The following is a 60,948-nucleotide window of genomic DNA, read 5'->3' as shown; positions in this document are numbered from 1 at the left end:
GTGGATTTCTGAATTAAAAAACCACCCTGGCCTACAGAGTGAGTTTCAGGCGAGCCAGGACTATACAGAGAACCCCTGTTCTTGGGGAAAGAAAAATGCAGAATGAGACTGTATGGTTGTAGTTCAGCTACCGGAAGATGGAAGCAGGATGACTAAATCAAAATCTGTAAAATTCTCAGGAGAAAAGTATTTTATGTCAGGTTACGTTGGTTTACACCTTTAATCCAGCATTTGAAAGGCAAACTTCATGAGTTTAAGGCTAGCCTGGTCTAAATAATGACCAGGTTTAAATAGAGATCAGGTCAAGCTACATGATGATACCCTAAACTTAGAAACAACAAAAAAAGCGCACTTCTGAGTTCTACATGGTAGGACTGGGGAGCTGTGACACTGTAGACATAAGATTATCCTGGCCCACTGTAGTCCTTAACCATCTATTGCTCACATCTTTGTCTGACCGAGTGTTATTTGAGGCAACCAGAATCTAGACAGAGTTCTAGACAATGGTCATTCAACCGTAAAATAAACGTAATACCTTGGAGCTTAGTTGGTGAAGCTGTGCGAGGTTAAAGACCTAAGTTAGGGCTGCCCACGTAAGTGTTGGGTGCAGGAGAGCAACTCTAACCCAGACCTGGTGAGCAGAGACAGATGGATTCGTTCAGGCTCACTGGCTAGCTAGCCAGTTTAGCTGAAAGTCATTAGTCAAAAGACTTGCTTCAGGATGTAAGATGCGTGTGAGAGTTGGCTCAGCATATGTTTGCTGCTTGGTGACCTTTTGATTCCAGAACCTATGTGAAAGTGATGGAGAACTGACTCCACAGAGTTGCTCTCTGACCCAATACATGTAATCTGTGGTGCATGGGAGCACACACAATCAAAACTAAGATGGAGATTGAAGTCACTCCACCCATCTCAGGCCTCCAAATGCGTACAAAGCCTAAACTCCAGGGCTGGAACATGGTGAATGGACCAGTGATTAAGAGCACTTCGGCCAGGTGCGAGATGCATGCCTGACATGCATACGGAGGCACCCACCGAATTCGAGGCCATCCTGATTACTTGGAGGTCTTGTCTAAGATAAAAGCACTTGGTGTCGCAGAAGACGCAAGTTGGGTTACTAGCACTCCCAAGAGACGGTTGCGGCCCTGTAAACTTCAGGGCATCCCAAGCAAATATGAGTGAAATAAACTTTAAAGCAAAATATGAGAGTCGCTCATGGTTTTAAAAAAAAAAAAAAAAAAAAAAAAAGACAAGCAAACAAAACATTGCACAACTAAAGAGGTCCAGCACGGTGTTGGACATCTAATTTCCAAGCGAGTAATCTGGCGGGTGGTTTCTGACGTCATCTAACCTGCGCCGGAAGTGATCTCGCGCTGCCTAGGAAACAAGACGCGGCCCTGGCCAAACCTGAGACAGCCGCGCCTACCCCGGCGCCATGGAGCTTCCCTCAGGGCAGTGTGGGAATCCTCGCTCTTGTGAGGACGAGTCGGACCCCGAGCCAGAGCCGGACCCTGATGCTCAAGCTGAGGCCTATGTAGCACGCGTGCTCACCCCGCCCAAACCTGGCATGACCCCGCGGCGCTCGTCACTGCAGTCCATGTTCTCCGCGTCCCTGGGCGTGCCAGAGCGAAAGGATGCCTCCAAAGTACCGGCAGTGAGCCTGCCGGGCCTCCTCAGCCTTCCCCCGGAGCTGCTGCTGGAGATCTGTGCCTACCTGGATGCGCGGGTCGTGCTTCATGTCCTGCCGTGCGTGTGCCAAGCGCTGCACAACCTCGTGCGTGATCGAGTCACCTGGAGGCTACGCGCTCAGCGCCGCGTACGCTCACCCTACCCAGTGGTAGAAGGTACGCACATCCCTGGGAACAGGATCTCCTGCCCAGGTCAGGCTTGGGGTGGGAGAAAGAGCTACGTGGCCTGTGGGTGGACTTCAAGGTTGTCCCAACTCTGCCTGGAGACAGGAATTTTGGGGTGCTGCCTAACTCTTATCGACCACAAGGCATTTACTTGGTTTCCTCAGGAAGTGCTCTGGACCTGGGATTTCTCAACGTAAAAGTCAAAGATTTCCCGGGCTTGCGCTTTGTTAATACTAAGGTCCTAGCCCTGATGGGAATAACTCTCGGACTTCTTGGATTGTCTTGGAGTCAGAATAAATCCAAAGAATTTCCAGGCTTTAGAAACAGTTTGAGGCACAAGCAGCAACTAGCATAACAAAGCCCTTGACCCCTGGAGTGTTGGTCCTGGATCAGTGAAGAAGAGTTTCTGAATTTCTAGAACTTGAACTAACCTCGGGGTTTAGGAACTGGGACCGTTAATACCTGCAATCTTTCAGTACTGGGTCTAGCCTGTCACCTTTTCTATTATTTTATTTTGGGACAGGTTCTCATGTAGCTCAGGCTAGCCTTGTACTCCTGATCCTCCTTCCTTAGCCTTACAAGTATTGGGCTAGCCTTGTCATCTTTGCAGAGCTGGTGTGTTATTTCTTCTGGCCTTGAGTTCATTGGTTTCTGGAGGAAAAGACAACTTGAAATGGATGATTTTGAGTTTTTGTTGTTGTTTTTAAGGGTTGTATGGACGGAACTTAGGGCTTTGGGTATGCTAGGTAAATGCTTTACAACGTGTTCCATCCTCAGCACGACTTTGACATGTCGTCGACTCTGGTATAACTATGTTCTTAGGCTTTTGATTCCTCTAATCTGGAAGAGTTTGATTCTGCAGACTTCTGGATTAGGGAGTTGACCTCCAACCCATAGTCAGATTTACAAACAGCTTTGATAAAACAGATGCTCGGACCTCATCCAAACCATTGAATGGCTGACCTGGGGTTTAGATTCTGACTTAGAAGGGAGTGAGAGCTACTAGGGTTAGAAGCCAGGGTCCTGTACTTCTTGGGTAAGTTCTCTACTGCCAAGCCATACTTCCCACCCCTTGGCTTCTGTGTCTTTTTTTTTTTTTTTTTTTCCCGGAGCTGGGGACCCGAACCCAGGGCCTTGTGCTTGCTAGGCAAGCGCTACCACTGAGCTAAATCCCCAACCCCGGCTTCTGTGTCTTGATGTGGCTTCCTGGTTTTAACCATTGTGTCCCTGGATCTGGGTCAGGTGGTTAAGACCAGAAGAGTTGGTTAGTCTTGAGGCCCCTGGAGAGAATTGAGAGTGAGTTTGTTGTCACCTGGGCTAGGATTTGAGAATGAAGCCTGGAAAAATGTTATTCTAGGTTTCTTAGAGTTGGGGTAAGTATTCCTAGTTCTGCATGGGAAATGGGTGGTCAGGTAGCCTGAGGCAAAGCCAGAGTCTGTGCCTGTTCGGGGTAGGGGATGGGATCCAGGCAGCATTCTATCTAGGTCTGGTGAAGGTTGGGCTCCCTGGCAGCCAGGGCTGGACTCTTATCGGGTGATGCCCACTGAATATTCTGCTCATGGTACTCCCTAGAGGAGAACTTTGACTGGCCGGCTGCCTGCATTGAGCTGGAGCAGCACCTGGCCCGCTGGGCAGAGGACGGACAGCGGACCGAATACTTCTGCTTGGCTGATGGCCACTTTGCTTCCATTGATGCAGTGTTGCTACTCCAGGTGAGGGGAGCTGAGGTGGGAGGTCAAGAAGGGCAAGAGGTGAGGAACCTCAACGATAACTCCAGGCTCTCCTTCCAGGGTGGGACACTGTGTTTGTCAGGCTCCCGGGATCGAAATGTCAACCTGTGGGACTTGCGACATCTAGGGAAGGAGCCCAGCCGAGTTCTGGTGAAGGCCTTGGGCACCCAGGGCAATAGCACACACAAGGTGAGCAATCTTGGGGGGCATAAAACAGGCTGGGAGGGTGCTGCAGCAGGGATTGGGTTTTGATCAGATTGGATCAGATTTTGATCAGGTTTGGTCAGCTTGCATAGACTTGACTCTCCCTCCAGTGGGTAGTTAGATGAAGATGAAGATAGACTAAGTATTAATATGCCTATGCTATAATTTAGGTTGTTGGCACACAATAGTTGCTCAATAGGTTGTCAGGCTTACCTCAAGAGGCCACGTGCAAATAGGTAGCAGTTGTTCTAAAGCTGTCACCGGGGATCAGCTAGCCCTCAGTGTGACAGTGTGAAGGCTTCCATGAGAAACGGCTGATGAAGGGTAGGTAGCTCTATCCCTCATCAAGGTGATCTGTGCCGATGACCAACAGACCGAGCACTGAGTTCAAATGTCTACTGAGTGGGGGAGCTCAGTCTCTGGGCCCAAATTGTATCATTTATCAAAGAGCATACATCACAGTGCCTCCTCAAAGGGCTTGGCAGGGAATGTGTTGCCCAGATGTCAACTCGCTACACACAGTAACTGATAAGGTGGGAACTGTTGGTCTTTTTGTGTGTGTGCCCCCCCCCCCTTATTTTTTGTAAAAATGGAGGGCATGTGATTAGTTAGGTTTTAGAGGGGAAGCTGCACATTTTTTTTTAAGTTAAAATTTTATGTGTGGAGTGTTTTAGCTGTGTGTATGTTTGTGACCTGCACAACATGTATATCTGGTGCCACGGAGGCCAGGACGGTGAATCAGATCCCTTGGAACTAGAGTTACAGGTGGTTGTGAGCCACCATGTAGGTGCGGGGAATCAAACCTGGGTCCTCTGAAAGCTCAACCAGTGCTCTTAACTGTTGAGCCGTCTCTCCAGTGTGGAGGCTACTTTCTTAATCCAGTTGTTTGAGGCTTCCAACTTCCATTAGTGTGAACCTTTGAAGACCTTGACTAAACCTTGACGACGTATGCCTACGATACTAGCACTCTCAGGAGGCTAACGGTCGAGGATTGCTCTGAGGTTGGAGCTAGCGTGAGCTACATGAGGACCAACCTGGACTACAGCGTCAGACTATTTTAAAGAGCAAAAAGAACAAAACCAAGCTAGTGAGGACGGCTCAGCGATAGTGGACTTAACTAGAATCTGTTGAGGCTTTGGGTTCTAGCCTAGCAAAAAGAGAGGGGCTGGGGGCACTAAGAGAGACCGAGAGGCCCCTCTAGATACTATTGGAGATGTGTGTTCTTGTACCCAAGCTGTGACAGGCTTGCAGACTCGACCCCTAACCCCGCAGAGTGGTATTAGTTGTGAGCCCTGTCACTGAGCTGCACCCTGGCCGTCCTCGGTAGCGTGGTTTGGTTCTTGCTCTTTGAGGCTGATGCTCTCTCTGCTCTGATGCTGTAGTTGTTTGCCTCCTCTTCTGGCCTTGTGTTTGTTATTGGTGGGCAGAGAGGATTACATAGTGTGGGAGTTACGTGTGCTACAGCAGTGCCTGGGGAAGTGGGCACGAGGGAGGAAAGGCTGTTTGGCTTTGAGTAAATCTGTTCATCTAGTGGATCCTTCTCTGCAAAAGCAGGAAGATCCAGGCTTCTTCTCTTGGGCTTTGGGAAGGTGAGAGCCATAGCTGTTGAAGAGTCTTATGTGACTGTTGTACCTGCTCCCACAGGGCTGGGTATGGTCGCTAGCAGCACAGGACCACCGTGTGTGCTCCGGCTCTTGGGACAGCACTGTGAAGCTGTGGGACATGGCGGCCGACGGGCAGCAGTTTGGAGAGATCAAGTGTGAGGGGGCCCGGGCAGGGGGCCTGGGTGGGTAGAGCCCAGCCCAGCCATCACCCCAGCCTTGTGTGCTGTGTCCCCAGGGGCAAGGCGGCAGTGCTGTGCCTTTCCTACCAACCTGATATCCTGGTGACTGGTACCTATGACAAGAAGGTGACCATCTATGATCCCAGAGGTGAGCCTTTAATCCCAGGACTTAGAAGGAAAAGAGAAGCAGATCTCGGAGTTCAAGATCAGCGGGTCTACATAGTAAATTCTAGGCCAACTACACAGTGAGATCCGTCACAAAAAAACAAAAGAAAGGAAACAAACACAACAGAAAAGAACATGGGGGTAGGGCGCAGGGGCTAAAGAGATGGCTCAGCAATTAAGAGCACTGGCTACTCTTCCAGAGAACCTGGGTTGGCTTGGGAAGCACCCATATGGTAGCTCACAACCATCTGTAACTTCAGTTTAAGAGGGTCCATTACCTTCTGGCCTCCATTGGCACTGCATGCACGCCATGCACAGACATGTATAGGGAAAACACCCAGACACATAAAGTAAAGAGAAGTAGCAAAGACTCAAAAACAAAACAACCTTGAGTCATTTGAGAAGAGAAAAACCATTGGTAGGTAACATAAGCCTGTTGCACTGCACGTCTTTCCTGTGTTTGGGTGACTTTCTTGTTCTGGGGATTGAACCTCATGCCTGCCTTACACTGGACAAGGGCTTTGTCCCTGAACTGTATTCCCTTTTGACTGTTTTCATTTTGAGACAGGGTTCTCACTGTGTTGCTCAGGGTAGCCTCAAACTTACTCTATATATTAGACTGGCCTCCACCTATTAATCCTCCTGTTTCAGCTGCCGGACTCCTAGTAGATGGAATCACCGGCCTGCACCATGAGGTCTGGCTGATGATTAATCCTTTCCCCTTCCCCCATCCCGGGATGGAGGCCAAGGCCTTGTGCTTGCTAGGCTATTGCTTACCTGCTGAGCTGTATCCCCAACCCAGCTTTAAATGAGTCATTTAACTCCATAAAACTAAGGGACCCTGAACTGGACTTAGGCTTGGGGCTTGGGCAGAATGTACTTGACTCTGTTTTGGGAGAAGCTGGTGAGGTTGGGGGGGTGTGGGTGGCATGGAGTCAGTGGGCAGGAAAGGACAAAAGCCTGTAGGACCTAGATTCAGGTGGGGTATGAGGGGAGTGGTCAGCTGCCAGGTGAGAGGCTGAATGGGTGGAAGGTTTTTCCTGGGAGATGGTGGCCCAGATCCTCGGGTGGGCCTAGAGTCTCTGGAGAGCGCTGATGTCTTCCATCTTCCCTGGTCCATCACCACATTTCCAGCTGGCCTGACCCTGGTGAAGAGCCGGAGGCTGCACTCAAGTGCTGTGCTAGCAGTGCTGGCGGATGACAGACATATCATCTCAGGCAGTGAGGACCACAGTCTTGTGGTATTTGATCGTCGAGCCAATAGCGTCCTGCAGCGGCTCCAGGTGGGTGACCCTTCCCTGTGGCTCCGAGGAGGAGTGCAGCCCAGCCTCCAATTCTGACCTGCTTTATGTCTTGTCCTTCCTACAGCTGGACTCCTATCTGCTCTGCATGTCTTACCAGGAGCCCCAGCTCTGGGCAGGTGACAACCAGGGCCTGCTGCACGTCTTCGCCAACCAAGATGGCTGCTTCCAGCTTGTTCGGGTCTGCTAGGACCCCTGTTTCTGTTTCCCCTTTGACTCCTGGGGTGTGGAGGGTTAACCACAGGGAACTCCACCTTAGTGTCACCCATCCTTTCTCTCCTAGACCTTTGATGTGGGTCACCAGTCTCAGATCACAGGGATCAAACACTCGCTGGGGACTCTGTACACAACATCTACTGACAAGACTATTCGGGTGAGAACACTGGCCCAGCAGACCCCCTTCACCCCAATTGGCCAGGGCACATACCCTGACTTCTGCCACTTGTCCCTGTTAGGTTCATGTGCCCACAGATCCACCTAAGACCATCTGTACCCGAAGGCACCACAACGTGTTAAATGGGGTAAGGTCCTGCCTCGTATAGCCTGCTGGCCTACCAAGATCCCAGGCAGGCCCTAATTCCACTGTCACTGTTCCACAGATCTGTGCTGAGGGCAACATAGTGGTGGCTGCCTCTGGTGGCCTGTCATTGGAGGTCTGGAGGCTGCTGGCCTGAAGCTGGCTGGACATGGCTGTGGTGGATGTTGGTCTACACTGCCTGCTGAGGCTGCCCCAGGCCTCTGCTCCGGAGGAACTTCCTGCTATTGGTGCTGCTTCTGCCCAGCTCCACAGACTTGGGACCCAGGAAGCCCTAGGGCTGGGCCCACACCTGTGCCTGCGGGTTGACATTTCTAGTTTTAGCGACCAAGGGGGCTGTTCCCTACCTTCCACTCTTGGGTTTTGTTTTGTTTTATTTTGTGTTGTTGAGACAGGGTCTCATGTAACCCAGGCTGGCCTCATATTCACTGTGTTTGAGGCAGGCCTTGAATGCCTGATCCTCCTGCCTGAATCTTCCAAGTGTTGGGGTTACAGGTATGCCACCATGCCTGAATGACCTGTTTTGTTAGGATTTGGATGTCTCTCTCACAGGAATGAAGAGAAATAAATCTACTGTGCAATTGTTGGAAACTGGAGTGTGAGCTTCCTGTGACCGGTGTTTGCCTGTTTGGGTCTGAGTGGGTAGGAGGGGCTGAGGTGCCTGCTGTCCTGTGTATGCATGCATTCAAGCACCATGGACACCTGGGTCAGATGTACTTAGTGAGGTGTTGGTGGGCTGTGTGGCATGTAAACTCTGACTCAAATCCCCAGTGTAAGTTTTTATGGAGAGAGCAGACATATGTTCCAACCACCCTGTAGGTATGTGGCAGGCGGCCATAGTGCAGGTCTCTTCATGCAGGGCCCTAGGTGCACAGATATGTGCAGCTGTGACTGGAAATGGGCATAGGAGGAGAAATGACAGGTGGGCACTGGTCCCAGAGACCTGTGGTGCCCCTAACCCTTCCATTCAGCACACACGAATTGCAACACAGGAGCTGTCATTTTTATTGAGGACTTTCCTGTGGTATCCGAGGCCTTAGGGGCAGTAGCATTATCGTGGGTTCAGAGGATAGCACAGGGTTTCTTTTCCTTGAAAGGGTTGGTGGCAGCTGGGATGCCCACAAGGAAGGGGTCACTCTTGGCCTGCTCCGTGCAGAACTGCAGCAGATCTGTGGCTGCCTTGGATACCTGCAAACCCCATCGAGTCAGCCACATTTGGGTATCCCCCTGCTCCCTGCACAGCTCTGCCCACGCCCAGGCTTGTCCCGATCCTTACCTTTATGCGGGTGATGCCTGCTTCCATCCGCAGTTGCTCCACTGCCCGGCGGGCCTGTCCGATGTCACTGCCGATGGCCACCTTGCTGGCCATCTGGGAGAAGGTGAGCAGGGCCGTGCAAGCCTGAGACTCCAAGCTTCTGCAGCTCCTTCTAGGTCCCTGAAGACTCTGAACACTCGGCTGCCTGCTCCAGCCTTATCTACCCTACTCTGGCTCTCTCCCCAACACTGACCTGGCTTCTTCACCCCCCTTCCCAGTCCCTGCAGGGACTTTGAAGCCAGGACCCAGGGAAATGTCACCAGTAACAACAACAGTGGCAGCTGCTGTGACAGAAGGGGTCTGTTCCCCAGGAGGTCCAGTGGCTGCTTTGGTGTCACATGTTTCTTGGCTCCCCTGGGGGACTTGGCTGCATGCCTGAGGGATGTGGGACTCTGACTTGCTGGATATCTGTGGACTGTCCCCAGCAGACCTTCCTCCCTGCTTCTTCCACCCCCTAAGGCTATCTGTACCCTGGCTCAGCTCTTCCCTGAACTCCAAAGTGTCTTTAATAATTCCTCCACTCCATTTTACAATTGTAATGGAGTTTTAAGATGGCCTCATAGCCCACGCTGACCTTGCCATCATGCTCGAGACGCTCCTGTGTGTCCTACATCTTACCACGTTCACTCCCACACCTGCATCCCAGCTTGGGCATCCATCTCAGGCACTGTCATATCTGCTTCATGTACCATCACGGCAACCTTTAAGTGGGCTTCTTAGGCCGTTCCTGCTCTCACTGTCCATGCCTCCTGCCTTTCTCTCCAACCCTGTCCCACTGGTCTGAACCTGTGCAGTACCCTATGTGTCTGTCGCCAGTGTTTCTATGCCTGCTTCTTTCCTGGCTGTTTTGGATATGGTAGTGTCCACCTGTGGTCCTGTCACTGTCGAGGATGGCTTAGGCTACAAAAGCAAGGCACAACATCGACAAAAACAACAAACAGTCTGGGGTGGGAGGTGGAGTGGTTGGCATTATGTAGATTCCAAGCTGAACTGCAAAGATTGTTTACCGGGAGCCAGGATTTAGAGAGCAGCCTGGGTCACAGAAGGACCCTGCCAAGGAAATGTCTCCTGTTTTGAAGCCTCTTGCAGTAAATCCATCCTGTGCACAGTCCACAGGGCGCTACTGCCAGACTTCCTCTTGAAATTTCCTGCTATTTATATGATCAGCACCACCGTTCCTCAGACAGGGGCTGCATCATTTAGGCTGGTCCTTGACTCCTAGGCTCACATGGCACTCTTGACTCTTCCCGTCGAGTAGTCAGCCTGGGTACTCCCATCACACCCAGCCTGCTTATCATCCTTCCCGCTGTCCCCCGAGGATTGTCCTGACACTGTTGTGTTCATCTGTTCATCCAACAGTGTATTAGCCTGGCTGAGCTGCTACAAGAAAAAGCCACAGACTGAATTGTAGAAACCCCAGGAATTGTTGGTTGGAAATATGAGGTCAAGGTGCTGGTGTTGATTTCTCTAAAGACTAGTGCTTCAGCAACCTCTTTTAAATTTGTATTTTAAAATTGCATTCATTATCCCAGCCCTCAGGAGACAGAGGCAGGTTGATCTTTCTCGGTGGGTTGAGGCCAGTCAGTTACATGGTGACACTGTCTGAAAAAAATTTATGTGCGTTGAGGGGAGGGGAGTTGCATGTGAATTGGGTCAGAGGTCATCTTTCTGGAAACCTGTTCTACCAGGTCAGTCTTGGAGATTGAACTCAGGTGTCCAGGCCTCCTGAGCAGGGCTTTACCCACTGAGCCATGGTCTTACCGGCCTAGAGGTCAACTTCTTACTGGGTCCCCAGCTGCTCTTTCCTCTGCTTGTAAATCATGGTGACTGAGGTTTATCTGAGCATAACGGCCATCACTCTCTGACTCAGTGCAGTGTGGCTACCTTCACGGAACCTGTTCCCTACAGCAGTAGGTGTCATCAGACTCTCACTTGGGATTCAAGTCCTTTTGCCCTCCTGCATACCACCCATTGCAGATCTCCCCGCAGCCAGATGTGGCATTTGGGCACTGCTAGCCTATAGAGGAGGTTAAACGAAGGGGAGACCTTTATCTGTGCATCTTTGGGGAAATAGTGTCTCTGATATTTTTATAACAGGAATTTTCTGGGTCTTCTGGCCTCAGTCAAAACATCATGTGTTTGGCAGTTTTCTCCAGTCACCTTTTCCCTCAGTTCTGGTTACCAATTCCTCCAACCCACCTTCACACTTAACAGAGTGTGTGTGTTTTCTAGGCCAGAGGACAACCTCAGATGTCACTCTCATTCACCTGGTCCCTAAACCTGTGTGTATGAGCTTGTGCACGCATGGCATGCTTGTGGAGGTCAGACAATAATGTAAACAGGTCCAGACTCTTCTATTGAAAGATCCCACACAGAGAGACCCTTACTCAAGTCTTGGGAAATCGAGGACCCCAGACACAGAGAGACCATTTTGGATGTAATAAGCAAAGGCGAGGTTTATTACGGAGACCTATTACAGAGATCTCTGGGCCGACACATATCCCACGCAGGGGACAGAGGTGTCGGCCCGAGAGGCTGGGAGAAAGAGTATTTAAAGGCAGAGGCTGTGAGCCCCAGGGGATGGGGGGGATGTCAAAGGGGGAACACACGCAAGTTACAGGATTGTTTTATGGCTCCAGGAGATAAAGGGACGCCAAAAGGTTTTATGGCCCCCTGGTTCCTGGAACAGAGCTACTAAATCAGGAGAACGGTTGGGTCTTTAGGTCCTCATTATTTTTAAAAGTTTGACAAAATTGATGAAGCATTTGTATTTGAAACACCTCTGGTTAGGCTTGGGCCGCCAGTTTCCTGGAGTGCTCTCTGTAGGACACAATGGCTAGAAAGCACAAGTAGGGGCTTATCAGGGTCTGGAGGACATCTGGTTAAAGTATGACTCTGAGTAAGCTGGGGGGATGTCTTTGGATGGTTTATGGGTCAGTCTTCGATAGCCTGAGCTGGTTTTTGTATTCCTTTTCTTTATCTTTATGGCCTGCTATTCCTGGCGGCAGGGCTTAGCCCTGAGTTTGTGGCTTTTGGGGCTTACTCTTTTAATTTTATATTTTTAAACCTTAAATTCGTATAATTTTCCTTTCACTATCATGGGCCTTTGGCTACTGAGCCATTCTTCAGGTCCCATCCCCAAGGATCTACTGGTCTCTGCTTACCCAGAGCTATTACTGGTATTGCCAACCCCCTACCCCTCTTGAGTTCTGGCAATTAAACACACATATTCAATCCACACTCTTGCTTTTTTGCAAAGCAAGGACTGTACGGACAGCTATTTCCCTAGCCATGCCCGACCCTTTTGTTGAGAAAGGGTCTTGCTTTCTATAGTTCAGGCTGGCCTGGAACTCGAGATTCTTTTGCCTCCACCTCCTGATTGCTGGTTTAACCACCTAACATTTTCCTGTTCATCAGACTATAGTCATCAGGAGGGCAGAGTCCATTGCTAAATCGCAGCGCCCAGCAGAGAGCACTATTTCTAGTGTAGATTACACAAACTGTAGAATGAGGGTGCCCCTGTCCTAGGTTCAGTGTATCATTAAAGGGGATGCATGAGAAAAGATTCTCAACAAACTTCTTTCGGCAAAAAGATGGCGGTCATCCCTGTCTCCCCAGAGGCCTATGATCCAGTGAAAATTGAACTATGGTTGGAGGGGGAAGTTTGTAGCGACTCGAGGAAGCACCGAAAGAAAACACTTCCATTTGACAAAAGTCTGCAACTAACTTGTCCAAGGGCTCCGTCCTAGAAACAATCACCTCGCTCATGGGGGACAAGAATATTTGGACGGACAGTTTGCAAATCAGGCACTTTTATCTACTTGAAGCTGAATCTGCCTACAAGGAATAACAAACAGCTCCTGGACCACATGTACGGAACACGGGAATAAAATGGCTGCTACCAGGACCGCAGGCGCTGCCAGGGCCATGTGACTCAAGTAGCTTCCGGTACCCCTCCCCCGCCCCCGAGTCGCATTTCCTGGGCTCCGGCGGACCCAGCTGAAGGATTTGGCGGGTTCCAGGGCACCGAGGCTGCTGTGACCAGAGAACGGCCGAGAGCGCATGGAGGGGACCCCGCCGGGGGCGGCGCCCTCCTCCGCGCTGGCCGCTGTGCTCAAGCACAGCTCGGCGTTGCCGCCCGAGAGCGCCCAGGTCCAAGGTTACGACTTCAACCGCGGCGTAGATTACCACGCGCTTCTGGAAGCCTACGGTACCACCGGCTTCCAGGCCACCAACTTCGGGCGCGCGGTGCAGCAAGTCAACGCCATGGTGAGGCGCCGGGCGACCCGGGTGGGAGGCGGGGCCGCTCCGTTTGCGTGAGTGCCCGGGAGAGGCGGAGTCCTGGTTAACTAGTGTTCCGCGATGGGAGGAGCTTGGGGTTAAAATCAAAACGGGCTTGTAGGAGGAGCTTAACGCTGGGAGAGCCCTGGATTCGCTTTTCCCAATGGAAGGAGTCTTGAAGAGAAGACACTGTGTTGTTCTTAAAAGGGAACAAACCCCAAGTGACAGACCAGGACCTGGAATGGGAGGGTTAGGGTCTGCACAGGGGTTGTGCTTTGGTTTTGTAGTAGTGTCCCTGAGTGCAATCAACGTCTGGAATCCAATTCGTGTGGGGTTCCTCCACTGAGGTTTGGAGTTTTAGTGCAACTTTACTGTGCCCCTATGCCCAGATTGAGAAGAAGCTGGAACCACTGGCAGTAGATGAAGATCATCACGAAGACCTGACTCAGAGCCGCCGCCCACTCACAGGCTGCACCATTTTCTTGGGCTATACGTCCAACCTCATCAGTTCTGGCATCCGGGAGACCATTCGCTACCTCGTGCAGCACAATATGGTGGGTCCACGTTAGATCAGTGGCCCCAGCCTCTCTGGGCCAGTAGACATTTAAGAGACATGAAGTGGCTCAGAGATTAAGAGTATTTGCTGTTCTGTGAAAGATTTGGGTTTGGTTTCCAGCAACCACCTGGTGACTCACATCCATCTGTAATGGGGTCTTCTGTGTGTCTGAAGAGAGGGACAGTGTATTCACATACATAAAATAAATCTTAAAGGGTGTGAGGAAATGGAGTATTGCTTTTAGACATACTGGCAGTTTCTTTCTATCTTTCTTTCTTTCTTTCTTTCTTTCTTTCTTTCTTTCTTTGTATATGAGCACACTGTAACTGTCTTCATGCACACCAGAAGAGGGCATCAGATCCCATTACAGATGGTCGTGAGCCACCATGTGGTTGCTGGGATTGAACTCAGGACCTCTGGAAGAGCAGTCAATGCTCTTAACTGTTGAGCCATCTCTCTAGACCCATACTGGCAGTTCTTAGACCTCAGCCTCCTTTCTGAGTGCTGGGATCATAAGAGTGTGCCACGTTTTCTGGCTGTGGGGTCTGCTTTAGGCAGAGGACTGGGCATGAGTTGGTTTTGTCGTAGAGCTCATGCTTTGGGTCTGGATGAGCTCAGGCCAATGTTAGGGGCACTACTTTGAAGAAGGGTCTGTGTTGTTGCCGGTGACCACAGGTGGATGTACTGGTGACCACTGCTGGAGGGGTGGAAGAAGATCTCATCAAGTGCCTGGCACCCACATATCTGGGCGAGTTCAGCCTCAGGGGGAAGGAGCTCCGGGAGAATGGGATCAACAGGTGAGGCTCTGAGTAGTGGTGGGAGCAGGGAAGCCGCGTTGAGGGTCCCAGTGTCTGATGCCCTCATGGATCCCATTTCTAGGATCGGGAACCTGCTGGTGCCAAATGACAATTATTGCAAGTTTGAGGACTGGCTCATGCCCATCCTGGACCAGATGGTGCAGGAGCAGAATACAGAGGTAGGGCTGGAAGGGCTCAGGCGGACCTGCATAGTTGAGTCAGAAGACATGGGCTAATACTGATATTCTCCCCCTTGTTAGGGTGTGAAGTGGACACCTTCCAAGATGATCTCCCGGCTTGGGAAGGAGATCAACAACCCAGAGTCTGTGTATTATTGGGCCCATAAGGTGGGTTGGGTGGGGACAGTATTCTTGGGGACAGTACTTAGGCTTTGACTTGCAATGACTTGTTTGACTTTGTAGCCACCTAAAAGTCTCGGTAATCATTCTTGGTCTTCCCAAAGTTAGACGAGGAATGTCGAACAGAGGGTCTAGGCGTCACTTGACTGCAGGGTTCTCCTAGCTATGCCCCTACACTCCTGGGACTCGGTGTAGTGCTTTAGAAGTCGGTGGGGCCTGACCCAGGGTCCCGTGCACCCAGGGACAGTGCAGCTCAAGAGTCTGGACAATAAGACACTGCTCACTGTGGCAGCACCTTCTTCAAGCCATGTGTGGTTTTTCCTCACGTCTGCATCCACATGCAAAGCAGAGGGTCATGTCCACTAGAGAAATCAAGCAGCCTACTCAGGTCGGGAGGGATGCCACTGGGTTGGGCATCAGTTTTGCTGGGGTATGAGGTGTAGCTGCTAACTGGTCCTGTCTCCACCAGAACCACATACCTGTGCTGAGTCCTGCACTCACAGACGGCTCACTGGGTGACATGATCTTTTTCCATTCCTATAAAAACCCAGGCTTAGTCCTGGACATCGTTGAAGGTGAGGTGCCAAGGCCCTGGGAGAAGGGTGAGAAAAGCCCACCGAGTTCAAGGCCTGACCTCTGCCCTCTCTCCCAGACCTGCGGCTCATCAACATGCAGGCCATTTTCGCCAAGCGCACTGGGATGATCATCCTGGGTGGAGGCGTGGTCAAGCACCACATCGCCAATGCTAACCTCATGGTGAGTGGAGTGGCTCTTGGCAGCCATCCCTACCCTCTGCTCTGAGAGATGGTGGTATTAGACGTGCACTACAGCAGTGCACTCGATGGGCCAGAGTCCCTGTCCTCTTTGGAGTTATGTTGGCATGAGGCAGGACAGACAGCCATAAGTGACGTGCATGTGAGGACTAAGTAATGTCAGTCAGGCAAGGTGACTGCTTGGGAGACTGAGGCAGGAGGAAGGCTTGTTCATAGTTCAGGGCCAACGTGAAATGCTGTAACGTGAAAGGAAAGCCGTTTACTGAAGGGAGTGTTGGGGACAGGCTTCTGGAATTGTAAGTTTGAGCAGAGATCGATGTGCTATCCACAAGCCTTAAGGTTATGTATGGGAAGAACATTCTCAGTGAGGGAACATCCAGGGTAAAGGCCCTGAGACATCTTCACCTCAAGTGGTGAAGGCAGCTTAAAGGTTACACTGCAGAGGTAGCTGGGCCTGTGGAACAAAAAGAGTGTTTAGGAACTTGCTCTGAATGAGAACAGGATTCAGGAAGAACATTATTTGCAGATGCTCTCTGGTGGCTGTGGGGTAATGGATCTGAGGCACAGAGTAGTGTCATAGTGGGAGCAGAGGTAGGTTTGGTCTCCTGTAGATGGCTTGTGGCAGCCACTGAGCCATCTCTCCAGCCCCTATACACCATTCTCACCCGTGCTTTAACTGGCTTGTCACATGGGGTGCTCAGAAGTGGTACATTTGGTTTAGGGTGGGACAGCTTGTACCTAGGTGGTGGTTGTATTGGAAACATGACCACCTGCCCATGAACCTCGGGTACTGATGGGCCCTTCTAAAAGCTCTTTAGGCCTTCCTCTATCATACCCAGCCTCTGTGGCTCTGGTGGTCTCTCTGTCTATGACTTCTGACCAGACCTTCTTCTACCCACAGCGGAATGGAGCTGACTACGCTGTTTATATCAACACAGCCCAGGAGTTTGATGGCTCAGACTCAGGAGCCCGGCCAGATGAGGCTGTCTCCTGGGGCAAGATCCGGATGGATGCACAGCCAGTAAAGGTAGATGGTGGCCAGCCAGGGTGCAGGGTCCAGGGGCTGCCCCATGGCCCCGTGGCTCACTCAGGTCCTCTGCAGGTCTATGCTGATGCATCTCTGGTTTTTCCCTTGCTGGTGGCTGAGACATTCGCCCAAAAGGCAGATGCCTTCAGAGCTGAGAAGAATGAGGACTGAGCAGATGGGTAAAGACGGAGGCTTCTGCCACACCTTTATTTATTAGCTTTGCATACCAGCCCCTCCCTGGGCCCTCTCCATGGTCAGCAGCATCTTGAGAATAAATGGCCTTTTTGTTGGGTTTCTGAGTTGGTCTGGGTCCTTGGTGTCAGGTCCATAAGTTCAGCCTGCTCCATCCTCTGCCTCGTAGGTCTCTTCTCGCCAGTACTGGATGCTGCCTCCCATGGCAGTCAATAGGCAGGGGTCCGCGGGATGGTAAGCCAGTGACTGTACCACATTAGAACCCACAGGCAGGGCCAGTGCCAGGGAACCCTAAGGAATGAATGGCAGGGAACAATCATTATCAGTCTCCTTGAGATCTAGCCTGAAGTCCTCAGTCATCTTTTCCCTGACTTCTTTTGGTGGTGCTAAGAATGTTAGCCAAATCCTGCCACTGAGCCACACCTTGGCCTAGAGACTGCTAGCCTTGGATGTAGAGAGGCCCTAGCTTTGTCTTCCTTGAGACCCATCTGGAGCCAACTCCAGTCACCACCATCTCCAGGTCCTTTAGCATACGAGGTTCCCCTTGTTTGAGTATCCTTCCGGCTTTCCCCTCATTCACCCTTCATGATCCAGCTTGGGAGGCTGAGGCAGGACGAATTCAAGCCCAGCATGGGCTACAAAGTGGGACACACATCCACCCTCTGCCAGAGGTTCCAGCTCAAGACACCTGTCACCAATGCTCTTTTCGAGCATGAGAGAAGCACAGCTGATGCCCTCAGCAAGGAGCACGGGGGAAGGCTCACCTCTACCAGGTCCCAGAAGAACACTTTGCCATCCTCAGAGCAGCTGACCACGTGTGTATCTCGCTCACTCAGGCAGCAGTCCAGCTTGTACTTCTGGTTTTTATGGCCCACATACCTAGCAGTGGGGGTGGATAGGATCAGAGGGGCTCGTTCCACCCCAGAAGTGGGGTAGGGGCAAAGGCCAACCATGGAGACTCACTCGCCCAGCAGCTCCCCTGTGTCTTTATCTAGAAGCCTCAGAGTAGAGTCCAGGCTGGATATCAGAGTGCACTGCCCATCCCGGCTGAAGCAGGTGCAGGTGATGGGGCCTTAGAGAGAGCATGGTAGGCAGGTGAGTCTGGGTACTCTTGTCTGTCCCACCACCCGATTTGACTGTCCTGCTCTTCCAAGGCCATACTCACTGCCCACATAGTCCGAGGTGACTTGTCCCATCCTTAGGTCATAGCGCCTTACACGGCCATCCACAGAGCTGCAAGAAAGGGTAGATCCGGCCTAAGGCATTGCAACCTTTTGACCCAGGGCAGCCTGTGTCCCTGTACATTCCTGGCCATCTAGGAAAGTGTGAGCAAGGCAGTGATGCTCTTCTGCTCTGTGACCCAGTCTTAGCGGACAGCTTGGTCCCATTCAAAGAGCCATGCCCTTTCTTCCAACCCCTCAGAGCTTTCTAGATCCTACACCTCCTGATTGGTACAGTAGTCAACCCTACCTGTTCCTGGGTTCTACATCTGCACATTTGACCAACTATAGCATGGGAATATATTCTATAAAGATTTTATTACCTGTCTTTTTCAAGACAGGGTTTCTCTGTATAGCCCTAGCTGATCTGGAACTCACTCTGTAGACAAGGCTGGCCTCTTAGCATGCACAGGCCCTGAGTTTCATACTCAGAATCTCAAGCAAGCAAACAAACCAAAACCATGTAGCAGAATGGGCAGCCTAAAATTTGCTATCCTGGTAATCCGGAAACCAGCCTACTACAGACGCCAAAACAATTGTACTCTCAGAGTGCGACTCACTCCCCATCCCCGTCTCTGCCGCCATCTTATTTTATCTTGTATGTATGAAGGCTTTGCCTCTAATTCCCAGTCCTTAATGCCTGTGCTCCCCAAGCAGCTTTCTCCGTTTTTTGAGACAGGATCTCATAGAGGCCCGACTGGTCTCATATTCACTTTGTGACCGAGTTCACCTTGAACCTTGCTCATATGCTAGGATTACAGGTGTGTCCTACCGCACTTGGCTCACCAGGAAGTTTGGAAGCACAGCCACTTCATGCCAGTCTTCCCCTCAAAGAAATAGGGCCTTTCACCACTCTCAGAAAAACAAATGTCCAGATGTCTCCTGCAGGCCTCCAGACCCTGTCCTGCTGGCCATTCCTTCTGCAGCACCTGCAGGTTCATCTCCTTGGGATGTGCTTGCTCTTCCTCCCACTAGCCACTAGGTGGCTCTAGTCCATACAGGCTTGCTCTCTCCAGGCCTACACTGCCACCAGTCCTACCTTTCTGCTGTCTCTGCTGCGAGTCCTCTCACTTCTGGGACTTGTATCCCTAATGTGACTAGATTAGTTGTACTTCTGCTTTATTTATTCAGCTTATTTGAGACAGGGTTTCTATGTGTGGTCCTGGTTGTCCTGGAACTCACTTTGTCAAGAGCTCTGCCTGCTTCTGCTTCCTGAATGCTAGGGTTAAAGGCATGCGCCACTCCTGCCAAGCCGTAGACAGGCTGGCCTTTAACTCTTGGTCCCCCTGTCCTGGCCTTCTCAATGCTGGGAGATGTCACCACGTCTCTCATAGTTGGCACTCAGTAATTTTTTGAGACAGGGCATCTACTTGGTTCTATCTGGTCTGGAACTCACTCTGTAGACCAGAATAGCCTGGAACTCAGAACTCCATTGCCCTGGCCTCCCCAGGGCTGGGATGAAAGGCACGAGCCACCACACCTGCCTGACTCATGCTTGTGATTACTTATGTAAATTTTTATTATTTTTTTGGGTTGTAATCTCATACATGAATTATTTATCTGCATGTATGTATATGAATCATGTGTGTGTCTGGTTCCCAGGGGAGGCCAAAAGAGAGTGTTGAACTCTGTAGAACTGGAGTTACAGATGGTCGTGAGCCACCATGTGGGTGCTGAGAATCAAACATGGGTTCTCTACACCATTGGACAATCTTTCTAGCCCCCATGGTTGCATCTATTGACTGTCCTGCTGGACAGGACAGACTAGAAACTGCAGCTCCTTCAATGGAAGAGGTGACACAGTTTCGACCATTAGGTAGCTGACGCTGACCAAGGAGGATCTAGAAAGGTCCAAGAAGGTAACATTGGAAGTGGGACTGGAAGGTGAGAAGTAAAGTACAGAGGCCACTGTGTTTGATGCAGCTCTGAGCTGGGCCACAGGGTGGAGTCAACCACAGCAAAGTCCCATAGCACTGAGCTGAAATTAAGTAATGTCTGTAGGCTGGGGAGAAGGAAGTCTCAGCAGGAAAAAAGCAAGACTGCTGATCCAAGTTTGATCTCTGGAAACCACATCATAGCGGGGTGAACTGGCAAGATCCAGTGTCTTAGCTCTTGTTCTGGGGAAACGGGAGATGGAGACGGAAGAGTCTCTTGGGAAGCCAAGGGCCAGTCAGCCTGGAGTCCATAGCACGACAAAAACAGGGAGAGATCCTGTCTCGCCTCAACATAGTAAAGGAGAGAACTGACTCTGTCCTCTGACCTCTACACACATGCATGTACACACACAATACTAAAAGATAAAAGTAAAAAATAACTCCAGCCCCAGGGAGACCTCTGACCTCTGATACTTCTCCCACCACATACATATCCCCCATACAGATGCATTTACACCATTTTTAAATTTTCTCTGGGTATTTGTGTTTTTGCTTGCATGTATGTTTGTGTATCATGTGCATGCCTGGTACCTGCACAGGCCAGAAGAAGGTATCAGGTCCCTGGAACTGAAGTTACAGACATCACACGGGCGCTGGGAATTGAAGCTAGATTTCTCTGGAAGAGCAGCCAGTGCTTTTAACCACTGAGCCATCTCTCCAGCCCTCATGTCTTTGACTTTTGGGGTGCTCATTTTGATTAACAGAATGATGTGTTGCCTAATTATCTGAGCTGGGCCAAGCTATGAGGTGTATACCTATAACTGTAACACTAGGGAGGCAGAGCTGGGAACACTGCCACAAGGCCAGCCTGGTTTACACTGTGAGTTCCAGGACAGAGTGAGTCCCTGTCAGAAAAACAAAAACACATCTAGGGATTCAGCATTTGTGTGTGAGTGCGTGTGTTATTGTTGTTTTGAGACAGGGTTTCTCTACATAGCCCTGACTACTCAGATCCAAATGCCTCTGCCTCCTGAGTGGGCATTAGAAGCATGTATGTGCCACCATGCCCTTCATGGCTCATTCTGATACTCGCAGCACTTGGGAGGTAGAGGCAAGACGATTAGGAATTGAAGGCCACCTTGGATTACACAAGCCTGGTCTCAAAAAACCAAACCATGGTCACTATGACCTCCAGTGGCACCAGGACAAAGGAGTGTGGCTTGGACCTACTCACCCTGCCAAGATCTCATGATCTGACACCTTTACACTGGATATGCCGTCCCTGGCTTCATCTAGTGTCTGCACTGGCTCAGGCTTCCTGGATCGGCAGTCCCAACATCGGACACTGGAATCGATAGAACCTGTAAGGCCAACATGAAGGTGAGGTCAGGGTTGGGTCTCTGGGCAGCAGCCAGTTTTTAGCTGTCCAGACTGCAGACTCACCAGAGAGGATGACTGTGGCTTCTTCATTAAACTGAACGGTGTTCACCTTCTAAGAATCAGGAATTACCAATTTAGAGGAGTGGGGCTTTGGAGGACTGGGATAAAGACAAGACTCTGCATATTAGAGCAAGGGCACAAGTTAGAGGTAGGGAAGGTGAAAGGTTCTGGGGAAACTGGAAGGAAGACTGCTTGGTGCCTGCCAGGGTATACTAGCTGGGCACGTGGGGAAGACTGTAATGGAAGGAACTTCTTCGTACCACTTATGCACTAATTTGGCTCTCCACAATGCACACATTAATGAGGGTCTTCTGGCTTGTACTCACTCCAGCGTGGCCCCGAAATTTGCGCACGACCTGCCCAGTTGCTACATCCCATAGCACCACCGTCTTGTCCCCGCCACCAGAACAGAGATGGCTGTTGTCAAAGGAGCTGGAGGACGGAAAAAAGAAGGTCAATATCCACTCACGATCCCAGCCTCTGTGTTCCTTATTCCAGCCTGGCTAACCCGGCTAACCCGGCTCACCCGGCCGCATCGAGCACTTCGTAGCCGTGGCCACTGTACGTCCGCAGCAGCGTCCCACGCAGCGGGTTCCACAGCTTTAGGGTTTTATCGCTGCCGCACGTCAGGCAGTAGTTGCCATCCACTGGGAACAGTAGGCAGGGGTTACAGGACCGCCGGCCTCAGGTGGAGGGATGCCCGGGATGAAGGCGAAGTCGCTTACCATTAAATCGCACGGCTCGCACCGCGCCCTGTCCGCAGTCCAGCGTCTTCAACTGTTTTCGCGGCAGCTCCGGTGCCCGCGGCTTTGGCTCAGGAAAAGCCATACTTTAAGTTTATTAGTCCGCTTCCCGCTTTACTGCTGTTGTATAGAGACCGCCTTCCTTCCAAGCTTTAAAAAAAAAAAAGTCCTTGCTCGGGTGTAACCTTATTATTGTCCCCCAGGATTTATTTCCTGCTTAGCACTTCCGTGTTCAAAGTTTCAGTGCGTGTTGAGGATACTGAAAGCTCTTTTCAGTTTTTTTTCTATACTTCCTACTTTCCAGGAACTATTCTAGCCTTTTCTCATTCTCCTTTTTCTGGCTAAGAGGAGTCCTGGCCACTGCCATTGGGAACAGGAACGCTAGGCTACTGGTGTTACTCTAAAAACCATCCTTCATTCTCACGCCGGAAGCAGCTGTTCTAGCGGTGAAAGAAGGACGGCGTGGTCTTCAGTTTGCTATGTCCACCAACAATATGTCCGACCCACGGAGGCCCAACAAAGTGCTGAGGTGAGCAGTCCGGCAAGTCATGACAAGGCGTCTTTGGTTGTGGCGGTGGGTCTAGGCTAAGTTGATCCGGGTAGGACTTGATCGCTCCTGATCCTTGAACATGTCGCAGGTATAAGCCTCCTCCGAGTGAGTGCAATCCGGCTTTGGATGACCCGACTCCGGACTACATGAATCTTCTCGGCATGATCTTTAGCATGTGCGGCCTCATGCTTAAGGTGGGCGGGGATGAATTTCCCTGAGTGTCTGTTGGTCCGCCTGAAACTGAGGCCTGGGGGCGGGTTCGGAAAGAGGCTGGTCTTCTGGCTGTGCTGGAGGTGGGGAAGTGGGGGCTGAGGTCAGCGGGGGACGGAGCTAGGGTGAGGCCCCAACATAGGGGAAGTTAGGCTTGCACTTGTTGAGATGTACAAAGCCTAGCGGGTCTGAGAGTGGAGCCTAACTTAGGCAATTTAAAGACAACTTGTGGAAAAGAGGCAGAGACAGTCCTAAGCATGTGGGAATGTTAAAGCAGTCTGAGAGGATGTGGTAGGGTGAGAGGTGCAGGACACACACACCAGCATCAGAAGCCTGCTGCTTGGAGTAGGCTCTGAAGGGTTGGTGTTGAGGTACTTATCCGAGGACAAGGTCCGAGCTGCTGATATTTGAGGGTCTTGGTTGTAGGAGCTCTTTGGCATACTTGTCACTGACTCAGTCTCCTCACCTGCCTTTCTTCAGCTGAAGTGGTGTGCTTGGGTTGCTGTCTACTGCTCCTTTATCAGCTTTGCCAACTCCCGGAGCTCGGAAGACACTAAGCAGATGATGAGTAGCTTCATGTGAGGATCCTGAGGAAAGGGGCTGGGATCCCATGCATGCTCTCCAGAGCTGACAGCTCTTTTCCGTCTCAGGCTCTCAATCTCCGCGGTGGTGATGTCCTATCTGCAGAATCCTCAGCCCATGACGCCCCCATGGTGATGCCACCGAGGAGGCTTGGTTCCCAGACTCCGGCCCACCGTCGTCTCTCTGGCCTAGCCTTTGGCTGCCTCCACCCTCCCTCAGCTGCTGTCCTAAACTTGTCTGAGTGTGGTCTCTGGGCTCCCAGCTGAATGGAGGGAAGTGGGCCCTTTCTTTGGGGTTCTGCTTCTGCTTTGACAAAGGGATAAACCTGCAGACTTCCCTTTTACTCCTCCCCTGGCCACTGTTATGAGAAACACTGCTCACATTTCTAGGGATTCACTTGTTTTCTTATTGAAACCAATTGATATAAAAATTTCCACTCTGATTGTCTTGTATTCTCTCTCTCTCTCTCTCTTTTTTTTCCCCCTAGGCAAGTGCTCTACCACTGAGCTAAATCCCCAACCCCGTCTTGTATTCTCTTTTGTTCGTAGGGTACTCTGCCCAGTAAAGACTGCCCTGTATTGGGGCCCCTGGATAAGCTTTTTAAAAAATGAGTTAATGTGTATATTTCACAAGTCTCATGTCTAGGGTTAAGCATCAGGAGCAAGACAATTATTTCTACACTTGGGTGATTGTTGGCCCTGATCAACCTAACCGATTTAGGCTTTGGTTTTTTACGTATGTATGTATGTATATATGTATATGTATGTATGTATGTATGTATGTATGTATGTATATGTGTGTATGTATGTGTATGCATGTGTATAAGTATGTATGTGTATGTAGTATGTATATATGTATGTATGTATGTATGTGTTTATTTTGAAGCGCTGGAAAGTCAGGGCTTTATTCAGGCTACACAGGCGTTCTACAGAGATATTTGTCTAGGTTTTATTTATGTGTGTATCCACATGGCCACGGCCAACCGTCATGCAGTCTGCCTCTGCCTCAGCTGTCATTACAGCTGTTTATTAAAAACCAAACTCTGATCCTGCATTTTCTTATTAGAGCAACAGAGCAGTCAATAGACCAGTAGGGAAGGCTATACAAGACCTAGGGTTTTCTCTCCCCTACAATGCCCTCCCAGCTCACAAGCAGCTGGCTTTCTATCTAGACCGGGCTGGGTGTCTCGTCTCTGGCATTCCAGTGGCAGTTTGTGTAAAGTCCCAGTCCCACAAGGCAGACCAGAACTGTTTTCCACCCCAGCTTCTAGCCACTTTAGGTCCCTCCAGAACCCCGACCCTAAGGAGAGTGTGATGCCCTAGAAACCCATCTACATTTTCCACCCCTTAGGAAACATTGAAGTCCACTGGAAAAGCTGAATCCTTTGCTGACACGTATACAAAAGCATATCACAATGTCTTAGTGTTAAGGTCTCCTGCCAAAAGAGCCCTAGGGTGGAATGGGGTGGGGACAGATCCAGTTCTTCCCTGTGCTCCTACATAAGTCAGCCTACTGCCATAGTTCCTTGATAGCCCAGGCCCTGCCCCCTTCCGCACCGATTGGCGGTTCGGGTTCTGGGGGCGGAGCATTCTCAGGGATTTAGCTAGACCAGAGAAAGCTGCGGAAGCAGCGTCGCCGGAACCATGGGCACCGGATCGCTTGCCCCTGGTGTCCGTGCTGGTGGCGGGAACACTGGGTGGCTCTGGATGAGCTCCTGCAACTTAGGTTTGCCAGTCCTGTCTATTTCTTTTCTTATTTGGTTGTTACTGGCTGCGCCTGGCGCTCAGGCCGCGGGTTACAAGGTGAGCTGGGGCCAGTGGGCGGAAATATCTTTGGGCAGAGTTGAACTAGAGGTGTGGGTGACACTGATCCGTAGGAGACTGCTGTTGATCTGACGGTGTGGACTAAGAGCGTGCATTGGTTTTCTGAAAAGGTCTAGCGCGGGAGCCTGAAAACAAGGCTGCACGTGATAATCATGGCCTCCCTGTGACTCCAAGTGGCCTTCTTGGACTTTGCATGCGCTTAACTGTGGTTGGTCGGGTAAAGGATGAGCAGCCACTTGAAAGCGAGACTCTAAGCACAGATTGTGCAAATGGTTTCTCTTATTGGTGACTGCAAACCCCAAGACCCATTTGGGGTGGTTCTGCTGGAAAACCTGTCTTGCAAATCTGACTCCACCACCTGGAAGCGCCTGTTCTTTACTTTCCAGAGTATGGGATTTGAGCTGGGCTGCTCATCGCTAGCCTCACCTTCCTTCAGGACTCTCAGCTTCCTGGCTCCTTCCCGTACGAGTCACTAGCACCATGCCTCAGTGTCCTAGTCTGACAATTAGGGCTAATATAGCCCCACATCTCAGGGTGGTTGCCTGCTGTCTGCAACCCCAGCTAAAATTATCATCCTAAAGTTTGTGGTCTGTGGGGTTCGTGTAAAGTGGGAATTGCATCTGTAGAGTAATGGACACTGTACTCTTGTGTGCCCTTCTGGGACAGATTATAGCTTTCTGACCTCTCTGGATCACTCCAAAATTAAGGCCTGTGCTTGTACCGTCTCACTGCCTGCTTTGTGATAGTGGAAATCAAACCTATGGTTTGAACATGCTAGGCAAGGGTTCTACCACAGAGCCCCCAACCTGCCTGCCTCTAAGACTCTAGGTTACTGACAGGAGATGTGTATATTTTGGGGGTCTCTGCAGACATGTCCCACCACGAAGCCAGGCATGCTCAACGTGCACCTGCTGCCTCACACACACGATGATGTGGGCTGGCTGAAGACGGTGGACCAATACTACTACGGCAGTGAGTAGAGAGTTGGGTGCCCCTCTAATTTTCTCACGGGCTTGCCCACTGGGGTGGGAAAGATGAGTTTTCTGGACGCTATCACTGTGTATCTTATAGTGGACCCTCACTTGCTGACCTTCATGCCCATAGTCATGAGTGATGTCCAGCATGCATCTGTTCAGTACATCCTAGACTCAGTGATTTACTCTCTACTGAACGATCCCACCCGTCGCTTCATTTACGTGGAAATGGCTTTCTTCTCCCGTTGGTGGAAGCAGCAGACCAATGTAACGCAGGACGCTGTACGGAACCTGGTGCGCCAGGGTGAGTCTGCCCCAGGAAGTGGAAAGAGACAACCCAGCCTAGCTTGTACTTCTGCAAAACTGATCACTCAGATTATTCATTCATTTACTTATCATTTATTGGGCCAGTGTCTAATTATATAGCCCTTCCTGGCCTGGAATTTGATATTAGATTGGGCTGGTCTTGAACTTGTGGAAATCGTCCTTCCTCCCTGCTTCCCTCGAGGTAGAATGGAAGACTTGGACAGCCAGGCATCTCAGAGATTTTTATCATATCATGGTGTGTACACACTGTACCCACAGTTGCACCTGCTTACACTCTGTCTTCATCTAGAGAGCCCTGTCTCACAAGGTCCCACCTCCAGTGGCTCCACAGGGAAGTTAGCCATGCAGATCCAAGCACAGTGGTTTGGAAACTCCCCTTCTCTTCAGGCTTTGGTATACAGTATGGTCTGTTTTCCTATCCTTGCCCATGATGGTCCCACTTCTAACAGCTACCCTTCTCTCCCTGCCTTATTTGAACAGGGCGCCTGGAGTTTGTCAATGGTGGCTGGGTAATGAATGATGAGGCAGCCACTCACTATGGTGCTATTGTGGACCAGATGACACTTGGGCTACGCTTCCTGCAGGACACATTTGGTAGTGATGGACTTCCCCGTGTGGCCTGGCACATTGACCCTTTTGGCCATTCTCGAGAACAGGCCTCCCTGTTTGCCCAGGTGCCAGCCTCCCTGTTCTCTTTTGGATCTGCCCTTAACTTATGCTGACTCTGCATTTAGCTGTTCAAACCCTGTCCTTCTCTAGTAGTCCCTGGGACTAGATCATGGCTTGCCGAGACACCATCTTTTGGGTGAGATTGAGTCTTGGGAGTTGCATTCAAGCCCTGCCTGGTCTATGTCCCAGGGTACCACAGGTTTAAACTGCTTTGTTGTTCCCATCCATTGACCAGGCCTGCTTGGGCTGGGGCAGCTCTCTAAACCAGTGACTAGTAGAGATACCTTCCTTTAAAAACAGCTTCATGTCTGTGCTGACCTCACCCACCCACCTCAGACTGTAGAGAATTTGGCTTTGATATAACTAGGGAGGTGGAAGTGGGTTATGATTTAACAGTTGCTTCTTCTTTGCTAATCCTTCTCAACCTTGGAAATAAACATTCAGGCTTTGTGTGACCTGTGCCTGTAATGCCAGCAGCTGGGAGGACTGTGAGCTAGAGGTCAGCATGGTCTACACAGGCCCTGTCTCAATAAAAACAAAAAAACAAAAACAAAAATACTAGGGCTGGGGCTGGAGAGATGGCTCATTCGTTAAGAGCACTGACTGCTCTTCCAGAGGTCCTGAGTTCAATTCCCAGAAACCACAGCCATCTGTAATGAGATCTGATGCCCTCTTCTGGTGTGTCTGAAGACAGCTACAGTGTACTCACATACATAAAATAAACAATTAAAAAAATCTAGCTTTAGAAAATTATAATTTTATATATATATATATATATATATATATATATATATATATATATATGGGTATTTTGCCTGCATATATGTCTGTGTACCATATGTGTGCAGTGCCCACAAAGGAAGATTATAGGATCTCCTAGAACTGAAGTATGGTTGTGAGTCACCATATGGATGCTTGGTATTGAACCCTGGTCCTCTGGAAGAGCAGATAATGATCTTAACCATTGAGCCATCTTCCCAGCCGTGAAAAACATAGTTTAGTCGCGCATACCTTCTCTTCATGGTCTTTCCCAACTACATTCCTTCACTCCATCCTCTCTGCCCTATCAGATGGGTTTTGATGGCTTCTTCCTCGGGCGCATTGACTACCAAGATAAATTTAACCGGAAGAGAAAGCTGAAGATGGAGGAACTCTGGAGGGCTAGCGCCAGCTTGAAGCCCCCCGCTGCTGACCTCTTTACTGGTGAGTGGGTGGGAGAGCAAGTCATACAAGATCTCAAGCTCAGAAGGGTCTGCTGTGATGTTGTTGATGCGCTGTGATCATCTTAGGATTTTTCATGGTTTTTGAACAGGGCTCTGTGTGTTCCTTCTGTACCAGCCTTTTTGAATTTCGAAGTCTATCCTGGGTGGGATGTGACAGCCCTGGCCCCAGGACAGGTCTGGGGTGCTGAGTCTGTTTTTGTCTACAGGTGTGCTCCCCAATAATTACAACCCTCCAAAAGACCTGTGCTGGGATGTGCTGTGTACAGACCCTCCCGTGGTGGACGATCCCACAAGCCCTGAGTTTAATGCCAATAAGTTGGTCGATTACTTCCTGAATCTCGCCTCTTCCCAGGTAACATATACCCAGATCACAGCCCAGAGTATGCAGGGACAGGCATCTAGCTTTTCCCAAAGCCCAGGGGAATGTCTCCAAGGGACATGAAGGACTGGAGAGACAGCTCAGTACTTAAGAGCACTTGCTGCTCAAATATCAGGGTCAGAGTTCAGAGCCCAGCATCCACATAATAATTTAGTCATTCTTTTTTTTTTTTTTTTCTTTTTCTTTTTTTTCGAGCTGGGGACCAAACCCAGGGCCTTGCGCTTGCTAGGGCAAGTGCTCTACCACTGAGCTAAATCCCAACCCCTAATTTAGTCATTTTAACCACATGCTCCTGAGTGGGAATTATCTAGAGGCTCCAAGGGATGTAGAGACAGGAGGGTCATTGGGACTTCTGGATTTCTCTGGAAGAAAATGCAAGTCTCAGGTTCAAGGAGAGAATCTGCCCAAAGGAGTAGGCAGAGAATGGTAGGACAGCACCTGGGACTCTCTTCTGATTTGTGCAAGTGTATAGACAAAAACATCTCTTACAAATGTGTAAATACACAGAACACACACACACACACACACACACACACACACACACACACACACACACACCTGAAAAAAAGATAGTGTGATAGTGTGGCCAGCTATACCGGTGTATTTTAATCCTAGTACCTGGGGGTGGGGGTTGGGGAAAAGGCAATTAGATCTCTGTGAGCTGGAAGCCAGTCAAGGACTACATAGTCTCAAAAACAAAACAAATAAACCAAGGAAGTTGGCCAGTGAGACGGCTCAGTGGATAAAGGTGCTTGCAGCCAAACTTGACAGCTTGAGTTCAATTTCCAGAAGCCACTTGGTGGAGTGAGAGCACTGACTCCTGAGTTGTTCTCCAGCCTCCAAGCTGGTGCATGCATACCGTGTCCCCTCCCCTCATAAATAAACACTTAAAAGGAGGAAGAGGAGGAGGAAGAAGAGGAGGAAGAGGAAGAGGAGGAAGAGGAGGAGGAGGAGGAGGAAGAGGAGGAAAATGACGAGAGAGGATGCTCAGTGCTTTGTAACCTCGTCTGAGTGAAGGGCCCTGGAGGACTTCAGCAACTACTGGCTGTTTTGTTGCTTTCAGACAAAGTCTTACGTAACCCAAGCTGGCTTTGAACTTCTGCTCCTCAGTCCTCCATTTTCTGAGTGCTGGGAAGGTTGAGTCCCGCCATTCCTGGGACTCAAACCCAAGCCTTGTTATATGCACTCTTACTGACTGAGCAGTATCCCCATACATGTGTGTGTGTGTGTGTGTGTGTGTGTGTGTGTGTGTGTGTGTGTGTGTGTGGTGTTTGTTTGCTTGTATTGGGGATCTAACCTGAGGTCTTGAGCATGCTAGTTTAGTACTCTCACACTGAACTCCATCCTTAGGCCCCCACATTTGGCACAGGGACAGTCCAGGACACTCTGGCCTGAGAGTTACCTTTTTATCTACAGAAAAAGTTTTACCGAACCAACCACACCGTGATGACCATGGGCTCAGACTTCCAGTATGAGAATGCCAACATGTGGTTCAAAAACATGGACAAGCTTATCCGCCTGGTCAACGAGCAGGTCAGCGTGTCTCCCGTGTGTGTTAATCAGCTTTCTGTCACTACCGTCAATGCCTGAGATGGTCGAGTGACTCTGGGAAAATAGTCCAGCATAATGGTGCACCCTAGTGTTCGGGATGCCGAAGATTGCTTTGAATTGAAAGCCAGCCTGGGACAAATGGGGACACACTGATACACACACACATACCCTCATGCACACACACGAATGCATACACGCATACACACATACATACACACAGGCACACACAGATACACACACGAACACACAGATTCACATGCGCACACACAGAATACCCTGTTTTAAAAGGAAACCAAGATAAAGAAAGTTATTTTTAGTTTTTTTTGTTTTTGTTTTTGTTTTTGATTTTTGAGACAGGGTTTCCCATGTAACCCTGGCTTGTCCTGGAACTTGATCTGTAGACCAGGCTTGCCTTGAACTCATGGATCTGCCTGCTTCTGTCTCCTGAGTGCTGGGACTAAAGATGTGTGCCACCACACCCAGCATAGTTTTTTTTTTTTTAATTTATTTAGTGTATATAAGTACACTGTTGCTGTCTTCAGACACACTGGAAGAGGGCATCAGATCTCATTACAGATGGTTGTGAGCCACCATGTAGTTGCTGGGATTTGAACTCAGGACCTCTGGAAGAGCAGTCAGTGCTCTTAACCACTGAGCCATCTCTCCAGTCCCCCAGCATAGTTTTAGTTTCCTACACTGTGGGTGTCGGCCCAGGTGCACATCTGTGCCTGTACATAGAGGCCAGAGGAGGGTGTTTAGTGTTTTGCTCTATTGATCTCTGTCTTATTCCCCTGAGGGTTGAGCCTGCAGCTAAGCTGGCAGTCAACAAACCTGCACTGTAGTAGCCTCAAACTCAGTATATAGCTGAGGATAAACCTGAACTCTTCATCTTCCTGTTGTTACTTCCCGAGTGCTGGGACCAAAGGTGCAACCACCAACCACAATGAGTCTCATTCTTACTTCTGCTTTTCTGTTCTTACTTTTCCTGTTCCCTTCCTCCCTTCTCTTCTACTTTCTCCTCTTCCTGCCTCCTCCTGTTTCTTCCCTAGAAAAGGTTATTTAGTTATTTTCTGGGTATGGTAGTCTGTCTGTGCATGTATCTGTGTACCATGTATACGTCTGGTACAGAGTCCAGGAGAGGGAGTCAGAAGCCCTGGAAGGCACAGGTCATTTCCAGCTAAGTGGAGTTACAGGCGTTTGTAAGCTGTCGTGTGGAATCTGGGTTCTCTGAAATCGCACCTGCTGGCTTTAATCCCGATCCACCACTTCTTTCTTAAAAGACAGGCTCTCACTGTGCATTCCTGGCTGGTCCTGAACTCACAGAGATCTGCAGGCTTGGGCCTCCTGAGCGCAGGAATTCAAGTCCTGCCACTGCTGCCGCCACCACCTCCTGCTCCTCCTCCTCCCTTCCTCCTCTTTCTCAGTGTTGGGGATTCACATATGAGTATCATATATGCTTGGCAAGGGTATCACACTTCAGTTCCCTCGTACAGTTTTAAAGACCCTTGTGATTATTCTGGGCTTTCCAGATACTTTCTATTTTAAGACCAGCTGATTAGAAATTTCAGTGCCCTTAAAAATTAAAAAAAAAAGTTCTATAGGTAGGTGTGGTGACACATACCTTTAATCCTAGCTCTTGGGAAGCAGAGAAAAAGTGGTTCTCTGTGAGTTCAAGGTTAGCCTGGTCTACAGAGAGTTCCCGGACACCTGGGGCTACGTAGAGAGACCTTGTCTCCAAACTAAACCAAAACAAAACCAACAAAAAGAAACAAACCAAACAAAAATCAAACAAACCAAGACCAAACTCAGTTTTGTTTCATGTGTGCGTTTGCCTGCGCGTGTGTCTCTGTACCATATGTGTGTGCCTCAGAGGGCAGAAGTGGGAGTCAGGTTCCCTGGAACTGGGGTCGTAGACAGTTGTAAGCTTCTTTGTAGCTGCTGCAAATGGAACCCAGGTCTTCTGTAAGAGTAGTAAGAGCTCTTGACTGCTGAGCCGTCTCCAGCCCACTCCAAGTCTCTTTGGCTACCTCACTAATGTAGTCACAGATTCTGTGGGATCAGACTACGGACGTCTTTGGTTGGTCATCAGACCCATCAGACATGAAATCGTGAGGGCGTGTCCTCTCAGATGGCCTGCCGTTCTGGTTTCGTCACTATTCCTCATCTATACAGAAGCTTGTGTGCCTTCTTCTATCTTAGCTGAACATCCCTGTCTATCGGTGTGTTCTCAGCACCATGCAGTCCCCCCCACCATCATTGCGCACCCCTCCCTGGTCTGCCTCACCAAAACAGCTCTCAGTGACTCCTCAGGACTTCCCAGATCCCTGCGTCCTAGAGAGCCTCTGGTACCTTGACCATTTACTTCCTGTAAACACCATGCCCCAGGCCTGCTTGCTACTTGCTGGGGATGGTCTTGGACTTTGCTAGGCTTGTGCCCCTGGAAGGGTGGGATTAGACAGGTGCTGGAGGGTCATTCAGGCCTTGTGCAAGCCTAGGCAAGCGTGTACCGACGGAGCCACACACACCAATCTCTCCCTGTTTTAAAAAATAAAGCTGCCCAAACCTGTAGTTCCAGCTACAAGGGAGACTGAGGCAGGGGGATCAAAAATTCGAGGTCAGCTGGGACAGCTGGGTAATACAGGGAGACTGCCTCAATCAAAACACGTAAGAAAGAAAAGAAAAAGTTGTGTGAGATTATAGGATTATTCCTGAAATCCCTTTTTTTTTTAAAAAAAGATTTATTCATTTATTATATATAAGTACACTGTAGCTGTCTTCAGACACACCAGAAGAGGGCATTGGATCTCTTTACAGATGGTTGTGAGCCACCATGTGGTTGGTGGGAATTGAACTCAGGACCTCTGGAAGAGCAGTCGGGTGCTCTTAATCACTGAGCCATCTCTCCAGCCCCTCCTGAAATCCTTTTAAGTGCAACAGTGTTTGGTCTTGGCCAGGATATACTTCCATTTTGATCATTGTTTTGCACTCAAAAAGTGTATTTAGGGGCTGGAAAAATGGTGAAGTGGCTAAGAGGACTGGCTGCCCTTTCAGAGGACCCACATGGTGGTTCAGAGCCATTTGTAACTCCAGTCCCATGGCTTCTGACATTCTTTTCTGGTCTTTGTGGCACCAGGCAGGTAAAAACATCTGTATACATTAAGTAAACAAATAGATCTAAAAACAACAACAACGAAAACACCACCACCACCACCCCCACCACCACCACCACCACCACCACCACCACCACCACCACCACCACCAGAGAGGACCGGACCTATTGCATTCCTGTGGGCCCTGGGAAGGGAAGGTACAGAGCCCCAGGCTCACACACACCTTCCTCCAGCAGCAGGCAAACGGGAGCAAGGTCCACGTGCTCTACTCCACCCCTTCGTGTTACCTCTGGGAGCTGAACAAGGCCAATCTCACCTGGTACTTGGGACGGGGGACGGGGGTTGGGGTGGGGTTGGCATGCTCCCTGGTTTGTGACTGCTCTCAATGTCTCCGTGCAGGACAGTGAAGGAGGACGACTTCTTTCCTTATGCTGATGGCCCCCACATGTTCTGGACTGGCTATTTCTCCAGTAGGCCAGCCCTCAAGCGCTATGAGCGCCTCAGCTACAACTTCCTGCAGGTGGGTGAGCATGTGGGGATCCCAGCAGCCCAGAGGAGCTGCTACCCAACAGGTTTCTTCCTCCTCAGGTGTGCAACCAGCTGGAAGCACTGGTGGGTCCCGAGGCCAAAGTGGGACCCTACGGCTCAGGAGACAGTGCACCCCTCAGTAAGTGTCATCTGTTGACCATGGGTTGAATGGGGCGGATGAGGGTAGGATTGAAGTTAGAACCTTGTTGGCCCGCACCGGACCCTTTGCCTGTGTTTGCGTGATGATAGGGCCCAGAATTCTGTGGAAGATGGCATCCAACTTATGTTCTGTTGGCAGATGAGGCAATGGCGGTGCTGCAGCACCACGATGCTGTCACTGGTACTGCAAGGCAGAATGTTGTCAATGACTACGCGAAGCAGCTGGCGGCAGGCTGGGGACCCTGTGAGGTTTGAGGGGCAGGGCGCTGAACCAGGAAGGGGCGTGTCCATAGTGATGGGTGGTCTTCAAAGCTCTTGTAGGGGCGGGGAGAAGGCGGGGACTGTAAGGAGGGGGCCATTCTTGGGAAAGAAGGGTGGAGCTTATGGGAACCGGGCCAGGTATAGGTAGGAGAGGTGGAGCCTTGTTAGGGGCACGACCAGGCTCCCTGGGGTGCAGACCTTGGGGCAGGTTTTTTGGTGATCCTCGCCAGGTTCTCGTGAGCAACGCTCTGGCACGACTCAGCCTTTACAAACAGAACTTCTCATTCTGTCGGGAGGTCAACATCAGTATCTGCCCAGCCAGCCAGACGTCAGAGCACGTGAGTCAGGGCTGGGAGGCAAGTGGGATGGGACCCCAGAAGTCGACGTCTGTAGGGAAAAGGATGGAGTGGTTGCGTAATTTTGGGGGGGACCATTCTGGGTGCAGGCACGCTGGAACAGAATAGTTCATCACAAGGGGCAAGGCGTGTCCTGGAAGGTCAGGACCGTGTGGGAAGTGCTCTCCTAGGTGGGTGGTTTTGGAGGCCTGCTGTGACTGTGCTTTTTCTGCCACAGTTCCGGGTAATTATTTACAACCCCGTGGGGCGGAAGGTGGATCTGATGGTTCGGCTGCCGGTCAGTGAAGGCATCTTCCTTGTGAAGGACCCTAACTATAGGAGAATTTCCAGTAATGTGAGCCTGCACAATGAATTCTCCCTTCCCCAATGCATTTCTCCCACATCTTGAAGATATCTTCCCGAGTTTCTTCTTCCTGTGTATTCTTCCACCCGTTCCTTAATAGCTGCCTCCTGAGGAATAGCTCCTTCTCACAAGAAACAACCCTTGTAAATGTCCCCCTTGGAATTTCCCTCACTCACCCTCCTTCCCTCCCTCCTTCCCTTCCTTTCTCCCCCATGTCCCCCCTGCTCCCTCCTCTTTCACCCTTCAGATAGGTTTTCACTGTGTAGCCCAGGCTGGCCTCTGGTTTATGATCTTCCTACCTTAACCCTCTGAGTGTTAAGATGCAGGTTTGGGTCACCTCACTGTTTCCCCAGCAAATTTTCTGTTTATGGGTAGCTCCTTTTCCCCAGGAGTTCTCCTTTCCTGAACCTCTAACCTCATCTCTTTCTCTGCTTCTTCTTTGCTCCTAACTCCTACCTAGTGTCTGTATATAACTCCACCTTCCTCCTCTTCTTTTTCTTCCCCTTCCTCTTTCTGTTTGCCTTCTTCCTCTTTCTTCTGCCTTGAACTAAGTATGGAATATGCTAGGCAAATGCTCTTCCTCCCTCTTTCCCCCATCACACCCAGGTTTCTTCTTCTCTCTATTCCTTGCCCTCACAGGGTGATGCTTGCCCACATGACTTGTTTTCTAAATGCCTTCCTGACTAGCATTCTCTTACTCAAGGTGGTGATGGTTCCCAGTGCTTATAGTAAGACGTATCAATGGGAGCTGCTGTTCCCAGCCTCAGTGCCTGCCCTGGGCTTCAGCATCTACTCTGTGAACAAAATGAGTGGCCATAACCATCAGGCCCACAACCTAACGGCCAGGCCCAAGAAATCCAAGTCCCGTGTCTTAGTCATTGAAAATAAGGTGAGACTCCTCTTGGATCCCCTTCCTTGCCTCCGTGACAAATTTAAAGTGTTATAAAATGACTTGGATTGTGGCTTATGTTTATCCATCCTGATGTGTTCTTTAGTGAGGAGGGTGACCTTTGAGCCTCAGTTTTCTTTCTGGAGCAGTTGTGTAAACTAGTGTAGCCATGAGATTGATACAGTCAGGCAGACAGGTGTTGAAGGGTCAGGAAAAGGCTTCTTTGGTAAGGAGACAGTTGAAGGTTGGGATTATACAGCAGTGAGAGAGCTCTTGTCTAGCATCTGTGAGGCCCTGTGTTCATTTCCAGCCCCTCAAAAACCAGATCAATCGAGAGCTAGTGCCTTAGTTAGGGTTTTTATTGCTTTGTTGAAATACTGTGACCAAGTTTGGAAGAAAAGGGTTTATTTTGCTTACACTTCCAGGTAACAGTCCTTTGCTGAGGGAAATCAGGACAGGAACTCAAGCAGGGCAGGATCCTTGAGGCAGCAGCTGATGCAGAGGCCATGAAGGAGTGCTGATTACTGATTTGCTCTTCGCGGCTTGCTCAGCCTGCCTTCTTGGCCCAGGAGTGGCCCCGCCCACATTGGGCTGGGCCTTGTCCCGTCAATCACTAATTTAGAAAAAACGTTCTTCAGGCTTGCTTGTAGCCCTTCTATCTTATAGATGTGTTTTCTCAATTGAGGTTCCCTCCTGTCAGATGACTGTAGCTTTGTGTCAAGTTGGCATAAAAACTACCCAGCACAACTGGAGAGATGGCTCAGCTGGAGAGATGGCTCAGTGGTTAAGAGCTCTCTGCCCTTACAGAGAACTCAAGTTTGGTTCCAAGTGACTAGGTCCAGCAACTCACAACCAACTGCCTGTAACTCTAGGTCTAGGGGAACACAGTACCTGTGGCCTTGCAGGCACCTGCAATCATGAACACATACCTGCGCACACACGTGCACATGCACACACATGCATGCACATGCACACACACACACACACACACACACACACACACACACACACACGCACATGTGCATAAAATTAAAAGTTAATTTTAAAAAAGAAAATCCTGATCAGGACAGCCAGAGCTACATAGTGAGACCCTGCCTCAAAAAACCAAACAATCAAAAGATAAAAAAGAAAAAACCCCAAAACTGAGGTAAGTGAAGACAAGCAGATTGCTCTGCGACTTGGCAGATTGCCTTTGTACGCTCCTTTTTTCCTAAAATATACTAAAATTGTATCAGGCAATGTGGACCTTGGTATGGTATGTTGTGTCTATAATCCTGATACTTTGAAGGCAGAGTTAGGATTGGTGGGGCTTGCTGGCCCAGGTTCATTGAGAAACTCTGTCCCAAAAATACAAGGTGAACAGCCTGGTCTTTGTAGTGAGTTCAGGCTAGCCAGAGCTACATGACGTAAACCTGGCTCAAAAAAAAATAAAAATAACAGGGCCTGGAGAGATGACTCGGTGGCCAAGAACACTCGCTGCTTTTTTGAGAGGACCCAGGTTCAATTTCCAGCACTGACTTGGGAGCTCACAACTGTTCGTGACTCTTGTTCCAGGAGATCCAACACCTCACACAGACATACAAGTAGGCAAAACAGCAGTGCACATAAAATAAAAATAAATCATTAAAAAAAGCGTGGTAGTGAACCATTGATGCCTCACCATCTTTAGCCTCTGCTGTCTGCATGCACATGAATGAACACACACAAACAGATACGCATGTGGACATCCCACCACACACGTCTCTGTGACGACACTTCTGTAAAGATGAATAATGTCCGAGCAAGTCTCATAAGTGTTCACTGTTACTCTTCATCTTTTCTTTAGATTCTAAAAGAAATAAAAATATTTTTGGGGTGGTGGGATGGGGAGTACGGGGTCTCACAGAGCCCAGGCTGGCCTTGAACTTGGTGCATAGCATAAAATAACCCTGAATGCCCACTCTTCTTGAGTGTTGGATAATATGTGTAGATCTGTACGGTGCCCAGGCTAATCCAGGTCATGACACATGCTAAACCAGTGCTCTGACATCTGAGCCACTTGTCGCAACTTGAGACTCTTGTCTGTGCTCCTCTGAAGGCCTTATGGGTTCCGGCATTTGGCTCATGGATGATATATTGGTCAAGCTCTGGAGCAGATGAAGGGTGTGATCAACTCAGGATACCACATTGGCCTTCACTGCTGTGGGTGGACTTGTTAATATAGAAGTGCGGGTTTCTTTCTGCAAAGGGCTGTTCGTCCCAGAGGGCCTGGTGTTTAGAGAGATGGTCAGGTAGAGGCCAAAGTTGATGGAAGCAGCAGTCACAGTTGTGTTTACTGACGGGGCCAGGTACAGCAGTGGGTGAGATGAGGGAAGATGACTCCAGGAAGGACTGGAGGAGATGCTTGTTTACATCTGTGTTCCATTTCCCCCACAGTACATACGGGCCACATTTGACTCTGACACAGGGTTATTGAGGAAGATTGAAAACCTGGAACAGAACATTTCGCTCCCTGTGAGACAAGGCTTCTTTTGGTGAGGAAGGGCTGCTATGTCAGAGCAGGCTGCACAGAACTGGGCTGGGGTGCCTGGAGCTGAGGTCTCTCTCCTTGATGCTCACTGGTTCTGGTTGCAGGTACAATGCCAGCGCTGGTGATGAGGAGAGTCCTCAGGCCTCTGGTGCCTACATCTTCAGACCCAGTCATCGTAAACCACTGCCTGTGAGCCACTGGGCTCAGGTCACTTTGGTGAAGGTCTGTGGCCAGAAGCCATGAGTGGGTTGGAGTGGTAATGGGAACTCTGGGAATGGGATGTGCCTCATGTAAGGTGTGGGTGGGAACAATTCCACCCTCTTCATTATTATTATTAGGTTAAAGGACAGTGAGTTGGTGGGACTCTACTACATGGGTCCCTAGGATAGAATGCAGGTCATCAGGCTTGGCAGCAAGCACCTTTACTCACTGATCCATCTCTCTGGTCCCAAAGATGTTTTTTTTTTTTTTCTTTTTTTTTTTTTCAGAGCTGGGGACCCAACTTTGAGGCCTTGCGCTTTGCTAGGGCAAGCGCTCTACCACCTGAGCTAAATCCCAACCCCCTAAGTTGGGGTTTTACTCTGTAGCTCAGCCTGGCCTCCCACCTCTTGATCTTGCCTCGGCCCCTGGAGTACCAGGGTGACAAGAGTGCGTCAGTCTGCCTGGCTTTATTTACTCTTCCTTTACATGTGGGAGTAGACTCCAGGCTCCCCCTGCTGATGGATGGAAGGCACTTGTATAAAGGGCTCTGTCAACATGTTCAGATCCATCCCTAGCTTTGGAAATTGGAGGTGAAGCGGGTAGCTAAGTGTCACTGCTGGGAGTTCACCAAGATCTGGGAAGTGCGTTTATGTCTTGGGATGTAGTTTAGGTCACTTGCCTGTGAATAAAGGCCTGAGTTCTATCCAGGTCCACACTAGCACAAAGAGGGCTTATGACAACAGCACTTGGGTAGCTGAGGCAGGAGTATCTCAGGTTTGAGGCCAGCCTAGGCTATGTAGTGGGTCTCCTCCTCTCTCTCTCTCTCTCTCTCTCTCTCTCTCTCTCTCTCTCTCTCTCACACACACACACACACACACACACACACACACACACACACACACACACACGTTACTTACCTACCTGGCCAAGGTCATCTGATAATGGCCATGAAGAATTAAATCAGGTCAGGTTGGAGGGCCACAAAGCAACTGAGGATGTGACAATTTTATTGAGAGCTATCAGACTTTTTATACTTTTTTTTTTTTTTTTTAAAGATTTATTTATTTATTATATGGGCACACTGTAGCTGTCTTCAGACTCACCAGAAGAGGGCATCAGATCTCTTTACAGATGGTTGAGCCACCATGTGGTTGCTGGGAATTGAACTCAGGACCTCTGAAGAGTAGTCGGGTGCTCTTAACACTGAGCCATCTCTCCAGCCCCTCGACTTTTTATACTTTTATCAGAAACAGAATATAGTGGTGATTGCCAGGATCAATACAGTTGTAGTTAAGATGCGATGTTTGCAAGCTATACATGGTATACAAGATTAATGTCTAATTAATGTCTTGTCAAGCTTTCATGCTTCCTTGACTAAGGGAACATACAGAAAAACACAAAGAGGTCTGAATACTTCACCGCCTGAGGGAGTACATCAGTCCCTCAGGACCTGGAGGGCACATTGTGCCCCTGGAGCCACTGTAACCTGAAAAAACCTATGTTGCCACCAGGTCTCCATGGTTCCCTGCAACTATGCACACATGTGCAGGTGCTTATAAACCATTTCTGTGTGGGTGGATTTTTTAATTCACAATTCTTAATTCATTCTCAAGTGGTCCCCTAATGATTTTCTGATGTTTCCTCCTAGGGTGGGAAAGGAGTGGATGCAGGCTTCTGAGGCTCATTGACTAAGCCAGCTCAGTCAGTCAGCAGGGTCTCAGGTGAGGGAGTGAGGACTGAAAAGGGAGAAAAACAATTAGACAAAATTATAACAGGACTCCAGCCCGTAGGCTGAAGCAGCTTTATTCTTCCCTAGTCTGCTTTTTTTTTTTTTTTTTTAAGATTTATTCATTTATTATATATAAGTACACTGTAGCTGTCTTCAGATACACCAGAAGAGGGCATCAGATCTCTTTACAGATGGTTGTGAGCCACCATATGGTTGCTGGGAATTGAACTCAGGGACCTCTGGAAGAGCAGTCGCTTAACCACTGAGCCATCTCTCCAGTCCCCTAGTCTGCTATTATATCATTTTTTTTTTCTTTTTTTTTGAGCTGGGGATCAACCCAGGGCCTTGCGCTTCCTAGGCAAGGACTGAGCCCCCCAACCCCCTATTATATCATTCTAGTACATCCAGAAACCATGGTCAGTTCTTAGATCAAAGACAAAGTCATCAAGTGAAGTAATAGACAAGAGGACGTCAGATAGTGATTAAGTAAAGCAGTAAACAAAGCCCTGTGGTCACTGTTTCTGACGTTCTTATCTGAGCCTACGTCTGTGTCCGAGCCCAGGGACAAACGCCAAATTCCTAAGAGTGCCACCAAGCCTGTCAGCAGCACACGTTTGATGTGACTCCCCTTTAGGCTAATGTACTTACTGTATTGGAATATGGTCTGGCCTTTTGTAAAGGCGTTATCTGAATTAACCATGCTCACAACAAGATAAAACTCTTCTTCTGGGCCATGCATGGTGTCGTATGCCTTTAGTCCCAGCACCAAAAGGCAGAGGTAGGTGTATCTGAGTGTGAGGTCAGCCAAAAAGACATAGTGAGACCCCCCATCTCAAAACCAAACCAAACCAAAAAACCCCCGCAGTATCACAACAACCAAAACAACCAGCCAACCAGCCAACCAAACAAACAAAATACACTTTGTAACAGAATGTCTGGCTGGGCGTCCAGGAGAGGTGGAGGTGTCACGGGTGCCACCATTTCTTCTTCCTGCTCTTGTCCCCTCTAACGTCTTTAATGTTCAGTTCCTCTCCCGGTCCGATAGACACACCCAGGCTCCAACCCCAGCATCTGTGTTTGAGCCAATGAGAGGGAAACACTGCTCATACGACCTTGATCGTTCGCATGGGGCAGATTGTGGCCATCCAGTTCCTGACAGGCACAGAAAGACTAGACACTTGGAGCTAGAGCCGTAGTCTAAGGAGGGAAGCTGGGCCGTGGTGGATATCAAGTATGTATGGGTACAGTCAAAGGCCGTGCGGCCTATGGGGCATGGCACACACACCTGCCATCCCAGCAGGGAGGTGGAGACGGCACAATCGAGTCCGGGATAGTTTTCAGGTTTGACTACCTACATAGTTGGAGGTTAGCCTGAGGTGCTTGAGACACTAAAAATAAAATAAAATAAGATAATTATGCGGAACAACCAGGCTCTGGACTCCAGAAGCAAGGGTGGGGGAGTTGGGGTGGGAGGGAGGAGATGGTGAGGAGGGGAAGGTGCTTCCCACCAAGGCTGACCACCTGTGTTCAGTCTCTAGAGTGCATGTGGTAGAGAGAACCAGTTCCTGCAAGTTGTCCTTTGGTCTCCCCACGTATTCTACATACAACACAACAAAACAAAATGAAAGTCGTGAGAACATCCCATCGAGTCAGTCTGAGGTGGGGATTGCCTTTATGTAGCATTTTCAACATGGCTGACACCAGCCCCCTGTGTGCTCACAGACAAACTTGGTGCAGGAGGTACACCAGAATTTTTCAGCCTGGTGTTCCCAAGTGATTCGCCTGTATAAAGGACAGCGTCATTTGGAGCTGGAGTGGACGGTGGGACCAATCCCAGTGAAGTAAGTGTTGCAAACCTCTCTGTGGTGGGGAGCAAGCCCGAGGGGTGACGAGGAGGCACTCACAGGGTTACTCTTCCGTTGAGTACAGAGATGACTGGGGAAAGGAAGTCATCAGCCGCTTTAACACCCCGATGAGAACCAGGGGACAGTTCTTCACGGACAGCAACGGCCGGGAAATCCTGAAGAGGAGGTGGGAAGAGGGCATTGTGGTGGAGTGTGTGGTGTGTTGGGGATTTGGTGATGGTGTGGCTGAGGGTGAACAGGGAGCAGGGTCCCAGGTCTGATCACATCCCACCTCTTCCCAGGGACGATTTTCGACCCACCTGGACATTAAATCAGACTGAACCAGTGGCTGGAAATTACTACCCTGTCAACACTCGAATTTACATCACGGTACCTGCCCTGCCACTGCCTCAGACTAGGAAGCATCTCCCAGATACCTGAGGCAGGATGGGCTCCCAGTAGGGCCCTATATTGTCAATCACCCTTACACCTAGGACGGGCATATGCAGCTGACCGTGCTGACCGACCGTTCCCAGGGGGGCAGCAGTCTGCTGGATGGCTCATTGGAGCTCATGGTGAGAGGGGAGCCCCGTCCAAGTCAAGTTTCTCCCATAGGACCCACTCAGACCCAGATAAGCTTCAAGGCTGTTGTTGGTACTCATTTCCTGTTTGTGGCCTTGGTCCCACTCTCCTTCCTTTCCCTTCCTTTCTTGTGCTGGGATTAAGGGCCTGCTCAATATGCCTGGTTTTGGAATTACATTTCTAGGTTCCACTTTCCTGCCTCTTTTCTGACCCCTATTCAGGCCTTGACTTATCCCGTGATGATTCTCTTGTTTGGCATGTAATCTTTCTTTGTCCTTGGGCCTCACTTCCGCTGGAGTCTCCCGACAGCCACTGACCCTAGTCCTCACCGTTTACTTGGTCTTTGGTTTCTGTTGGAATTCCTGCAAGCCCATACCCACTTCCTGATCCCAGATCACTTGCTAGCTCCTCACTCCTTGCTGGTCTCTCCTCCTCCCAGGTTCACCGACGGCTGTTGGTAGATGATGAACGCGGGGTGGCGGAACCCTTGCTGGAGACAGATACGGGGGATAAGGTTCGAGGGCGCCACCTTGTGATTTTGAGTTCTGTCAGTGATGCGGCTGCAAGACACCGACTGCTGGCGGAGCAGGAAGTCCTGGCCCCTCAGGTGGTGCTGGCCCACGGGGGTAGCAGTCCCTATCACTCGCAGGCACCAAAAATGCAGGTGAGGGGCAGCGAGGTGGCGGGGGTGGGGGTGGGGAGGGAGAACCCGAGTGACTCTTTCTAAGCCCCTCATTTTCAAGAGTGAGTTCCTTGTCAGTTTAAGCCTTACCCTCCGTAGTGCGCTCCACCCTCACTCCTCAAAGCCCCTCCCCCTTTATTTCCTGCGTGTCAGCCCTGATTGCAAGCCAGGCTCTGACCAATCCCATCTCCTCAACTTAGCCCCTCTTCTTTCCGTAGTTCTCCACACTTCGCCGGGAGCTACCTCCGCAGGTGCATCTGCTCACCCTGGCTCGCTGGGGTCCAAAGATGCTGCTGCTGCGCTTGGAGCACCAGTTCGCTGTGAAAGAAGATTCAAATCGCAACCTGAGCTCTCCGGTGACCTTGAACTTGCAGGTGAGGGGTGTTGAGCCGAGAAACTGACAGGACTCAGACAAGTCAGAACCGGGCTTAACCGGCTCACCTGGGTCCATCCATTCCCTGCAGAACCTGTTCAAGACCTTCACTATCAACTACTTGCAGGAGACCACACTGGCAGCCAACCAGCCCCTATCCAGGGTTTCCAGGCTCAAGTGGATGACAGATACTGGTGAAGACCTGGCAGGCACTCTGCCTGGGGCTGGCAGCAGAGGGTGGGGACAGAGGCTTAGAGTGAGCAAGTGGGTCTAGCAAGCCAGCAATGCACCTGCAATTTGGGGCGTGGGATTTTGTCTCCAGGATGAGTTAATCCCTGTCAATGCCTGGTTTTAGGATGGCATCTGTTGCCTTTGGGATGTGAGAGCAATGGCTAGGACTTTGAGAGGGTTTTGGTCTTCAGGCATAGGGAAGTGGTTTAAAGGTCTGGGTGTGAGAGCCTGGTTAGAGTTGTAAGGTGGGTATGTATGGTTGTGCCAAGGCCTGAGTTCTCTTCTGCCAATCACCAGGTCCCATCTCCTACCCTGCTCCTTCCCGGTTGGACCCTACCTCAATCACACTGCAGCCTATGCAAATCCGTACCTTCCTGGCCTCGGTTCAATGGCAGAGACTCATCTAGGCCTGCCAGGAGGAGGGGCAGGCCTCCCCTTCTCATGCTGGAACCACTCACAAAAATCATTAAAAGACTTCTATTGAGACTCAGGTCATCCAGTGCATTATCTTTGGAGGAGGGGACTGAGAGATCTAGGGAGATCAGCAAACCCTAGCTCAGCTCTGACCCCAGGCCCTTGGTTGGACGTTACCTCCCCTCTGGAATCACATGTTCTTCCCCCCTCACTCATCCCTCCCCTTTCTTCCCACTTCCATTCTTTGTCCACACACACGTGGCCATCTAAGGATAGGCCTGTGCAGGACATGGCGTCAGAGAACCAGTTGCACCCTGGGTCTTTCCTATCCCACCTTTGAGTCAGATCTAGGCAAGGGATGTGGGAGGTTCAGGAGGAGGTGGTGAAACAGAAGCAGCCTTGGGCTCCTCACAGGCAGGGGAAGAGGCCATCACCCCTCTTCCTGTGACATTAGCCCCTAGCTAATACCTCTGAGGCAGATCCTAGTACTCCCTGAGATTCTAATGTGTTCTGATGTCTGTTTAGATAGTGAGTCTGGGAAGATTGCTCTGATTAAGAACTGTGTTCTTCCAGAGGGTTCGAGATTAGCTTCCAGCACTGCATTAGGTGGTTCACCAGCTGTAACGGCAGCCCTCGAGGGATCCTACGAGGGCTTTATGGTCCATGGTCACCTTCACTCTTGTGCACACACCCACACATGAAATGAGAAAAGAACACTTAAAACGTTTTAACCATAGTTTCCCTCCCTCCATTCCTCCCAGCCCCGTCTCCACGCCTCCCCCTCCAGATCCACTCCTCATTTTCCTTTCAGAAAAGGGCAGGCATCCTAGGGATATCCACTAAGCACAGCATAACAAGCTATGATATGCCCAGGCATAAACCCAAGACTATGTGAGGCAACCCAGCAGGAGGAAAAGGTCCCAAGAGAAGATGAGTCAGAGACACCCCCAATCCCACAGTTAGGAGTCCCACAAAACACCAAGCGAACAGCCAAAACACGTAATGCAGAGTTCTACTGTAGACCCATGCGGGGGACGTGGAGTGTAATCCAGCACTCACTGCGTAGTTAGTGAGACCCTGTTTCTCTCTCAAGTAAGTCACTGAATGAATGCAATAAGGACTTGGTATTATAGCTTATGTCTGTAATCCCAACATGAGAGAGTGTGAGTAGGATCCCCACTGTATTAGGGTTCTCTAGAGGAACAGAATTTATCAAATGAATCTATATAGACTTTGTGTGTGTGTACACACACACACACCCTGTCGTCTCTGCCCTCCTAGACTTATATCTGCTGACAGTCCCTGGGGGCAGGGAGGGTCACATGGCAGAACCTGGCAGGGAGAACCAGAGAAGCAGCCTGCTTGGGGACAACTTGCTGTGGTACTGCAAAGTCATCAAATGTAGATCCCAGACACTCCATTCTATCTGGCAGGTACCAGAAGCAAGACCATCTCTCCCCAAAGACCTTTCAAGGTAGGTAGTTGAGACTAGCTCAGAATGCACCGTTTATTCCAGGCTAACCTTCGACGCGGAATTTTCTCCTCATTCTTCTTAGTGCTGGAATGACAGGCAAGCACTCACTTAAAGGCTCACTGTACGCAGGGTGTGCTGGCGCATGCCTTTACTTTTAGCCTCAGGAGGCAGAGGCAGGCTGATCTGTGTAGTGAGACATCTGTCTCAACAAAACAAGACAAAGTCTCACTCCAGAGTCCAGAAGGGGAAGCCAGCTAGGGTAAACTGGAAAGAGAAGCCAGAGTCGTGTGTCTGCTGGGCTGAGCCCTGTTCTCTCATATGACTTGGGGAAATGATTTTCCAGAGGGTTGCAGTAGTGAAGTGGTTCAGGGATCATTTGGAGGTGACTTGGGACAGTCCCCATCGTTCACAGGGTTCTCTATGAATGTGCTTCTCCAGAATTAAAATATTTTTGAAAATTGCGTGTATGTGCACGGGCATGTGTTTGCTCAGGTCCCACAGTGTGCATGTTGGGGTCAGAGGACAGCTGGTAAGGCTCATTTATCTCCACTGTGGACATCAGGGAGCATGTCAGGCTTGTGGGTGTGCACCTTCACCCACCAAACCATCCCCATTGTTGTTCTGAGCCAGGCATCCGAGTACCCTGGGTTGGCCTCAGATTTACTGCATAGCTAGGAGGGACCCTTCCTTCCTGCATCTCATGAGCACTGGAAATGTTTTCAGGTCTTCCAAGACAGGAAGACTGATCGTGGATGGTCAAGGTGGGGAAGGTCATGGATAACATTCCTCTGCTGAGTGGTGCTGGTGTTACAGGCCTTTAATCCAAGTAGTCAGGAGACAGAGGCAAGTGGATCTCTGAGTTTGAGGCCATCCTGGTCTGCAGAGTGAGCTTGGGATGCCAGGGCTACAACAAATTTCCCTTGCTGAGTACAGGTTCCCAGATCACCGTTAGATGCCGTGAAATGCCAAGGCATCTTTGGAGAGCAGCACTTCTTTTTTTTTTTTTTTTTCCGGAGCTGGGGACCGAACCCAGGCGCTCTACCACTGAGCTAAATCCCCAACCCCCCCCAAGGTGTCTTTGGAAGCTGAGAGCATCCTAAGCCATTCAGACTAACTACTCTGTGGAGGTGAGCTGGCTCTGACCAGGCATCACTTCTCAGTACAGCTCCTGTACTGTGTCACATGATGACCACTTTTGTTCCTAGAACTGGATGGCCGTGTGAATGGCATCGAATCCACCTAGAAGCCTGAGGCCAAATCTAGGAAGCTGATGGCATGGGATGTTCAGATTACGTGCTCTGATGGTTACTGCAGGCTCAAACAAGAGAGTCATGTGGGACTGGCGCTGGCTGTCTCACTGTAGATTAGCCCCATTCTCATCTGCTGCAAGTCCAGTATATCTCTCTAGAAACAAAAGTCCATGTCCTTAGTCCTGCATTGCAGGCAGATCACTTTGACAGAAGCTCTTTTTAACTAAAAGAACCTTTGAGACTAGAGATGTATAAAATAAAGGGGCCTCGTTGGAGGACATGTCACTGGGGCTGGCCTCTGACATTTCAGAAGCCCACACCAGGCAGGCCCAGTGCCTCCCTCTTTGGCTTTCAGCTGCTGTTTGATAACACCGTGCCTGCCTGCCACCATGCTCCCCATCAGGACGATACGATCATGGACTCACTCCTCTGAAACAATAAGCAAGAAAATGAAGTGTTTTCTTTTATAAGCTGCCTTGGTCATGATACCTCTTTACACCAGTAGAACAGTGGCTAAGACAGTGCATGGTTAACTTGACAGAATGATGAAGTTGCTCTGAGTCTCTGTAAACACAATGGCATATTTTAGTAGGCCAAAAACGTGGAGCAGGCAATGGTAGTAGGCAAGTTGTTTCAAAATATTTAATGCAAAAAAAAAAAAAATCCAAGACTTATTTATAGATTCTTTTATTTCATAAAATGCTTGGGGCCTGCCCCAGCTGTCTGTCAACAGGGTTCCCCCAAGAGGAGATAAAGTCAGTGAGGAGAAGGAGGGAGTTAGGTCGAAGGGAATCTCACAGCTCTCACTGACTAGCAACCAGGTGTTTCTTTGTTTATACAAGTTTTACAGAACAAAGGCAGACTAATGGTTATCCAAGAAGTACAGATTCTGTTTGATTTTTCACTACATGTCCGGGGTTACAAGTTCATTCACAACTAGAAAATAGAAACAACAGATCTTATTTATTATCAGCCCTATAACTCCAATGTAGAGAATCTAAAGAATGACTCCTCTAGGCTGGAGAGATGGCTCAGTGGCTAAGAGCACTGGCTGCTCTTCCAGAGGTCCTGAGTTCAATTCCCAGCACCTACAGGACAGCTTACAGCTGCTTGGTACTACTCTTGTTCCAGGGTATCTGGCTCCCTCACACATGCAGGCAAAACGCCAATGGATGTTAAAAAGTATATAAATAAAAAAAAGAATGTTTCCTCCAAAGCAAACGTGTTTACTATATGACAGCCTTCTTGTAGGTTGGCAGTGTTTGCAGTTTGAAAGCACTCCAGACAAACAAAAGATATCTGAACCGGTCTTCTTATGGAGAGCGAATATGAATGCCTAACTCCCTTACTATGTCGCGTATTATCTGCGCTATAAAGTAGGAAAAGTCTATTTTAGTCAACTCACTGAGTTCTTTTCCTCTGGAGGTGGGCGTACCCTGTATGACCCCCTATCTTTAAACTACATCTTCAGAGAGATGTAAGCATGTAGTAAAAAGAGGCCTTGACCACCCTGAGCCGATGATACTGTTTGCTCAGGGGCAGAGAATCCATACCTGGAATACTGGCCTCATCTATGAGTTATGTGTTTATCTGTGCTAAGGCTCTCCAGGGCATTCGCAGACTTCCAAATAGGAAGGATTTTAGGATTTTCCTAAAAAAAGACTCAAACATAATCTTCTCAGGAAAGGACACAAAAGGAATCACAATGCAGAAAGTCCCACAGGAGAGCAGCACATAGAGACCAAAACTCTGAAGTGAGAGACAGGAGGACAGTGATGGTAGCATTCAGATCGGCTTTGCTAGAACTGTGCCAAAGCTATGCTGGTTTCATGACTTTCGCTGTTGCCAGAGGATATGGCTGTGCCCATAAAAAGTCCGTGACTTAAAATTCATTTACGTGCAAATGAGTGTAGCGAGCACACACTCGCCAGCACCTGGGAGAGCCCACAATTGAATGAGATGAGGAAATCACTTGAACTCAGGTCTTCTCGAAGAGCTGCAAGCACTTGGTTAGTTTTTGACAACTCAACACCAACTAGAGTTATCTGTGAGGACGGAGCCTTAATTGATGAATCGCCTTCATCAAATTGGCTTATAGGACAATGCTTGATGAATGTGGGAGAGAGGGGCCAGCTTGCTCTGAGTGATGTCACCCCTGACGGGTGGCTCTGGTCTTGTGGTTTGCCCTGGTGCCCCAGACCACCCAGGGGAGTGTGTCAGCAGAGCGACCAAGGCTTGGATTTCAGGTAGAGAACGGATTCGGCATGACAGACAGACACAAACTCGAGGTGTGTGCCGCTGCAAAAAGCTTTACTTCTTGGCACAGATTTAAGCAGTTAGAGCAGGTACATCATAATTGGCAATCATCCAGCTCTTATTCATTATCCCACCAATGTCCCTTGCAAGGAGGAAAGCTGAACGTACGGTCCAGGAAACAGTTCTCAGCCGCAGACAATAGTTTAGAAAACTGCAGTTACACTGCCAGATTATTTGTGGGCACCAGGTATGCATTCATCATTTACCTTTGTTTTAATAAAGTTTAAACATAAATATGGTCCCTCAGATTAGTAAGGAAACTTTTGTAACCATAGTTAACTCTTGATAAGTTTGTTCAACTTGTTGGAACTTATCTATGATCTTTCTAAAAGAATCGTTACTGTTTTGAATCATGCTAAACAAAACTTATCCAAAAAGGGGGAAAGGCTTTTCTGGAACAGTCATGTTGTTAGTAACTGCAATTAATTTCTCTCCTATTTGCTGTGAACTAATGGGTACAGCAGTTGAGTTCATCACAGCCGTTGAGTTCATCAGGATCATGATGGTGTGAGACGTTTCTGTCTCTGAACTCTCAGTTCCTGAGACATCTAAAGGTACATCTTCCCACACTGCTATGTTCTTAAAATCAGATATTGCTGACAGGCTTAAAGTTGCTAAGATCACCAAGGCTAGAACACAGAAGGCACCTCCACCGCAAGCATAGACCCTGGTCATCATCTTTTTGTAGGGAGATGGCCAGGACCTCCAGGAGGCCAAGCCATTCCAGGCATAGGCCTCTGTTCTGGATAGAAACGAAGCACAAGAGCTTCCTGTCGCACAGACTCCACTGGAGTGGGTGTGGCAATTCCCGGTTTTTTGTTTTTAAGACGAAGCTCCAGGATATCTCACCTGACGGTATGGAGGGACTTCAGGATCAGCCTAAAAAGAATAGGGAAGATTAATAGTACAACAATCTTGAGCCCTAACCCTATGGCTGTGAAGATGCAATATTGAATCCAATCCATAGGATTCAAAGCTTTTAAACTTTTAGTAAACGATGCTGCAAGTTTATCCACGTCCCAGGCATCTAACTGTCTCTGACTCATGGCTGTAATCTGTTCCTGTAATTGTTGCATATCATAAGAAATATTTGTATCCTTCCAAACTCCTATCAAATGAGCTTTAGTTCTACTCCAATTCTCTGATTCATTATAAGGTAAAGGAGTCACACAGATATAATGAAAACTAGAGTGACATCTGGTGGCAAGCCTGGTCTTAATAGAATCAACATCTTGTCCTAATTCTAAAATCACCTCTTCTAAGGCATTAATTCTTGTTTCTAATTTTCTGTCAATAAGGTGTTGCTCTGAGAGAGCCACAGAAATATTTCTATGCATTTCATTAACAGAAGTAGCTGTCTGCATCTCTTTAACTAGAGCTGTAGTGGATACGGCAAAGGATGGTAGGATAGCAATCAATGCCAAAATTCCTAAAATTAAGGAGGCCACAAATCTCTTAGGTCTAATTAAGTCATTAATGGTTTCTAAAGCTTGTAATCCAGAATTATCAAACCAAGGATCAGAGCCCAAATCTACTGGCAGCATAACATAAGCAGGTCGATATAAGAAATATTCAAGTTAATAAAAAAAAATTACATCCCCCCCCAAAACAAAACAAAACAAAACAAAACAAAACAAAAACATAAGCAGGTCGTTTTACAATCAACATAACAGCAAATTTTTTTTATCCAATCCAGAGGAAACACAGTTAGACAAAATACAGGCTTCACAAGTTACGTGATAAGACAAAAAATATTAATAGCAGTCATATCAGAATGAGCAAATGTTACGTTATCTTTTGCTTCTTTAGTTAAATGTTTTAGCTGCATCAGAGTTGGGAACTTTCTCTTCTCTGAGATCTCCTCTAGGGAAAGTCCCTGTAAGGCTGCTTGGGTTTTTTTGCAGAGTCCGCTTTTGTCTGTGCCTTCTTCTCGACAGCTGAACTCGGGGCCGGTCTGATGAGTCTGTTGGGCACCCAGATCGGGGAGTCTGCATCCTGTGGAAACACACAAGCATAGCCTCGTCCTGAGGCAATTAAAATACTGGGGCCCTTCCAGGCTCCCGAAAGTAAGTCCTTCCACAGAACCAGAGGTTCGGGAATTGTACTTCCGGTTTCAGCATGTCTTGCAACAGGAGTTACTCCCTCCTCACTTGTGTTCAAATAATTTAGAACAAACAAAGCTTGAGTTAATAAGTGGTGAGGAGAGAGATATGAGTTAGCAGTTTTTTATCTCTGTACTTGAGCTTTTAATGTCTGATGCGCTCTTTCCACAATTGCTTGTCCTTGAGGATTATATGGAATTCCAGTGCTATGTTCTATGCCCCATGTGGTCAAAAATTTCTTTAAGGATTTTGACACATAGGCTGGAGCATTGTCTGTCTTCAGCTTTCTGGGTCTTCCCATAGAAGTGAAGCTAGCACTTAAGTGTTGAATAACATCTTTTACCGCTTCCCCTGTTCTTGCTGGTACATAAGTCATATGTGAATATGTGTCTACAGTGACATGCACATAGGAAGCCTTCCAAACTCAGGCATGTGAGGAACATCCATTTGCCATAACACTTGAGGCTTCAAGCCTCTGGGATTAACACCCATTTTCTGTACTGCCCCCGCAGGCAAAGCATGTGGGTGGAGGTCTATGTTTCCCACCTCCGTATGTCTGGTTTACAAAGGCGCCAAGCTGTTGACCTTTCATCACTCCAGCAGAGGCCATTCCCTGTACCACTGCTGGTGAGGCGTCCATACAGGCCTTTATATAGTCTTGAAGACTCCCTGATTTTCTTACAGGTCTGATCAAGTCCTGACACAATGAGTTGGCATTTTCCCATGCTAATTGTTTCAATAAAATATCTGTCCCCTCACTGGGGGGCAGCATCCTACTTATTGTCTCCTCCAATCGTGAGACAAATGTCTGATAAGGCTCTTCATTAGATTGCCTTATCCCTGATAAGGTAGTTCCCTTAGTCCCAGGAGGAGGAATGGCCCGCCATGCCAAGACGGCATTAGCAGTAATTTTTCCCACTCTCTTCCAATCAGGGAGAGTGAGACTTCCATCCTCAGGGAACCAAGGTGAAACCTTCATAAGAAAGTCATAAAACTCTGAGGCTGTGTCACCTGAGACTTTCAGCCCTCTTTCTGCCAACATGTGTTTTAGGACTGATAAAAATAAAATCTTTTACTTTTTGAGCTGGACTGCCCCATGATTTCACTTTGATTTCTCACCATTAACCACCCTACCTTTGCTGGTGGAACTGCAGTTCCCTCAGTGAGAGCCTATCCGTTCTCTGAGAAAAAAGAAGAGTAGTGGGGAAGAAAGAATTACCTGTCCAAGGGTCCCTGTTTGGGAGCCACTTGCTGCCGACCACCCAGGGGAGTGTGTCAGCAGAGGGACCAAGGCTCAGATTTCAGGTAGAGAATGGATTCGGTGTGACAGACAGACACAAACTCGAGGTGTGCTGTTGCAAAAAGCTTTACTTCTTGGCATAGATTTAAGCAGTTAGAGCAGGTACATCATAATTGGCAATCATCCAGCTCTTATTCATTACCCCACCAATGTCCCTTGCAAGGAGGAAAGCTGAACGTACGGTCCAGGAAACAGTTCTCAGCTGCAGACAATAGTTTAGAAAACTGCAGTTATACTGCCAGATTATTTGTGGGCACCAGGTATGCATTCATCATTTACCTTTGTTTTAATAAAGTTTAAACTCTATTTATGGCCCCTCAGATTAGTAAGGAAACTTTTGTAACCATAGTTAACTCTTGATAAGTTTGTTCAACTTGTTGGAACTTGTCTATGATCTTTCTAAAAGAATCGTTACTGTTTTGAATCATGCTAAACAAAACTTATCCAAAAGGGGGGAAAGGACTTTTCTGGAACAGTCATGTTGTTAGTAACTGCAATTAATTTCTCTCCTATTTGCTGGGAACTAATGGGTGCAGCAGTTGAATTCATCGCAGCCGTTGAGTTCATCAGGATCATGATGGTGTGAGACGTTTCTGTCTCTGAACTTTCAGTTCCTGAGACATCTAAAGGTACATGACCATCTTCCCACACTGCTATGTTCTTAAAATCAGATATTGCTGACAGGCTTAAAGTTGCTAAGATCACCAAGGCTAGAACACAGAAGGCACCTCCACCGCAAGCATAGACCCTGGTCATCATCTTTTTGTAGGGAGATGGCCAGGACCTCCAGGAGGCCAAGCCATTCCAGGCATAGGCCTCTGTTCTGGTTAGAACCGAAGCACAAGAGCTTCCTGTCACACAGACTCTACTGGAGTGGGTGTGGCACCCTGGCATTATCTGTATTTTGATGCTAATTCCACTGCCCCAAGGACCACTGCCTAGTCACTTACTCAGGACTCAGGTGACTTCACCAGAACCTTCTCCCCATTGAATTTGTAAAATACAGGTGAGGGGCAGGTACAGGATAGAAGGAGGCCTGTCATTGAATGAGAAGGAAGAATGGGCGGGAGAGAAGTTTGAAGGGAGAGAAGGAGACAGGAATGGAAAGGAGGAAGAGACTGGAGGGACAGGGAGAGAAGCCATGGCAGGACAATATGGCAGGTGACGTTAAGATTCCATGCTGTACCTTTACAGGTTGTTACGAATGTTTTTAAGGGATGAATGTGTATTGGACTTTGTATGTTTAGGTGGGCAATCATGTCTTATCAATTGGGTCAAAGGTTATTGTGTTGTGTGTTCTTTTTTTTTTTGGTTCTTTTTTTCGGAGCTGGGGACCGAACCCAGGGCCTTGCGCTTCCTAGGTAAGTGCTCTACCACTGAGCTAAATCCCCAGCCCCATTGTGTGTTCTTTTATGTGGAGGTTTGAGTGTAAGAAAGTGTGCGGAGGCTGGTCAGGGCTTCCACAAAATTGGGATGTGTGCTTCTGGCATGGAAACCTGCCTTGGGTTCTAGATAGGTAGAAAGATTGCTGACGGCTCAGAGAGAGACCTTTGACAGTGTGATATGTGATGGAGCCAAGCGGGTGAGAGGCTTTGCTGACTGAGAACTAAGATATCCAGCAGATATCTTGGGGCACTGCGGTGCTGGATCTAGTGGGGATAAAAGACAACCTTATCTTTTTTTTATATTTTTACAACAACATTCTGGATTGTTTAAGAAAGCTGAACAACCTGTAGACACCATTTCCTTTGTGATTTTGCTTTAATTCCTCAAGTTCCTTCCTTGAGCTGCTGCCCTGGACTTCCTCAGTGATGGACTGTGACTGGGAAGTGTGCTGGATAGTTTTGTCTACTTGACACAAGCTAAAGGCACCTGGGAGGAGGGAACCTCAATTAAAAAAAACGCCTCCCGGGGCTGGAGAGATGGCTCAGTGGTTAAGAGCTCTGACTGCTCTTCCAGAGGTCCTGAGTTCAATTTCCAGCAACCACATGGTGGCTCACAATCATCTGGAATGGGATCTGATGCCCTCTTCTGGTGTATCTGAAGACAGCTACAATGTACTCATACATAGAATAAATAAATAAATAAAAAAATACCTCCCGCAGGTTGGTGGTGGGACAGGCCTTTAATCCCAGCACTCAGGAGGCAGAGGCAGGTGGATCTCTGTCAGTTAGAGGCCAGCCTGGTCTACAGAGTGAATTCCAGGACAGCTAAGGCTACATAGAGAGACCCTATCTCAAAAACAGAAAAAACAAAAAACAAAACCAAAAACAAACAAACAAACAAACAAACAAACAACCAAGAAAGAAAAAGGCCTCCATAAGATTGGGTCAGCCTGTAAGTCATTTTCTTAGTGATTGATGGGGGAAGACCCCACCCATGTGGGCGGTGCCATCCCTGGGCTGGTCCTGAGTTTTGTAGCCATGAGGTACAAGCCAGTAGTAAGCAGCATTCCACCGCTTCCTCCTGCAACAGCTCCTGCCTCCAGTACCTGCCATTTTGCGTTCCTGCCCCAACTCCCTTTGATCATGAACAGTGACACTGAAGGACAAGCCAAATCAACCCTTTGCTTCCGAGCTTGCTCTTTGGTTATGATTTTATCCAGCCATAGCAGCCTTAGCTGAGGCAGGAAGTGTAAGATAAGCACTTTCTTCTAGATTGGCTTTGGTCTGTGTTTTATCAGTGATGAGAAACAATCCAAAACGTGCACTTACATGCTGGGCCGTCAGGCCCCCAAATGGCACATCTTTGCAAGCGTGTGGAGGTAACTCCAAGCGCCCTCGGAGACCAGAAGAAAGGATCAGATTCCATGGAGCTGAAGTTAGGGGTGAGTCACCTGATGCAGGGGCGAGGAATTGAACTTGTTGGAAGAGCAACAAGTGTTTTAAACCTCTGAGCCATCTCTCCAACTCCTTCAAATGACTCTTCTTAAAGTCTATTATCCAGATCCCCATGGGAAGCAATGAGGAACAAAGGGCAGACAATAAACGCCATGAGGCTATTTTGCCTATTAAGTAATTTATGACATTTAATAACAAAGAAAATAAGTTTATCCAATTAAAAATGAGAATGAAGTCGTTTTGAATATAAAGGTGAGGAAGGTGTCCATTACCTTTCTTTTTAAAAAGATTATTTATTTATTTAATTTATTTTTACACTCCAGATTTTATTCCCCTCCTGGTCTGCCCACCGAGGGTTCTACACCCCATACCTCCTCCCTACCCTCCAAAATTCCTCCCCCATCCCTATCTCCACAAGGATGTTCCCACTCCACCCACCCCACCAGACCTCTAAACTCCTTGGGGCCTCCAGTCTCTTGAGGGTTAGGTGCATCTTCTCTGACTGAACCCAGACCCAGGAGTCCTCTGCTGTGTATGTGTTGGAGGCCTCATATCAGCTGGTGTATGCTGCTTGGTTGGTGATCCAGTGTCTGAGAGATCTCAGGGGTCCATTGAGCCTGCTGGTCGCCCTCCTCCTCAGCTTCCTCCAGCTTTTCCCTAATTCAGCCAGAGGGGTCAGCAGCTTCTGTTCTGTGGTTGGGTGCACATATCTGCATCTGACTCTTTCAGCTGCTTGTTGGATCTTTCGGAGAACAGTCACGGTAGCTCCCTTTTTGTGAATGCCCTATAGTTTTAGTAATGGTGTCAGGTCAGGTTGGGGTCCCCCCTTGATCTGGATCCCACTTTGGGCCTGTTGCTGGACCTTCTTTTCCTCAGGCTCTTCTCCATTTGTATCCTTGCATTTCTTTCAGATAGGAAGAATTATGGGTCAGAGCTTTGGCTGTGGGATAGCAACCCCATCCCTCACCTGATGCTCTGTCTGTTTGCTGGAGGGTAGATTCAATAATTTCCCTCACTTCACTGTAGGGCCTTTCATCTAGGGTACCCCCCTTTGTGTCCTGAGAGTCTCTCACTTCCCAGGTCTCTGGTACATCCTGGAGAGTCTTCCCAACCTCCTTCCTCCCAAGATTGCTTGTTTCCATTCTTTCTGCTGGCCCTCAGGGCTTCAGTCCTTTTCTCCCACTCAATACCAGATCATGTTCCCTTCTGCCCTGACCCCCATCCCTTGTCCCTCCCTCCCTCCCACTGTGGTTACTTTTTTCTCCTTCCAAGTGGTACTGAGAAGTCCTCACTTGGGCCCTTCAGCTTGTTGACCTTTTTGAGTTCTGTGAACTGTATCTTGGATAGTCTGTACTTTTTTTTTTCTTTTTGGCTAATATCCACTTATTAGTGAGAACGTACAGTCCATGTCCTTTTTGGGTCTGAGTTACCTCCTCAGAATGACATTTTTTTTTTTTTTTTTTAAAGATTTATTCATTTATTATATATAAGTACACTGTAGCTGTCTTCAGACACACCAGAAGAGGGCATCGGATCTCTTTACAGATGGTTGTGAGCCACCATGTGGTTGCTGGGAATTGAACTCATGACCTCTGAAAGAGCAGTCGGGTGCTCTTAACTGCTGAGCCATCTCTCCAGCCCAGAATGACTTTTTCTAGTTCCATCCATTTGCCTGCAAAACTCAGGATGTCCTTTTTTTTTTTTTTTTTTTTTAAAGATTTATTTATTATAAGGGTACACTGTAGCTGTCTTCAAGACACACCAGAAGAGGGCATCAGATCTCATTACAGATGGTTGTGGGCCACTATGTGGTTGCTGGGAATTGAACTCAGGACTTCAGGAAGAACAGTCAGTTCTCTTAACCTCTGAGCCATCTCTCCAGCCCAGGATGTCCTTATTTTTAATAGCTGGGTAGTATTCCATTGTGTAAATGAACCACATTTTCTGTATCCATTCTACTGTTGTGGGACATCTGGATTGTTTCCAGCTTCTGGCTATCACAAATAAGGCCACTAAAAACATAGGGAACATGTGCCCCTGTGGCATGGTGGGGCGTCTTTGGGGTGTATTCCCAAGAGTGGTATTTCTGGATCTTTGGGTAGGTCTATTTCCAGTTTTCTAAGGAACCTCCAAATTGATTTCCAGAGTGGTTGTACTAGTTTGCAATCTCACCAGCAATGGAGGAGTGTTCCTCTTTCTCCACATCTTGCCAACATGTATTGTCACCTGAGGTTTTGATCTTAGCCATTCTGACTGGTGTAAGGGAGAATCTCAGGGTCATTTTGATTTACATCTCTCTGATCACTAAGGACCTTGAACATTTCTTTAGGTGCTTCTCAGCCATTTGAGGTTCCTCTATTGTGAATTCTTGGTTTGGTTCTATACTCTTTTTTAAAAAAAAGATTTATTTATTATATTTATGAGTACACTGTAGTGTCTTCAGACAAACCAGAAGAGGGCATTTGATTCCATTACAGATGGTTGTGAACCACCATGTGGTTGTTGGGATTTGAACTCAGGTCCTCTGGAAGAGCAGTTGATGCTCTTAACCACTGAGCCATCTCTCCAGCCCATATACTTGTTTTACTCGTTTTTTGATCGCTTTCTTTTTTTTCTTTCTTCCTTCCTTCCTTTTCTTTCTTTCTTTTCCTTCCTTCCTTCCTTCCTTCTTCTTTCTTTTTTTTTTTTTTGGCAGGCTTCTTGAGTTCTTTATACTATTTTGAATACTTGCCTCTATCAGATGTGGGGGATCTCTCCATTTTCTGAGATCTTCTTTGATTTCTTTCTTGAGAGACTTTTTTTTTTTTTTTTTTTTTTTTTTAACTTGAGTATTTCTTATATACATTTCAATGTATTCCCTTTCCTGGTTCCGGGCAAACATCCTCCCCTCCCCTTCCTTATGGGTGTTCCCCCAACCCTCCCCCATTGCTGCCCTCTCCCCCAACAGTCTAGTTCACTAGGGGTTCAGTCTTAGCAGGACCCAGGGCTTCCCCTTCCACTGGTGCTCTTACTAGGATATTCATTGCAAACTCATGGGTCAGAGTCCAGGGTCAGTCCATGTATAGTCTTTTGGGTAGTGGCTTAGTCCCTGGAAACTCTGGTTGGTTGGCATTGCTGTACATATGGGGTCTCGAGACTTTAAGTTTTTATCATAAAGGTCTTTCACACTTGGTTAGAGTTACCCCAAGATATTTTATATTATCTGTGGCTATTGTGGAGGGAATTGTTGCCCTAATTTCTTTCTCAGCCTGTTTATCATTTGTATAAAGGAAGGCTACTGATTTATTTGAGTTAATTTTCTATCCAGTCACTTTGCTGAAGTTGTTTATCAGCTGGAGTCCTCTGGTAGCTTGTTTGGGGTCACTTATGTATACTACCATATCATCTGCAAATAGTGATGCCTTTATTTCTTCTTTGCCAACTTGTATCCCTTGATCTCTTTTTGTTGTCTTATTGTTCTAGCTAGCACCTCGAGTACTATATTGAATAGATATGGGGAGAGTGGGCATCCTCTGTCTTGTCCCAGATTTTAGTGGGATTGCTTCAAGTATCTCTCCATTTAATTTGATATTGGCTATTGGTTTGCAGTAAATTGCCTTTATTATGTTTAATTATGGGCCTTGAATTCCTGACCTCTCCAATACTTTTAACATGAAGGGGTGTTTTTCTGCATCGAAGGAGATGATCATGTGATTTTTTTTCTTTGAGTTTGTTTATATGGTGGATTAAGTTAATGGATTTTCGTATATTGAACCAACCGTTCATCCCTGAGATGAAGCCTACTTGATCATGGTGAATGATGGTTTTGATGTGTTCTTGGATTTGGTTTGCGAGAATTTTACTGAGTATTTTTGCATCAATATTCATAAGCGAGATTGGTCTGAGGTTCTCCTTTTTTGTAGGGTCCTTGTGTGATTTAGGTATCAGAGTAATTGTGGCTTAATAGAATGAATTAGGTAGTGCTCCTTCTGTTTCTATTTTATGGAATAGTTTGAGAAATGTTGGTACTAGGTCTTCTTTGAAGGTCCGGTAGAATTCTGAACTAAATCCATCTGGCCCTGGACCTTTTTTGGTGGGGAGGTTTTTAATTTCCTTATGGGATATGGGCCTGTTTAGAAAGTTTACCTGCTCTTGATTTAACTTTGATATCTGACTAGAAAACCATCCATTTCATCTAGATTTTCCAGTTTTGTTGAGTAGAAGCTTTTGTAGTAGGATCTGATGATTTTTTTTAATTTCTTCAGTTTCTGTTGTTCTGTCTCCCTTTTCATTTCTGATTTTGTTAATTTGGATACTGCCTCCCGGCCCTTTAGTTTGGCTAAGGGTTTATCTGTCTTGTTGATTCTTTGAAAGAACCAGCTTTTGGTTTTGCTGATTCTTTGCTTTGTTCTCTCTCTCTCTCTCTCTCTCAAGATTTATTTATTATATACATGAGTACACTGTTGCTATCTTCAGGCACCAGAAGAGGGTGCCAGATCCCATTACAGATGGTTGTGAACCACCATGTGGTTGCTGGGATTTGAACTCAGGACCTTGGAAGAGCAGCCGGTGCTCTTAACCGCTGAGCCATCTCTCCAGCCCATTCTCTTTGTTTCTATTTGGTTGATTTCAGCCCTGAGTTTGACTATTTCCTGCCTTCTACTTCTCTTGGGTGAGTTTGCTTCTTTTTGTTTTAGCGCTCTCAGGTGTGCATTAAGTTGCTAGTGTAGGATCTCTCCAGTTTCTTCACCAGTGCACTCTATGAATTTCCCTCTTAGCACTGCTTTCATTGGGTCCCATACATTTGGGTATGGTGAGTCAACATTTTCATTAAATTCTAGGAAGTCTTTAACTTCTTTATTTCATCCTTGACCAAATTATCACTGAGTAGAGAGTACATTGAGTTTTCACATGTATGTGGGCTTTCTGTTGGCTTTTGCTGTTATTGAAGACCAGCTTTAGGCCATGGTGGACTGATAGGGTGTATGGGATTATTTCAATCTTCTTGTATCAATTGAGGGTTGTTTTATGACCAATTAT

The 60,948-nt window shown here is 48.5% G+C and overlaps 6 protein-coding genes across 10 annotated transcripts; 4 read left to right on the top strand and 2 right to left on the bottom strand.

Moving 5' to 3' along the window:
* Positions 1–1,277: 1,277 nt before the first annotated feature.
* Positions 1,278–8,162, top strand: Fbxw9 (F-box and WD repeat domain containing 9). Its single transcript, XM_032887948.1, has 10 exons — positions 1,278–1,844; positions 3,426–3,565; positions 3,644–3,772; positions 5,432–5,544; positions 5,627–5,718; positions 6,870–7,018; positions 7,104–7,217; positions 7,320–7,409; positions 7,492–7,557; positions 7,636–8,162. The coding sequence occupies exons 1-10, from the start codon at positions 1,436–1,438 to the stop codon at positions 7,708–7,710; spliced, it is 1,377 nt and encodes a 458-aa protein (XP_032743839.1). The 5' UTR covers positions 1,278–1,435; the 3' UTR covers positions 7,711–8,162.
* Positions 8,163–8,554: 392 nt separating this feature from the next.
* Gng14 (G protein subunit gamma 14) lies at positions 8,555–9,159 on the bottom strand. Its single transcript, XM_032887902.1, has 2 exons — positions 8,848–9,159; positions 8,555–8,759 (listed from the first exon to the last, which is right to left on the bottom strand). Exons 1-2 carry the CDS (start codon positions 8,938–8,940, stop codon positions 8,634–8,636), a joined length of 219 nt encoding a protein of 72 aa, XP_032743793.1. The 5' UTR covers positions 8,941–9,159; the 3' UTR covers positions 8,555–8,633.
* Positions 9,160–12,843: 3,684 nt separating this feature from the next.
* On the top strand, positions 12,844–16,978 carry Dhps (deoxyhypusine synthase). Its single transcript, XM_032887611.1, has 9 exons — positions 12,844–13,155; positions 13,557–13,721; positions 14,399–14,520; positions 14,603–14,699; positions 14,781–14,867; positions 15,349–15,454; positions 15,532–15,635; positions 16,554–16,679; positions 16,755–16,978. Exons 1-9 carry the CDS (start codon positions 12,949–12,951, stop codon positions 16,848–16,850), a joined length of 1,110 nt encoding a protein of 369 aa, XP_032743502.1. The 5' UTR covers positions 12,844–12,948; the 3' UTR covers positions 16,851–16,978.
* Wdr83 (WD repeat domain 83) lies at positions 16,856–22,315 on the bottom strand. The gene is made up of 9 exons (XM_032887614.1): positions 22,131–22,315; positions 21,932–22,052; positions 21,732–21,837; positions 21,409–21,457; positions 21,200–21,326; positions 18,037–18,104; positions 17,835–17,943; positions 17,636–17,750; positions 16,856–17,162 (listed from the first exon to the last, which is right to left on the bottom strand). The coding sequence occupies exons 1-9, from the start codon at positions 22,231–22,233 to the stop codon at positions 17,013–17,015; spliced, it is 948 nt and encodes a 315-aa protein (XP_032743505.1). The 5' UTR covers positions 22,234–22,315; the 3' UTR covers positions 16,856–17,012.
* Positions 22,316–22,378: 63 nt separating this feature from the next.
* On the top strand, positions 22,379–23,932 carry Wdr83os (WD repeat domain 83 opposite strand). Of its 2 annotated transcripts, XM_032887613.1 has the most exons (4): positions 22,386–22,677; positions 22,787–22,892; positions 23,389–23,486; positions 23,559–23,932. In XM_032887613.1, the coding sequence occupies exons 1-4, from the start codon at positions 22,628–22,630 to the stop codon at positions 23,623–23,625; spliced, it is 321 nt and encodes a 106-aa protein (XP_032743504.1). In that variant the 5' UTR covers positions 22,386–22,627; the 3' UTR covers positions 23,626–23,932. The 2 variants fall into 2 exon arrangements, with proteins under 2 accessions (XP_032743503.1, XP_032743504.1); XM_032887612.1 differs by lacking the exon at positions 23,389–23,486 and having other exon boundaries at positions 22,379–22,677.
* Positions 23,933–25,077: 1,145 nt separating this feature from the next.
* Man2b1 (mannosidase alpha class 2B member 1) lies at positions 25,078–44,719 on the top strand. 4 transcript variants are annotated; one of them, XM_032887648.1, is made up of 24 exons: positions 25,078–25,292; positions 26,183–26,285; positions 26,418–26,591; positions 27,095–27,288; positions 28,354–28,486; positions 28,713–28,858; positions 30,302–30,418; positions 33,780–33,865; positions 33,946–34,066; positions 34,135–34,213; positions 34,373–34,482; positions 34,725–34,832; positions 35,068–35,184; positions 35,897–36,082; positions 38,498–38,595; positions 38,696–38,813; positions 42,244–42,362; positions 42,451–42,552; positions 42,668–42,755; positions 42,860–42,940; positions 43,387–43,611; positions 43,848–44,003; positions 44,094–44,196; positions 44,531–44,719. In XM_032887648.1, exons 1-24 carry the CDS (start codon positions 25,134–25,136, stop codon positions 44,638–44,640), a joined length of 3,033 nt encoding a protein of 1,010 aa, XP_032743539.1. In that variant the 5' UTR covers positions 25,078–25,133; the 3' UTR covers positions 44,641–44,719. The 4 variants fall into 4 exon arrangements, with proteins under 4 accessions (XP_032743539.1, XP_032743538.1, XP_032743537.1 ...); XM_032887647.1 differs by having other exon boundaries at positions 26,385–26,591; positions 33,783–33,865; XM_032887646.1 differs by having other exon boundaries at positions 26,385–26,591.
* Positions 44,720–60,948: the final 16,229 nt, after the last annotated feature.

Source organism: Rattus rattus, chromosome 17, assembly GCF_011064425.1.
Source record: "Rattus rattus isolate New Zealand chromosome 17, Rrattus_CSIRO_v1, whole genome shotgun sequence".
Classification (NCBI taxonomy): domain Eukaryota; kingdom Metazoa; phylum Chordata; class Mammalia; order Rodentia; family Muridae; genus Rattus; species Rattus rattus.
The sequence above is the reverse complement of the archived record's forward strand: the minus strand, read 5'-3'. Positions and strand labels throughout refer to the sequence as shown.

Bases quoted from the DNA above. Each gene is read 5' to 3' on its own strand.
- Fbxw9 (XM_032887948.1), top strand. From the start codon at position 1,436: ATGGAGCTTCCCTCAGGGCAGTGTGGGAATCCTCGCTCTTGTGAGGAC. The intron at 5,719-6,869 runs GTGAGCCTTTAA...CCACATTTCCAG, and splicing joins GACCATCTATGATCCCAGAG to CTGGCCTGACCCTGGTGAAG. The intron at 7,019-7,103 runs GTGGGTGACCCT...TCCTTCCTACAG, and splicing joins GCGTCCTGCAGCGGCTCCAG to CTGGACTCCTATCTGCTCTG.
- Gng14 (XM_032887902.1), bottom strand. From the start codon at position 8,940: ATGGCCAGCAAGGTGGCCATCGGCAGTGACATCGGACAGGCCCGCCGG. The intron at 8,760-8,847 runs GTAAGGATCGGG...TGGGGTTTGCAG, and splicing joins CAGGCATCACCCGCATAAAG to GTATCCAAGGCAGCCACAGA.
- Dhps (XM_032887611.1), top strand. From the start codon at position 12,949: ATGGAGGGGACCCCGCCGGGGGCGGCGCCCTCCTCCGCGCTGGCCGCT. The intron at 13,156-13,556 runs GTGAGGCGCCGG...CCCTATGCCCAG, and splicing joins TGCAGCAAGTCAACGCCATG to ATTGAGAAGAAGCTGGAACC. The intron at 14,521-14,602 runs GTGAGGCTCTGA...TCCCATTTCTAG, and splicing joins CGGGAGAATGGGATCAACAG to GATCGGGAACCTGCTGGTGC.
- Wdr83 (XM_032887614.1), bottom strand. From the start codon at position 22,233: ATGGCTTTTCCTGAGCCAAAGCCGCGGGCACCGGAGCTGCCGCGAAAA. The intron at 22,053-22,130 runs GTAAGCGACTTC...TACTGTTCCCAG, and splicing joins GCGAGCCGTGCGATTTAATG to TGGATGGCAACTACTGCCTG. The intron at 17,163-17,635 runs GTGAGCCTTCCC...TTCATTCCTTAG, and splicing joins TCTTCTGGGACCTGGTAGAG to GGTTCCCTGGCACTGGCCCT.
- Wdr83os (XM_032887612.1), top strand. From the start codon at position 22,628: ATGTCCACCAACAATATGTCCGACCCACGGAGGCCCAACAAAGTGCTG. The intron at 22,678-22,786 runs GTGAGCAGTCCG...AACATGTCGCAG, and splicing joins AGGCCCAACAAAGTGCTGAG to GTATAAGCCTCCTCCGAGTG. The intron at 22,893-23,558 runs GTGGGCGGGGAT...TTTCCGTCTCAG, and splicing joins TGTGCGGCCTCATGCTTAAG to GCTCTCAATCTCCGCGGTGG.
- Man2b1 (XM_032887646.1), top strand. From the start codon at position 25,134: ATGGGCACCGGATCGCTTGCCCCTGGTGTCCGTGCTGGTGGCGGGAAC. The intron at 34,833-35,067 runs GTGAGTCAGGGC...TTTCTGCCACAG, and splicing joins CCAGCCAGACGTCAGAGCAC to TTCCGGGTAATTATTTACAA. The intron at 42,363-42,450 runs GTAAGTGTTGCA...CGTTGAGTACAG, and splicing joins GTGGGACCAATCCCAGTGAA to AGATGACTGGGGAAAGGAAG.